Source organism: Vulpes vulpes, chromosome 6 (assembly GCF_048418805.1).
Source record: "Vulpes vulpes isolate BD-2025 chromosome 6, VulVul3, whole genome shotgun sequence".
Lineage (NCBI taxonomy): Eukaryota > Metazoa > Chordata > Mammalia > Carnivora > Canidae > Vulpes > Vulpes vulpes.
In genome coordinates this window covers 128,969,415-129,036,354 of record NC_132785.1, presented here as the reverse complement: position 1 = coordinate 129,036,354, position 66,940 = coordinate 128,969,415, and the positions used below count along the sequence as shown (strand labels likewise).

Sequence of the window (66,940 nt, the reverse complement as noted above, 5' to 3'; positions counted from 1 at the left end):
GATCAAGAGTTGGATGCTTAACTGGCTGAGCCATCCAGGTGCTTCTCTGTTGGGGGATTTTTGATAACTGATACAATTCCTTACTAGTTACAGGTCTATTCAGATTTTCTATTTCTTCATGACTTGGTCTTGGTCAGTCTTATTTTTCTAGAAATTTGTCCATTTCATCTAGGTTATCCAATTTTTCCTGTGCAGTTGTTCATATTACTCTCTTATAATCTTTTTTTGTTTCTGTAGGAATCAGTAGTAATTTCATTTCTGATTTTAGTAATTTGAATCTTCATTCCTTAGTCCATCCAGCTAACAATTTTGTTGACTTTTTAAAAGGACCAACTTTTAGTTTCATTGATTTTCCTCTATTGCCTTTCTATTTCCTCTCTCATTTATCTCTGCTCCAATCTTTATTGTTTCCTCCCTCTGGTAACTGGGCTCTGTTTGTTCTTTTTCCAGTTTCTTTAGTTTTAAAGTTAGCTTGTTGATTTGAGATCTTTCTGGTTTTTCAATGTAAGCATGGATAGTTATACAATTGCCCTTTTGCACAACATTTACTGAACCCCATAAGTTTTGGTATGTTATGCTTTCAATTTCATTCATCTCTAAGTATTTTCTAATTTCCCTTGTGATTTCTTTTTTGATCTCTTAGTTGTTTAACAGTGTGTTGTTTAATTTACACAATTTTGTGAATTTTCTAGTTTTATGCTTGTCATTGATTTCTAACTTCATTTTGGTCAGAGACAATCTTTTGTGTTATATTTGTCTTCTTAAATCTATTGGGACTCAATTTGTGACCTAATTCTCCATCCTGGAGAATGCCCCGTGTGCACTTGAGAAGAAGATGTGTGTTGTTGTTGGGTGGGTTGCTCTGTGTGGTAGGTCAGATCTGGTCAATTTATTGTGTTGTTCAAGTCCTGTTTCCTTCTGTCTGGTTGTTCTATCCATTGGGAGTGGGGGATTGAAGCCTCTATTATTGTAGAACCGTCGGTTCTTCAATTCTGTCCATTTTTGCTTCATGTATTTTGATGGTCTGTCATTAAGTGTGTAAATAGTTATAATTGTTATATCTTCCAGTCACATCAAACCTTTTATTTATTTAATTTTGATTTTAATCAAAAATTTTTATTTAAGTGTAGTTGACTTGCAATGTTACATTAGTTTCAGATGTACAACTTAGCAATCTGACAATTTCATACATGAACCTCTTATTAACATATAAATTAGTCTTTCTTAGTCTCTTGTGAACTTTATTGATTTATAGTCTATTTTGTCTGGTGTTGGTATAGACACCTGCTCTGTTTGGGGGGCTATTTGCGTGGCCTATCTTTCTTTATTCTTTCATCAACCTGTGTTTTTGGATCTCTCTGGAGGCTGAGAAGGCAGTATGTAGGCAGTATGTTGTTGGTTTTTATCCATTCTGCCAACCTCTGTCTTTTGATTAGACAGGTTAACCATTTACATTTAAGGTAATCACTGATAATGCGCTATTTATTTTCTATATGCCATATAGCTTCCTTGTCCTTCATTTTCAGCATTACTATCTTCTTTTGTGATTTGTTGATTTTTTGTAGTGAAATGTTTAAATTTCTTTTGTGTATATTCTGTAGCTATTTTCCTTGTAGTTGCCGTATGGGTTACATTTAACATTCTATGGTTATAAAACCATAATTTGAATTTATACCAGCTTAACTTCGATACGGTACAAAACTCTGCTCTGTCTTTACAGCTCTGTCCCCACCCCTTTGGGTTACTGATGTCACAAAATTACATCCTTATCCATTGTCACAGTGTCAGCCCCAGCCTGTTGATGATAATGCCCTCAGCTAGGAAAGTCTGAGGCACTGGCTCAGGCTGGCATTGCTCATGGACAGCTGCACAGACTTCACCGCCTCTGGGGCCAATTATAGCTGGGCTGTTCCTTCATTTCTTATTGTAATTGCAGGATGCACTTCAGGAAAAAAAAAACAATCAAGGAGCTTTGAGGAATAAGCTATATGACTCACAGGTTTTGGAGGGTCCACAGCACACCTGAGGACCACAAAGTGAGGTCATGGAGGGAGAATGAGAAAGGGAGCGGGAGAAGGAATGTGGATATGGGGCTCTGCCTCCATTAGGGCCCAAGGGTGGGGATTCTGGAGTTTTGCTGTCTCTCATTATTGGCTAATTTGAAGCATATGAACGGGAATTAGGGTGTAGGAGAGTGGAGATTAGTCAAGTGGTCAGTTATCTAGATTGCCCACAGTTTTCTGTAAGGGGAACTTCCTGGGTGTGGTCAGCTTCATTCCTCATCTGGTTGTTTTGCTGTGCCTTACAGCTGCTGATACGGTTTATTCAAAATGGGTGTCTTTTTAAAAATTTATTTATTTATGAGAGGCACAGAAAGAGAGGCAGACACAGGCAAAGGGAGAAGCAGGTTCCCTGCGGGGAGCCCCATGCAGGACTTGATCCCAGGATCCTGGGATCACGACCTGAGCCAAAGGCAGATAGATATCGACCACTGAGCTACCCAGGTGCCCACAAATGGGTGTCTTTTGAAATGAGGCCTCAATCAAAAGGTTAATGTCAGGTACTTCCACCTTTGTTCTCAAAAACATAAACTAGTAATTCTTTTAAAGACAGTAGTCTACTAGATTATGTAGAAAACAAGATTTGGAGTTGCAAACCAAGTTATAGTAATACCAGCTTTTACACTAGTAATTTTTTAAAAAAGTTATTAGACTCGTAATCATGTAGAAAATTAGCATACAGTTACAAACCATTGTTACAATAATACTAGCTTTTATTTTTTTATTAAAATTTTTTTAAAAAATATTTTATTTATTTATTCATGGGAGACACACAGAGGCAGAGATACAGGCAGAGGGAGAAGCAGGCTCCCTGTGGGGAGCCCAATGTGGGCTCGATCCCCAAACCCCAGGGTCATGACCTGAGCCAAAGGCAGACACTCAGGTGCCCCAATACTAGCTTTTATAATTGCCTATGTATCTGACTTTATTGAGATATTTATTTCTCCATATGTCTTCAAGTTACTGTCTGATGTCTTTTCATCTCATCTTGTAGGACTCCCCTGAGTATTTATTGCAGGGCAGGTCTAGTGGTCACAAAGTCTCTCAATTTTTGTTGATCTGGTAATGTGTTCATTTCTCTCACTTTTGTCAGGTACGGGATTCTTGATTGAGGTTTCTTTTAGCTCTTCGCATATATCAATCCCTGCTTTCTGGCCTCCAAAGATTCATTTTTTTTTAAACAAACAAACATTTATTTATTTATTTTGAGAGAGAGAGAGACCCTAAGCAGGGAGAGAGGCAGGAGATAATCTCAATCATACTCCCCTCTGAGCACAAAGCCTCACATGGGGCTTGATCTCATGACCCTGAGATCAAGACTTGAGCTGAAATCAAGTCAGACACTTAACCAACTGAACCACCCAGGTGTCTCTGGCTTCCAAAGTTTCTGAAGAGAAATCTGTTGGTCATCTCACTGATGATCACTTAGATGTATTCACTTCTCTTGTTGCCTTCAAGATTCTTTTTCTTTTGAAAGTTTGATTATAATGTGTCATGGTGTTGATCTCTTTGAGTTCATCTTACTTAAAGTTTGTTGAACTTCTTGCATGTGTATACTCATGTTTTCCATCAAATGTGGGGGGTTTTCAGCCATTAAGTAGTCAAATGTTCTCTCTACCCCACTTTCTTCCTTTTCCCTCTGCTACTCCCATGATGTGTACGTTGGTCCTCTGCATACAGGTCCCTTAGGGTCTGTTCACTTTTCTCCCACCTGTTTTCTTTCTCTTCCTCACCCTTGATCACTTCTGTTGTCCTACCTTCACTGATACTTCTTCTTGCTCAAATCTGCCTTTGAATCCCTCTAGCAAATGTTTCATTTCAGTCACTGCACTTCTCAGTTACAGAATTTCATTTTAATTTCTACTTAGGTTTCTTTTTTTTTTTTTTTTTTACTTAGGTTTCTATCTCTTTTTTTGTATCTCCATTTTGTTCACACATCACTCTCTTACCTTTCTACACATCTTCCTTTAGATCTTTGAATATCTTTAAGATCATTGTTTTAAAGTCTTAACCTAGTAGGCCTGTCATCTGGTCTTTTTCAGGGATAGTTTCTGTTGATTTCTTTTTTCTTTGGACCATACTTCCTGTTTTTTTATATGTCTTGTAACTTTTTGTTAAACCATGGACACTTAAATGTAATAATGTGGCAACTCTGGAAATCAGATTCTTCCCCTTCCCCAGGGTTTGCTCTCTATTGTTACAGGTTTTGTTTCTTGTTTTTATTTTGATCATTGTAGGCTGTCTTTGTGCTGAGGATCAGTCCGAAGTATAGCCATAATGTTTTTCTGGGGAGTCTTTCCTGAGATTTCATGATCACTTACTGATTTCCCCCATACATGCAATCATTTCTGAATGCCCTACTGTTTACAGTCTGGCTTCCAGAGGGGGAGAAAGTAAAAAATGAAGGGTTAGAAGGGCACTAACTCCTTACATTCCCTGTAAGTCACTTTGGCCAGAGGGAGAGAGTTTTGGAACAATGTGGAGGACCTCACTGCAGTGGCCCCTTGCTTCTTCTCTGCACTCTGTGATCAGATGCAGCAGTCAGTGATCAGAGCACAGATCCTCAGTATTTGGAGGACAAGGTCTTTTTTGCCTACCTTGGTTCCCACCCATTGTGTGCAGACTGCTCCAAGAACATGTATACAGCTGCCTGCCCCGTTGCAGGCATGGGGCTAGGGTATAGGTAACCGCTACTGTGTTAAGAGCTGAGATTGACCCAAATTAACCACAATTTGTTGTCCAAGTCTCTCCCCTAGAAATGACAAGACTTCAACAGACTCCAGAGCTTCAAAATAGTTAAATCAGACAGATTTTGCTGGCCCAATTGTCTAAGTGGGGAGGCAGATTCCTGACGCTTCCTACTCTGCTGTCTTCCCAGAATCTTCTCCAAGATATGTGTATTTTATAGACATTACACAATGCATACATGCATACATAATCTCCCCCAAATGATAAGATTGTTCATCCAAAAAATAAAAGTGCCTAAACTAAAAGCCTTTTAGAACAAAAAATACAATCTGATAAGATCACTGATTACAAGATAAATGTACAAAGCTCACTAGACTAACATTTTATGCCTAGTACCTACTAAGATAATTTTTATGGGAAATGGTCTGATTCACAGTACTGGCTAAAACTATGAAAAGAACTGCTCAAGACCTATATGACAACAGCTCCATGGAGAATATCTAAAACTAAAGAATCAGGAAGGAGGACCAGAAGTAGTGGATTGAGGCAAAAGGGGCTGCCTGGTATGGTGGTGGCAGGAGGCAGAGAACTGACTTTTTCATTATAAGCTTGAGACTGTTATTGGACTTTTTAAACTATGTTTACATGTTAGTCTGGTAAAAATTTAAATAGAAAATTTGAAAATTCACAAGACAGAACAAATGTGTAAGAAGTGACAAGATGATTCCAGAACCCTGGAATTACAGCTTGTTAATAAAAGATTCAAAAGCCCTCCAGGGATTTTGTGCTAAGTGATAGCCCCACCAATGGCATATGCATGTATTTTTAAAAGACTTTATTTATTCTTGAGAGTCAGAGAGAGAGGCAGAGACATAGGCAGAGGGAGACGCAGGCTTCTTGTGGGGGGGCCCAATGCAGGACTCGATCCCAGGACCTTGGGATCACAACCTGAGCTGAAGGCAGATAGATGCGCAACCACTGAGTCACCCAGGTACCCTGGCAGATGCATGTATTAACTTCCAGTGCTTCACTTGCACAGCCCTAGGAGTGCGTGTTCAGAGTGAGGCACCTCGGAAACAACATTTAAAGGCAGGCTCAACATTTACAGAATCCTGAGAGTGAGCATCTCCTGAAATGCTGTGTCCTTGTGGCTCGCTTTGTCGTGGGTCCGGCCCTGATTGTGTTCCTGGGTGATTGCAGAGATCAATGCCACCACTGACCACTTGCAAGAAGTGGGGATAGGCATACCTATCACATCTCCATACATCTAACTCTCCAGCTTAGCCTGTGCGGACTTTGGATGCATCGTAGGAGTGTGAGTGAACTCTAGGCATGATCAGGCGGTGACCCCCACCCGCACCTGCTGTCCTACATGTAGTAAGTTTACTGGAGCAGATCAGCAAGGCCCCTGGCCCTTGGCATGTAGCTAGGGGCCCAGCTAATGCCTTTCCTCCTTGCTAATTTTTAAGGGACCACCAGAAGCAGTCTGCTTTCTTTCACCTGGCAGGGCCAACAGTACACTTTCACAGTGTTGCCTCCTTACTATGTAAAGTCTCCTGCTCTCTGCTGCAATACAGTCCAGAGATCGCTATTATGTCTTTTCATTGTCTGTAAGTTATGCTTCCAGAAAGGCAGAGAAAAATATTTAATTTGCATATGAGTCACCTGGGGATTGTTCAGGTCCAGATTCTGATCCACTAGGGCCCAAGGCAGGCATTCTGCATTTCTAAAGATCTTCCGGCGTATGCCAATGTTGATAATCTTTTGCCCTCTATTAGTATCGAGGTCTTATTACACTGATGTCTTTAAATGTAGTCAAATAAAAACACCAAAAAAATTTGTCTTTTAATTTACTTTTGCTTAATTTACTTTTCTCTTTCTTTTTAAAATTGTGGTAAAACGTATGTAACCTAAAACTCCCCATGTAAGCCAACTTAAAGCATACAGCACAGTGGCATTGAGTACATTCACATTGTTGTGCAACCATCCCCACCATCCATCTCCAGAATTTTTTTTCATCTTGTGAGACCAAAACTCTGTGCCCATTAAGTAACAACTCCTCATTTTCTGCTCCTGCCAGCCCTGGCAACCATCAATCTACTTTCCATCTCCATGAATTGATCTTTTCTTTATCTTAACCTTCCACAGAATTTCACACTGGCTACCACATTATACTGCTTGGATGTGATAAATAAGAAATAGCAAGTATGTGAGATGTCTTAAGACATGCATGGGGGGATCCCCAGGTGGCTCAGCGGTTTGGCGCCTGCCTTCGGCTCAGGGCATGATCCTGGAGACCCTCGTGTCTCTCATGAATAAATGAATAAAATCTTAAAAAAAAAAAAAGACATGCATGAACCTGAGCATGGGAGCTGCACCTTCCCTGAAAAACTTAGGAACCTATGATTTCTAAGTTTCTGGAAGTTATTTGGTCTGGAGGATTTTTGAATACCTCCTCTAAGGTAAAAGACAAATTGTTGGGACTCTTACTATCTACCATGATAAGAGGGGGAAAATGCTACATAGGCTTTTTTGGATTTGTGTTCCTTTTTGGACTTTTAAAAAAAAGATTTTATTCATTTATTCATGAGAGAGAGAGACGGGGGGGGGAGAGAGAGAGGATAGAGAGATAGAGAGAGAGAGAGAGAAAGAGATAGAGAGAGAGAGAGAGAGAGAAGCAAAAACACAGGCAGACGGGGAAGCAGGCTCCCTGTGGGGGCCTGATGCGGGACTCGATCCCAGGACCCCGGGATCATGCCTTGAGCCAAAGGCAGATGCTCAACCACTAAGTCACCCAGGTGCCCCAGGATTTGGAAGCAACACATTTTATGTGCTGTCCTATTATCCATGTAGCCAGTTTCAGGAGGAGACCAGAACGAAAGAAGGCTCTAGAGATTCAGGCTGTTCTCCACAGACAAGCCACTCTACCATCCAGGCCCTATGCTCCAGCAGATCCAAAAGTCCTCAAAATATCCATGAGTTGCATAAATCACAGCCAGATCTCTAAAATTTTGGAGCAAGCCTATGCTGTCTTCTGGAGATGACTGAGCTCAGACGCTCACGTACTATTTCCATATGATGATAGAACGCTGCCCCACGCACCAAATCTTATGGTGAGGGGGAGTCTACCAACTCTTGGCTCATGACGGGAAACTCAGGCTAAATGGTCCCCAGCGTCCCATGGTCAGACATGCAGTCTCCATGGAATCCCAGATGAAAGTCAGAAACAGTTTCTCAAAAGGAAAATAGTCATCTCCAGAAGAGATGACTTCCTCACCTCTGTAAAGATCCTATCTCCAAGTAGTGTCATATTCTCAGGGACTTCGATATGAATTTTAGGGGTCACAATTCAGCCCATCACAGCCTCCTTCCCCAGCCACTCCAGTGCTTTCTCAACAGACCCACAAAGTAGCTATGGTGACAGGTACTGGGCTATTCGTGGGCTTAGTGACACAGGCTTCCTCTTCCCAGCCAGGCACTGTGGCCACTGCCCAGCGCCTTATCTGACAACAGTGCAGACCAGCACTTAGCCCTTGACAGCACTGTTCCCTGGGGAAAGCCGCCAACCACCTGGTGGCAGGTCCATTGCACGGGATCTCTTCCAGCAGGGAGGGGCAATGATTCATCCTCTGGGATAGATGCATCCTGGACATGGACTTGGCTTCCTTGCCTGTAATGCTGCTGTTGGCACCTCCACTCACAGACTCACAGATGCCTCATCTACCATCGTGGTATCCACACAGCATTGCTTCTGACCAAGGAATTCATTTCACCACCAGGGAAATGCAGCAGGGTGGGCTCCCGGCCATGGAATTCACTGGGCTTACTTACACATACCCTGTCACCCCAAAGTGGCTGGCCTGATTGAAGGGCTGAGTGACCTGCTGGAGATCCAGTTATGGTGCCAGCTGGGAGACGACATCCAGGATGGATGGGCTGTGCCTCACCCAATCCACTTGGGGTTATTACTACATACAGGGAGGGACACAGCTACTCTCGGTGCTGCGTCTCCTCATGGCGGAGAAGTGTCTTTTCTCGTGGGAAGGATAGACGTGCAGTGTTTGGCGGGGATTTTCATAAAGGTTTGATGTGTGTAGAAGACTGTGTGGAAGCTATGGGCCTCCCTGCCCCAAACTCCTGTTTTATTGGCCGGCTTGGGCGTTCTGGAACTTCTCTCCCTTGCCCCCTGAACTTTGTCAGTAGAGGGCGCTGGAGAGACAGTAAAGAAGGGGGTTCTAATGCCCACCGGGCACTTCTCCCCAAGGGCAGCGTCCTCCACCACGTCCAAGTTTGAGCACAGCACTTGCCTGTGCATGGCTTACCTGGATCCCAGGGAGCGACTCTCCACCAAGTTCTGCGGGCAGAGCACCTCAGGGAACCTCGCCAAGGCTGCACCCTCTCCAATGAGGCCTGACTGAATCTCGGTGCTGGATTGGGGGGTGAGGAGACTTCTAGATTTTACCCCTTCCTTGGAGCTCTGCCTCAGCCCTCAGGTGGTGGCTGCATATCTGCTGTGCTTAGAGCTCTCATCCTCGGGAGCCAACCCCTTGTTACCCCAACCCCCGCTACAGTCCTTTAAACATCCCCTGTTCCAATTCCTGGGGGGGGGCCCTCTTGATTGTGCCCTGAATGATGGAAAGACTAGGAAGTTGCTCAGCTACCAACATGGACCGTTGGTTATGGTAAAGGAGGCCTCCCGGAGGGCAGAGCTCCGGCGCAGACACAGGGTGGTGGAGTCCAGGGCTGGCCAAGAGACCTCACACAGCGGCCCGCCTTCTGAGCCACCACCCATTTCTTCCCTCCCCTCCCCTTCTTTTTTTTTTTTTAAGATTTTATTTATTTATTTATGTGTGTGTGTGTGTGTGTGTGTGTGTGTGTGTGTTAGAGAGAGAGAGAGAGAGAGAGAGAGAGAGAAGCAGAGGGAGAAGCAGGCTCCATGCAGGGAGCCCGACGTGGGACTCGATTCCAGGTCTCCAGGATCAGGCCCTGGGCCGAAGACAGCGCTAAACTGCAGAGCCACCCGGGCTGCCCATCCCTCCCCTTCTTTTTAAAAGATTTTTTTATTTTGGGGGGTCAATGGGGCAGAGGGAGAGGGAGAGAATCTCAAATAGATACCACCTGCTCCCAGCACAGAGCTTGACCCAGGGCTCGATCTCATGACCCTGAGATCATGACCTGAGCCAAAATCAAGAGTCAAAAAAAAAAACAAAAAAAAGTAAAAAACAAAACAAAACAAAACAAAATCAAGAGTCAGACACTCAACCAACTGAACCACCCAGGCGCCCCGTCGCCCCGTTGCCCCAGCCCCCTTTTAAATGATGTCGCCAACGCTGGCAGCTGTCCTGTCCCTGCACCACAGTCTGTGTTGAGCGTGTCAGGCAACTGACTTGTTTTGTTAGGTCATAGCGTGCAGGTCTGGGGTCACTGGTCCACAGAGCTCCGCTTGAGAGGCTCACCTACATTCAGTCCTGCTAAAAGGTCAGAGGTCACGCATGGGCCACTTGATCTATGAGGGGACGAGACCCGGGGACCTGGGAGCGGGCGCACCTGTGTTTCCCGGGGAAGCGTGTAAGTCCTCACAGTCACAAGGCAGCTTGGGGGAAGGGCGACAGGGCTCTCCAGTTTCTCCCATCAGAGGGGAGCCTGTCTCGCCAGCCCTTGAATCTGGAGCTGGTCCTGTGACTGGCTTTGACCACTGGGACCTCAGCCAATGCGATCCGAGCAGAAGCACTCACGGAAAAGCGCTTGTGCACCGGGCTGGCCTCTGCTTGCTGCCGGAACCTTCTGGCCATCGTGTGAACGAGCCCAGGCCAGCCTCCCGGAGAGGAGCGGCCCCAGCTGTTCCAGCCATCCGCCTTGACCCTGACAACCCCCCGGGCCTCAGGGTGTCTCTGCAGGGACGGTCACTGTTCCTACGGGAGCACCGACCCCCTGGCTCACCGCAGTCCTTAATGCGCCACCCACCTGGAAGCTCCTAGAACCAGGACACCACTCCCTCCTGGGGCCGCCCCGACACAGCCTTCTCGCCTGAGCGAGAAGGTGCATCACAAGCCCGAGCCGTCCACCAAGTCCAAGGACCGTCTGCTGCTCTAAGGTGAGGGACAGAAGCCAGAGCCTGACGGGGGCAGTGCTCGCTTCTCGCCGCTGCCGTCCTCTGCTGTCGCTGGGCTCTCCCTGGCATCCTCGGGGACATGGGCCCCTGCCTGCCGTCCCTCCCACGATTCCGTCAGCACCACGAGGGCTCCCCCCCCACCCCGCCCCCGCTGGCTGCCTCCTCGAGCCCTCGGCGCCCAGCGTGAGCACCTCGCAAGGTCAGGCCCACCGTGTGCTCATCAGGACCCGCATCCTTCCGCGACCTCAACTCTAAGGGTCCTTCCCAGTGACCAGAGCCTCTGTCCCAGCACTCACTGCCCCCTGTGACTCTACCCCAGCAGTCCTCCACTGCCTCCACCCCCCACTGAGCCGCCTGGTTCTGCGGGGTCGCACCTTCCACCTGCTCCTGGGTGCCTGGCCCGCAGGTGTATGGCTGTGACCTCTCCTGGGGAGCCCTCGCCCTGCTGCGACCGCCGGACCACAGCCCTGGTCTCAGTTAAACCCAACACCGGGCAGGGGCGCCTGGGTGGCTCGGGGGTTGAGCGTCTGCCTTGGGCTCAGGGCGTGACCCTGGGGTCCTGGGATCGGGTCCCACGTGGGGCTCCCTGCATGGAGCCTGCTTCTCCCTCTGCCTGTGTCTCTGCCTCTCTCTCTCTCTCTGTCTATCATAAATAAATAAAAATAAATCTTTAAAATAAAATAAAAATGTATTTGAGAGAGAGCGTGCACAAGCAGAGGAAGAGGCAGAGGGAGAAGCAGGCTCCCTAAGGAGCAGGGAGTGCAATGCAGGGCTCCATCCCAGGACCCTGGGACCATGACCTGAGCTGAAGGCAGACTGAGCCACCCTGGTGCCCCTCTGTTCCCACTGTTATCTATTGGAACGCAACACACTGCAACTGTTCCACGTTGTGCTTTTTTTCTCCTTGACATTACCTATTGGAACAATTTCAGCATCAGGACAGAGAACTTCCTCATGCTTGTGTACAGCTGTATAGTGCTCCACTGTCTGGGGCACTCGATTACTTCCCCCGAGCTCCTGCTGGACGCGTAGGGAGTTTCCAACACTTGGCTACTCCACGGTGACTAGCCTGGTACCCGCATCACTTTGTGTGGATATTAGAGTGTGGATAAGATACATTCCTGGAAGGGCAATGGTCCAGTTTCTGTTGACTTGACTCATATTGCCGAATGGCCCTCCATGGGGACTGAGTAAAATTACCCTCCGAGTGTACTGAGTGAGAGTACTTGATGGCTGTGAGCCCCGCCATCCGGTGTTGTCACCCACTTGAGTTTTGCACAATCTAATGAGACACACTCTGCAGGCCTCTCAAACTTCACCCCCAACACATCTCTCCCTGGGACCTCCTTCCTCTGCACTCAGGTCTTCCTCATCTGGGAGGTGGCACCACTGTCCCCCCTGCCTGGGTCGTTTTGATGGTTCAGGGATTACTTTTCTCTGCACCCCACTCCAGAGCCAACCCCATGTCCCTCCACATCGCAGCGCTCGCTGACAACATCATCTCTCCCCGAGGCAACCCGAGCACCCCTCGAAGGGCCCCCTGGCCCGCCCCGAGCCCTCCATTCTCCACACAGCTGCCAGAGGGGTCTCTCCGGGTCATTCATCACATCAGTCCCAACTGCCTCTTCGGAATCCTCAATGCTTTCCTTTTACAGCTGGAGTGAACCCCAACTCCTAGCCTCGGCTGCGGTTCTGACTCCTGGCTGCCTCTTTGGTTGGATCTGGCTCCGCTTCCCCCCTCCACCACTCACCCCGGAGCTCCTTCCCAAGAACTGGAACCTTTCCAGCACCACCCACGCTGTCCCCCCTGCACTGCTCTGGCCGGGTCTGATTAAGCGGCCTTGTCAAGTCTGAGGTCCCCAACCAGGTCTCCTCTTGCGTGAGCACTCTGCACCTCCGCCTGGCCGCGGCTGGGGCTGCCTCACCCTAATCTGTCTTCATCTCCACTGAGTCACTCCCACCCAGCACCCCACTGCACTTGGACCTGAACTGTTTACTTGCTCTGTGCTTCTTGTGGGCCTCCGGGAATGTCAGCCCTTCTGGGCGGAGCAGGGATGGGGGAGGGCTGGAGGCCCCCCCCCATGCTTGTGCCACGGCTATGAACTCCCTTCCTGTTCACACGGGGCCCCATATCCCATACAAACTGAGAACAGGTGGCCACTCCTGCTGCCCCCTCTGTCCCCTGAGCCTGGTGACTCCTCCACTAGGGTCAAATCTTTCCCCAAGGGGATTTCCCTGGAGGGGGGGAGAGGGTGCGAGGGAGGGGGCAGAGGGGAGGAGGTGGGGGGTACAGGGAAGTTCCCGAAGTGGAACTCTTAGTGGTGGCAGGGCCCGTGACCTCATGCCCCTTCCCGTCCGTCCTCTTCCTCATTCCTCTTGGAGCTCCACCGGCCCAAGAGGGTGGGATGGGGGGGGGGGCGGCTCTGGGGTCCTCACCGCCACCACCGCGCTCCGAGGACCCCCACCTGTCATGGCTGCAGCCAGGCTGCAGGTCAGTTCCCAGTGGGCCCCATAGCTGGAGTTGAAAAGATTGTTGGGATTCCACCCCCTCCCCCCCCATCCTCAGAAGAAATGTGGGAGAGACCAAACCAGCTTATGGTCTCCTATTTACAGGTAAGGAAACTGAGGCATGAAAGAGCAAAGTGACTGGTCGTTCCCCCATAGGCCGACTTCCCTTCAAAGCTCATGCTCATTGGTGAGAAGGGGGAGGAGGTGGCGTAGGGCTGGACTCACAGGGGGTTTGACACAGAGCCTGGGGAGACAGGATCTGCGAGAGCCCGGGAGGCTGAGGAAGCCACCACTGCCCCATTCCTGCTCCCAAAATAAATCACTCCAAGCCATTTTAAAAATCAGTTTTATATTAAGCTATAAAAACTCAGACCCTGTCCTGAGTACATACATACAAAAGCGGTACTATCAAAAATAATATTAACATCAAATATACTAACTCCTACAGACGTACAAAGTCCCTTGTACACCACTTACACAGGCCAGTTCCTGGCCACAGTACCTGGAAAGAGGGGACAAACCCAAGAGCCCTGGCCCCCGACCCCACCGCAGTGCACTCAGATGCACGGGGCTGAGTCCCGCAGGAGCCTGCCGGGTGCCCTCTCAAGCTCAGAGGCCTAGGAGCGTTCCTGAAGCCGCGTTTTCCTGGGGTAGGATGACGCACACTCGAGGGCCGGGGGTGGATGGAGGCCTTGCGGGGGGAACCTCAGGCCGCCCACCCAGGAAGCCCACGTCCTAACACCTGGAACCTGTGAGTACATCAGGGTCCAGGGCGAAAGAGCCTGAGGTTGCAGGTGGATGAAGGCTACTCATCAGCTAACCTTAAAGTCGGGGCTGATCCCGGATGCCCTGGGTGGGCCGAAGGTAATCAAAAGGGCCTTTAAAAGTGGAAGAGGGGGGCCAGAGGGGAGGTCTGAGGTCTGTGATGTGAAAAGGATTCGTCTGGCCACTGCTGGCTTTGATGATGGAGGGAGCCATGGGCCAGGGAATCCAGGCAGCTTCCAAAACCTGGGAGAAGCAAGGAACCTCCCCGCAGAGCCTCCAGAAGGAACCAGCCCCACGAACACCTTGGTTTTAGCCCAGGAGACCTGTGTCGGACTTCTCCCTCCAGGGCGGGAAGAGAAGTTCTGGTTTCAACTACCACATTTGTGGAAACGTGTTAGCAGCAATGGGACACTGACACAGAAGCCAAGGGGTCAGAGGTCAAGCTTGCCCAGTCTAGACCCCGGGATGACTTCCAGGTGGAAGACCCAGGGTGTGCAGATTCCAAATAAGAGTTCGTTGTTGCTTTCTTCATTTCTTCCTAGTTCTGCCTTTGATCCCATGAACACGTTGAGCCCCACTCACTGCCTGGGTCAGAGGCGGTGGGATGGGCGGGCCCCTGTCCCCCGGCAGCTGGGAAGGCGCTCAGACCCAGCCACGGGGAGGGCAGTTAGGATAGACCGTGGCGGGCCCCCCGGACAGGAGGTAACTGGGGGGCTCTACTCGGCCAGTCTCCCTCTTGGCCCCCTCTTCCAGTACATGTAGATCAACCGTCACTTACAGAGTTTCTCGGGGATTGCCTCATTGCCTCCGCAGGATGGGCCCTCCCACCCCCTGGGACAGCTAAGTAACCTGGGTCAGTCCAATTCCAGTCTCCCAGGGGCGGGTGCCTCGGCTGAGGCTGGGCAGCAGCAGCAGCAGCAGTAGGCAGGAAGCCTGCTGAGGGCCATGAAGTCGGGTGGTTGCCTACCCGTGGGGTTGCATCCGATGCTTGATGGGTGCTCACAAGGAGGCCAGGCCACAGGAAAAGCTAACCGACCTTTATAAGCGAAAATAGGGGCTTGGAGGACTGCTGCATCCCTTCGCTGACGTCCAGGATGCTCCGGATGCTCTTGACCTCGTTGCTCGACAGGTTTCCCTTGATGGCCAAAATGGCACTCAAGTGGCCTTTGCTGGCAGGGAGAGCATCCTGTCAGTTCAGCCTCTAGCCTCATCACCCACAGCCCTGCTCACGCCTCTCCCCAGTTCCCCAGACTCCTGGCCCCATCCACAGGGCCCTGCAGCCAAGCCCTGCCCATAAGGGGAGGTCTCATTCCCCTTTGGCCACTGTGCCCCAGCAGCACCGGTCACCTGTCCTTCCCTAGAGTGCACCAAACCCCTGCCCACCTCAGGTCTTTGTACTCCACACTCTTCAGGGCCTAGCTAAAATGTCACTTCTCCCAAGATTTCCCATCTCTCAGGTCAGCACCTCCTATCATTCAACAACCTTGGTTAAACAATCTTTACAGTTCATAACTTTATTTATCTGACTACCTCATTATTACTAACCTTCATTAGGTGTGAGCTACGCGAGGGAGGACTAGACCTGGTCTGTCTTGAACTTCATTGCATCCCAGTACCTTGGACAGAGCCTGGCACTTAGCAGGAAACCACTCAATAATTGGTAGGATGAGTGGATGGAAGATGGATGGGTAGATGGATGAGTGGATGGGAAGTGAGCAGGTGGGTGGATGGGTAGATGGATGAATGGATGAATGGGTAGATAGATGGATGGATGAATAGGTGGGTGAATGGATGAATGAGTGGGTGGATGGGTAGGTGAGTAGATGGGTATTTATATGGGTGAGTGGACGGATGGGTAGGTGGATGAATGGATGAATGGGTAGATAGATGGATGGATGAATAGGTGGGTGAATGGATGAATGAGTGGGTGGATGGGTAGGTGAGTAGATGGGTATTTATATGGGTGAGTGGACGGATGGGTAGGTGGATGAATGGATGGATAGATTGGTGGGTGGGTAGATGGATGGGTGGATAGATGAATGAATGGATGGGTAGACGGGCGGATGAATAGGTAGGTGAATAGATGGAGGAATGAATGGGTAGATGGGGAGACAGATATTTGAATAGATAGGTGGAAGGGTGGGTGAGCAGATGGATGGCTAGCTACTTGGATGGAGAGATGAGTAGATGAGTAGATGGGTGTTTGTACGGGTAGATGGATGAATGGGTGAGTGTGTAGACAAGGAGAGAGGCAGGTAGACCGATGGAGTGGATCAGCCACAGGCTGGACCGGGCTAGACTAGGCTAAGCAACCCGATTCCAGACTGTTCACACTTTCCCTACCGTGTCAGAAGACCCAGCCTAGAGAAACAACTGCCCTAGCTCATCAGATCCTCAGACAGCTGGGGGCTAAGCCTCCACGGCTTCTAGCAGGTCCCTATCTCTCTGGTCTTAGCTTCCTAAGGGGCAGTATCATATAAGGCTAAAAGTGTGGCCTATGGGGACAGGCTACGTGGCTTTGCCATCTTGGCTTTACCACTGGCTAGCTGGGTCACCTCAGACAAGTCCCTTAAATTCTCCAGGCCTCATCTGCAAAATGGGGGTGAAAAGCATCAGCTTTATAAGGTGAGGTTCAAGGGCATGAGCCACTGTAAAAACCTTAGCACAGCGCCCGGCATGTGGTCAGCACTCAGCAAAGGTTACCTGCTGGGCCTGCATCATCGTGGTCAGTAACTGAGCTCTACTAGTCCTGAAGCCCTGGGTCCAGCCCCATCAGGATCCGGCCAGCTCCAGCGGGGCCATGCGGAAGGACTGCCCAGTTCTGCGGTGCCCTCATTCTCACCTGAAGTCGGGGTACCGGGTGGCGTAAGTGGCCACCTCAATCTTGATGGCACTGGGGTCTTGCAGGCGAATGATCTCAGCAAGCGTGGGGAGCGCGTGGTGCAGCCAGGTCGCTGATGAGCCCTGCAGGCACAGGTCTGGTTGGAGGCAGGCGGCCCCTTCCCCGGAGGGCCCAGAGAAGTTCAGATCAGAACTCACTGGGTTTGGAGAGGCCCAGAGGCGGCCCTGGCGCCCGTGGGACTTGGGAGGGGGAGGCAGGAGCTTACGTTCTGAGTGCAGAAGCGCTGGATGACCTCCGCGTTGGCCAGGATGTGTTCGGCCAGCTGCCGCTGCTGCTCCACCACCTTGAGGACCACGCTCCGCTTGCTGAGGCGGATGATGTACTCCTTCACCAGGTGCAGGTGCACCACCTCCATGAGCTCCTGTGAGGGCGAGCAGGCAGGGGTGTGGGGGCCGTCACTGACGGGGAGCTCACCACCTTCCCTCGAAGCCAGGAGTCCAGGGAGGGGCGGATGCCAAGCAAACAAGCGCATACGTGTGCTTGTGTGGGTAAATGCGCGTGTGTTTACAGGTGTGTGCAGCATGCACACTTGTTAAGGTGTGTGTCCGGACCGTGCCCACCCTCCCCGCTGCCCACCAGGCCCAGCCACCAGCCCAGCACCTCCTTACCTTCTGGAAACAGTCGTGGAGCTTGGAGAACTCAGGCAGCCTTTCACCCACGGTGGAGATGATGTCCCCCAGGGTCTGCGCCGGGGCCACCCAGCGGGTCTGTGTGAACCTCTTGAACAGCGGCTGTGACGACAGAGAAGCGGGATGTGGTCACACCTGCAGAGGAAGGCCGGCCAGCCCCCGACGCACGCACACCCACACGCACGGCCCAGCGCAGGGCCAGGAGGGGCCTCCAGGACCCCCAGGGCACCCGGGCAGAACTCGGGTCCTGTTCGCAGACAGGAAGAGGAGACAGGGGCCATGAACCCTTCTCCAAGGTCAAGCAGCTGCAGCTCTAGAGCTGGGCGGGCCATCTGCCTGCCTCCAGGCCTTTTCCACCGCTCCCTCCGAAATAAATAAATTCCTGCATAAACAAAGACTTGTGCTTGGCTGGGGCTGTGAGGACCTGTGCCAAGTTGTCCAGGGTCACCGCCAGGCCTTCACCCCCGGCTGGCTACCCACCGCCTTCCGCCTTGGGCAGGAGGGCCACGGTGGGTTCCCGTGGCGGCAGGCAGGGAACCCCTGCTCTTTCTTCCCAGGGCCCCTGCCTCACCCTCTGCCCAGGGAGCCAAGGGGTTTCTGTGGACTTCGTGGCCACAGCAGAGGTGGTGGTGCTGCCAAGGGCTCTGAGCGCCCAGCTGGGTGTGAGGCATGGAGGCAGGGCCCAGGCAGGAGGGTCTGGGGGCGCCGGAGTAAAAACGGCCTCAGGACAGGGCTGAGTCTTGGGTGGGGGGGGGCACTAAAGCTTCCCTGTGTATTGCAGCCTGGGGACCCCTCTGAGGTCAAGTCCAGGCTGAAGTTGCAGGTCGGTCAAAAGGCTTCCAGGGCCTTGATCCCTGGGGTGACACACACCCAGGTCCCTGCTTCGGCCATTCCTCCCTCCCATCCCTGTGCCCCCCCAGCGCTAAGCTCAGCGTGCACCCTGGGAGGCGGGCTCCAGCTACCTTCAGGTCCCCAAACAGGCTCTGGAGCAGGGTATCAAAGCCGTGACTCTTGAGCTCACTCAGGGGGCCCATCAGGTGGCCCGGGAGGTCTTGCAGTATCTGCCACTTCTGTTCCATGGCGGTGCTAGAAGGACACGGAAGGAGGTAGGGAGGTCACCCCAGCCCTGTCCAGACTACAGCGCCCTACCCAGAGAGCCCATGGGCCCTAGGCCCACTTCCTAAACCTAGAACCCCCTAGGACTCCCCATCCTCTGCATAAGCAAGTCCAGATCACCCCATCCCTGCTCCCTAGGCAGCACCGAGCCTTCTCACCCCAGAGAAGGCCTGCACCACCTGCTCTTAATCCACATCTAGACATAAGCACTGCACCCACTACATACCGGCGTTTTGAGAAGATAAGGAATAAACCCTTTACGTGAACGCTTGACCCACCGGCACCTGACGTTTGCTGCTGCCGCCTGGGCAATCTCCTCCCTGGCCATGCTCCTTTTAATTCCACATCTTTGCTTATGCCTCCTGCCTCCCTCTGCACCCCGTGCTGCCCCTCCCCGCCCTTCCCCTCCGCTCCTCTCCAGTGGTCCGCTTCCTCCAACAGACTGGCACGCCCCGTGATTCCCACTCCCACAGACCCCTCCTCTGGCCCTTACCGGAAGGACAGGCAGTTGTTGATGTTGGCCATGACATTGGCCCTGTAATTTCTCAACTGTTTGCATCTCTCCAGAAATTCATCAAAGGCTCGCTGGTAGCTGGTGAAACCGGAAAGGGCACTTGCAGGACCAGCACAAACAGGCACAATAGCAGCCTCCAGCCTGCCCACAGGCCCTCCTGGGTTGACAGAGTGCTTTTCCGACAGGCTCCCTACAGCCCAGGGAGGGCTGCTAGCCTCTAAGCATCATGTAACTGGCTTCCCACCCTAAGGCCAGTGAGGCCAAGGCCCCTGCAGAGCTCCTGCTGCCCCCACTCCTTCCCAGGTCCTTTTGTAGCTGGAGGGCAGTGTGTGTGTGTGTGTGTGTGTGTGTGTGTGTGGTGGGGGCATTGGTGTTGGGGGGATGGGGAGGCAAATTGGTAGATGAAGGAGTCCTCAGAGGTGGGGAGGGAGGCAGCCAAGAGAGATGCGGGGCTGGAGGCCCAGGGTACCAGCAGAAGGGAGGCCAAGGTCTCAGTCCCTCATGGCCTCATGGGGCATCCTCTTTGCAGCTGGAGGCTGCAGTGCTAAGAGCTTCTTGAGGAGTGGTCAGATCACCTGAGGCTCTCAGGGCTCAGGTGGGAGGTTCGGAGGAAAGAACTCCTACTCTTAATGGGAGACACACCAGAGGCAGGAAGGGGACCCTGATCTAGCTTGGATACCCATGTGGGACACAGGCAGGGGAGGGGGCCCTGAGAGAAGTGGCTTCCACCCCCAGCCCCATACACATGCAGGAGCACACCCACCTCCTCAGGAACGCAGCTAGCTCCAGCAGCAGCACGTTCTTTATCTGCACACCCAGGTCAAGGGTGATGCTCTCAGCCTTGGCCTGGCCCTGGGAGATGATCTGCAGGGGTGAGGGCTGAGCTGAGCAAGAGACCACCCAGACTAAGATGGCGGAGGGGGAAGGTGACATGCTGGCACAAAGGGTGGGTAGTGCTCGGAGAGGGCACGTGTTTGCACACACACAGGGACCGGACAGGAGTGGGCTCTGCGTGCTTGTAGGAGAGCACGAGGGGCGGCTGGGTCACCTGGATGATGTCGATGGCCAGCTCGCTGTGGTAGTGGCTGTCCAGCCTCTGGGGAGCCACATCCCGGGCCCAGCGCTGTGACTCCAGTTCCAGGGCACGGGCCATCAGCTCCTTCACGCTGGCCTGGGGGGAGGAGAGGCAGGGCAGGGTAGCACAGAGCCCATCACCCTGCCCACGTGGAAGTCCCTGTCAAGCTCTTTGCCTGCGTCCTGTCCCGTCTTCGCGCCTCCCCTAGTTTCCTTCCTGCCCCTCCCTTGCCCTGGCCCTGGCGCTGGACTCACCACCTCGTTGGACAGGAACGTGGCCTCCAGCAGCCGGATCTGCCTGGGGGGCAGAAGGCTCCCAAGCTGCACTCTCTGCAGGTCTCCTGCCAGCTTGGGGCTGTTGATGATGTCACTGTGGGCAGAGGGGGGCACGCATGAGGAAGACTGCACCCACTTAGCACCATGGCTCACGCTGAGCTTCTCAGTGTCAGCCTCAGCCTCTGGCCGGCCTCGAGCTCAATCCCCCCACTCCCACCCCTGCCTCTTCAACTCAGATGATGGGTCCCCTACCCGTTCAGACTGGTTCAGGTCAGAAACTGTAGAATCTTCCTGCCTGCGTGGACTCTCTCCTCCCTCTCCCTCCTCCCCATCCACTTCTGCTCCAGAATAGATCCCCCTGAGCAGATCAGCCTCCAGCCACCCCGCCCGATGCCCCAGCCACGCCACCTCGAGCCTGGCTCATTGCAGGGGCCTGCCGTGCAGCCTCCTTGTCCCCAGCAATGCCTCCTCTGCCCCTCCCTGCCACAGGGCCACGATCCCACGCAGATAAAAGCCTGCTCCTCTGGCAGCAGCCGTGAGACCCCTCCCTACCTCACTCCCTCTCTGCACTCCCGGCCTGCCGGCCCGGGCACCCTGCCAGCCCCGCCCCACCACCCCAGGCCGCCTGGCTGCCCCCCGAGGATGGGCCAGTCCAGGCAGGAAGGGCTGCCCCACCCCAGCCACTCCACTCACTCCCGTGGCGCCTCTGCGGGATCCTGGAGCCCCAGGGACCGACCGGCCCTGGCACTTCCTCAGGGGCCTTTGTCTTCCTGGACACTCAGGAATGGCCCTCTCGCCCTCTCCCAGCCTGGATGTGGCTGTCCCTTCGCTCCCTGTACTCTGGCCACTCTGGCCACACAGCCTCCACAGCACCACCCCGGACTCGCTCCCCGCAGAGACCTGCCGTGCCAGCCTCAGTTCCCTGCTGTGCCGACCCCAGTGGGCCGCAGGCCAAAAGCCCGGAGGTCACTGGGACAGGAAGACTGAGGTGCAAGCGCCTAGTATTTCCTGGTGAGTCAGGAGAAACTGGCTCACGACTGGCCTGCCTAGCCTGCAGCCCCTGCCCTCTGCCGGTTTCCCTACGCCCCGCTGACTCACCCACCACCCCAACAGGGCCCTCCCTCCGGCCCCCCGCTGGAGGCTGACACACCAGCAGCAGCTGACACCACTGGCCACCCAGACGTGCCCCCGAGACCCTCAGGCACTGCTCACACATCTGTACCTCCAGGCTTCCTGCAGGCTTTACACCGGGGGGCCAGGATGCCCTATAGGAACCCAGGCCCCCAGGGCCCTGGCCATTTCCACCCAGCACCGTCTGTCCTCACCCAGCTCGTATAGTGACAGATGTGCTCCGGGCCCCAGGGAGTCTGGGTAAATCGGAGGGAACCGGAGGCACTCAGTGTGCAGAGCCAGCCTCCCACCCAAGGAGCTCTGGGCCTCGGGGACCAGAATCCAGCTCTGCGGTGGCCTCACCGGGTGACCCTACACAATGGCCATATGGCCTGGCTCGGCCTCTGTTGTCTGTGCTGCCTGGGGGTGCCCCGGAGCCTGCCAGGTAGACCCGAACACTGGCCAGCGCCGCACAACTCCCAGGAGGGCCATGGAAGAGGACTCCCTGGGTGGGGATCACCACCCTCCCTCCACCTTCTTGGGGGCCTGCCCTCTCCCCTGCCCTCCCGCCTCTTCCAGCAGCCGGGCGAATTCGGGTCCTCCCCCTGTCCTTCCTCCTCCCCCGCCACCTCAGGGACGGCTTCCTCGAGGGACTGGGGCCGGTCACCCACGGCCGTCTCCTCTGCCAGCGCCCTTCCGGGTCCGCGCGGTCACCGCTCAGGTCTGAGCGATGCAGTCTCTCTGCCTCGGTTTCCCCGGCTGGGGCACGTGGCACGTGGCACGTGGCACAAGCCAGTGTGTCCGGGGCCCCAAGCGCCCGCCCCCGCGCCCTGGCTCCTCCGAGGCCCTCGGGCCGGGGTTAGAGACTCGGGGGCACCGCCGCGCCCACTCACTTGGGGTACAGGTTCTGCACCCAGAGCAGCAGCATGTAGGTGTCGCGCTCGCACAGCTCGAACTGCGCCACGGCGGCCAGCTGGGCCGCGAAGTGCTCGTGGTAGCTCTCGGCGTAGGCGGCCACCACGTCCACGTCCAGGTCGGCGGGGAACAGTGGCTTCAGCCGCTCCACCACGGCCTCCAGGTCCTCCTTCATGGCGCGGCCCATGTGCAGGAAGGCGCGCTCCGCCTCCGAGCGGCCCTCGGCGTCCGCGGGCGGCCGCGCGCCCAGACGCTCCTGCGCCGCCTGCGCCACCGCGCGCCGCCACAGCTGCAGCCAGCGCCGCGGCCGCGCGGCCACCAGCGCCGAGCCCCCGGGCGCCCCCGCCGCCGCCGCCGCCGCCGCCGCCCGCCGGTCCTCGCGCTCCTGCTCCGCCAGCACCTGCAGCGCCTGGCGCAGCCGCTCGGGCGCCACGTCGAGGGGCCGCCGCAGCACGCCCAGCACCTGCTCGCGCAGCAGCACGTACAGCGCCTCCACCTTGCTCTGGCGCCGCACCAGCTCCTCCGCGCTCTCGCCGCCCGCCGCCGCCGCCGCCGCCAGCTCCCGCTCCAGCGCCAGCAGCGGCCGCGCCGCCTCCAGCCGCCCGCGCTCCAGCTCCGCCTTGAGCTCCTCGGCTGCGGTGGGCGGACCGGTGAGCGGCGCCGCCGCCCGCCCGCAGGGCGCCCCCCGCGCCCCCAGCCCCTCCTCCCGCCTTCCCTGGGCCCCTGGGAGCCCCGCAGGCCCCGCCAGCCCGCATCCCGGGTCCCTCCCCGCCGGGGGGGGGGGTCAGCCTACCTGTGGGCAGCGGGGCGCTGGGCTCAGGCCGGGCCCCGGGGTCGCCCTCTGGCTCCGCCGAGCCGGGCTGACCCTTCTTCCTCCTCCCTTTGGTGAACACGCTGAGCACGCTGGCCAGGCCTTTGGACTTCTTCTTCTTCTTCTTCTTCAGAGCCTCTTCCTTGTCCCTGTCTGGGGCTCCCGCGGCCTCCAGGGTTGGCACCAGGTCTTCCGAAGACGCCTCCGACATGGAGGCCTCTGACTCCACCTCGGAGGTGGAGGGCAACTTCTGGGAGCTTCCCGGCAGGTCAGGACCCCCTGACGCAGTGTGCTGGCCCGGAAGGCCTTGGAAGAAAGTCATCATCTTCAGCATCACCCGGCTCAGGCCTGCAGATGGGCAGGGCGGAGGGGGCATGAAAGAGCACTCGCGGCACGCAGGCGGCTCACCGCAGCTCCCAGGCCCAAGCAGACGGCGGTGGCAGCAGCAATGAGCTCGCTCCATCTAGTCTCACCACCGCCCTCAGGGGCTGGCCATCTCCTGGCCCAGAGGGGCACCAACAATGCGGCTGCTTCCCCGGACACCAGTTTCTCAGCGCCCACAATTCCTCTTCCAATCCCCCCCAGCCCCTTCCCCAAATCGCCAGAAGCAGGGAAGAATCTGGAGATGCCAAGTGTCCCAGATGGAGGGGGCCTTCACTTCATTGTGGCAAATCCATCCTCGGCAGCCCACCCTCCGGGCAAGGAGAAAGGACTGGAGAGCACCCAGCATCCCATTAGACCCCGGGAGAGGTGGCAGAGACAGGCCCCCGGCACAGAGCAAGAATTGAGGTTCAGGAAGGTCACAGCACCCGAGGCTGCTCCGTCCTCCCCACCCTCATCCTCTATCTTGCCTGGTTCATCTCTTGTCTTATCTCCGTGGAGCCAGAGAGGGATGCTGTGAGCAGAAACATGCCTGCTCCTGCTGGGACCAGCTCCCTACCCTGGCCTTGGGGCTCAGGTCTAGAAATCATAGTGCCCTCTCAAAGTTCAAGGGCTGAGAAAGGACCCTGAAGAGACTTTCGCATGTCAGCAGGGGCAAGGGGCCCAATGAGGCACCCAGCTGCCTGAGGTCACGGGGTAACTCAGACGGGGACCAGGCTTCCTGGCTCTCACTTCACCCTGCCGCTCCCAAATGGGGTGACATCATCATCACAAAGGCTTCCACTTTCCGAGCCCTCCCCAGTGCCCATCCCTCCCATCTCTCCCTTATTTCCTTTAAGGAAGAGTATTATTATCCTCATTACCCAAAACTGCCCCAGGGAAATGTCCCTATGGTGACAGTTTAGGCTTGAAACTCAGACCCACCCGGTGTTGGGTCCTCCTGACTGCATGTCCCCCCACCACCTCATAGGCTGCATTCAGAGAGGTGGGACCACCTTGTGCCCAGCAGCACCCTCCCCAGCATCATGGCCATTATCAAAGCAAGGCCAGGACCAGTGAAGGGGAACATGGCTGAGCCCAGCAGAGGGGAGCATATAGGGCCAGGCCTCCCTGATGTCTGGGGCCATCCACGACCATAGTGCCTGCCCTCCTCCACCATCCAAGAGTAAATACAGTGAGTTGTGACTCATGCAACACAATGACTTTGGTTCACTTCTGCAACAGCCTTGCGAGGCACATGGAATGACCCATCATCCAGGAGAAATTGAGGCGGAGAGGGAGGCTGGGAGGTGCTTGCCCCAAACACAAAGCAGGCGTGGATTAGGACTGTCAGACAATTTCCACAGCCCCTACTATCTACCCCTGCCCCCAGTCCAACTGTCCTGGGCCTCATCACAATCACTGAGTTTGGCCAGAGCCACTTGGGGGCAGGAAGCCTGAAGTTTCTCCTAAACGGCTTCACCACGTGCCCTCTGCAGAGTCCAACACTGCTGGAACTCAGTCACCTCTCTCGTGTCGTTTGGGCTGAGTTCCACTCTAGGACCAAGTCACGGGTGCTCTGGGGAGCCCCAAAGCCAAAGTGCAAGGCTTCTAGGCTCTCTGCCCCAGCTCCCACTCTTCACCCATCGTGTTGTTGAACCACGCACCCACAGGAGCTGGTCTGGCCAGCTGGCTGGGGCTACTCAGCACCACCCTGACTGACCAGGGCGCCCCCTCCACCTCCATCCTCCAGCCAGGGTGAGGGAGAGGGCCACCCTGACCCACCAGCCTCACCTCTGCCTTCACTGTCCCACACCTCCTTGCTCCTTACATGTGCTAGGCTCTATCTGACCTCCTGCAGGTCCCCACATAACATCGCTGTCTCCTTGCCTCCCTGGTACAAAATCCTCCTCACCCTTTCAGGTCCTGCAGCGGCCCCCTTGGCTCCATCCCAGTCCTTGATTTTCAGAGGTAGCTGGTGCAGTGGAAAGAGAAGTGGCAGGAGGCGAGGGTCAGCTGGACCACTCACTAGAGTGTGGACAATAGCTCCTACCTCAATCTGTGAAATGGGCATGAGGACTCCCACCCCACCTGCTGCTGACAGGAAGCGGCAAAACCCCAAAGCCACATGCTGGCCCCAAGCCAGCCTTCGTAAGGACACATGTCCTGAGTCCATGTGTCTGTCAAGCCAACCTCAGCATTGGGATAGAGCAGAAGAGGAAAGGAAAGGGATTCCTCTAGGCTGGGCTCCAGCCTGGACACACTGACTCAAGGGGCCTGCTCAGCAATATTGTGTGACCACAGCCTGTGGCCCCGCGGTGGCACCCTCTCCTCGGGCACCGCACACCCCTTCCACTCCTTCCTGGGTCAGGGCTGAGGTTCACAAAGCCTCCCATGGCCTCTGCGCCTGGCTCCGCGTCCCAGCAAGAAAGGGAGGGCATAGCCATCCCTCCATGCAGGCGAAGTCACGAGGCCTAGGTCACAGCAGCCAGCCCCCCCCCCCCCCCAGCCAGACTCCTGCAAAAGGAGCAGAGGCCCCTGAGCCTTTCCCCACACCCCTCCCTCCCTGCCCTTCGTAGGACCCAGCCTTTTGCTGGCAGAACCAAACCCGAGTCCCCCAGCCAGCGCAGGAGCCTCAGTTTCCCTACAAGTGGGGCTGCCAGAGGCCTGGGGCCCTCGGAGGGGTCGCTCCCGGGTCGGGCGGTCGCTCCGTCGGGGGAGCGGGCCGGGACTCGGGCGCAGGCGGGCGAGCGGGCGGCGGAGCGGCGGGGCCAGACGCTGTGCGGGCGGAGGTCACTTACTGTGTCCGGGCCGGGGCGCCGCTGTCCCCGCAGAGCCCGGCGCCGCCTTAAATAGCCCTCGGGCCCGCCTCCCGCCCCGCCCCGCCCCGCCCGCCGCAGCCCTGGAAAACCCGCGGGCCCAGGCCAAGGCCGCGGCGGGGGCTGCCGGTGGCCCCGAACCCGGACCGAGGGGGGCGGGGGGCGGGGTCACACCTTCCCAGCGGGGGCGGGGCGGCCAGGCTGGCCCAGCGTCGCCGCGGTCCCGGGGGCGCCGGGGGGCTCCGGCCCTTGGGCTCAGCCTGCCGCTGGCCCATTGTGCGACGCCGGCCTCTGATTGGCTGGACGCGGGGCTCGGCGCCCCCACCCCAACCCCGCGGCTCCGCGCGGCACCCGCCCGGCACGGGGGTCCCGGGGTGCACCCCAGCGCTCTGGGCCGCGCCGCTCCCTGGGGCAGAGGACACCGGCGGGCTCCGGGGCGGAGCGCTCCCTCCCTGGACACCGGGGTGGCTCCCGGGGCAGAGCACTCCCTCTCTGGACACCCGGGTGGCCTCCGGGGCGGAGCTCCCTCTCCCTGGACACCGGGGTGGCCTCCGGGGCAGAGCGGGCTCCCTGGACACCGGGGTGGCCCCCGGGGCAGAGCGGGCTCCCTGGACACCGGGGTGGCCCCCAGGGCAGAGCACTCCCTCTCTGGACGCAGGGGTGGCCCCCGGGGCAGAGCGGGCTCCCTGGACACCGGGGCGGCCCCCAGGGCAGAGCACTCCCTCTCTGGACTCAGGGGTGGCCCCCGGGGCAGAGCGGGCTCCCTGGACACCGGGGTGGCCCCCGGGGCAGAGCGGGCTCCCTGGACACCGGGGTGGCCCCCAGGGCAGAGCACTCCCTCTCTGGACACAGGGGTGGCCCCCGGGGCAGAGCGGGCTCCCTGGACACCGGGGCGGCCTCCGGGGCAGAGCACTCCCTCTCTGGACGCCGGGGTGGCCACAGGAGCCAGGGAAGCAGCCCTGCCCGAGGACGCACCCTGGGCGCACGGTGCCGCAGGGATGCCAGCCATCCACCAGGAGCAGTCTGCTGGGTGCCCAGCACTCGCTCTCATTAGCAAGCCTTGCTTGAAAGGGTAAAATGATTCAGAAAGGCGAAGGGACCTACAGGTGGCCCGAGGTCCAACCCCCTGTTGCTCACCTCTCACTGGAGCACTTTCCCTTTCTGGGACTGGGCTTGGGCTGGGACAGGCTTCTGGGCACCAGGCTCAGACCCCAACAGCTCAGGCTTGGTCATCAGACCAGGGGCCTCGGCCTTCCTCCGGGGGTCTTGTTTCTCTGGGGTAGGGGTGCTATGGCTGGTGAAGAGCAACCATTAGGGACTCACCTCCTGCACTATTTCTCATTTTAGGAATTCTTGCCCTCTGGAAAAAACCCTGTCATTAAGGAATTTCCCAGCTGGGCACCAGCTTCCCTTTTATTTATTGCTAGAGCCCCTGCTCCTCCCACCCCTTTGTTTGCCCCTACCCTGTTCTCTCCCTCCCTGTCCATTCCCTGCTCCCCCTATTAGCTGGGCACAGATCTCTAAGGCCTGGGAGTGGGGCAGGCAAAGCTGGGGGTGCCCCCCTGGGACCGAGAACTTCCTCTTCCTCCTTGCGAGTGGTGGTCAAGTGCCAGCTTTGGCCTCAGCCACAGATCCTGTCCTGGGGGTTGTGGGGGCGCTGCTTGTGAGGAGAAGGAGACAGACTTCACAAAGTGGCTGTAACGGGGACTCCCACTGAATTTCCCTGAGTCCTTGGGGGAGGGGTTGCCAGGTGACAGTTAAAGATGAACTAACAGAGCCACAGTGCCCCAGGGCTGGGAGGGTTATTCCATTTACTCCCCAGTGAACAGATGGGGAGACTAAAGGCCAGATCCCCAAGTTCATCCAGTCACATAGGGGCCATGAGGATGGGAAGCAAGGGCTCCTGGCTCATTGCCTCTGTGGCTGCCTGCAGTGGCCTCATTGTGCAATACCCACACTTTGCTGCCAGGCCGCCTCGCCTAACCCCAAACAGATTGGGAAATCTCTGGAGAATCTGAAGCTTTCTGAGTCATGGGGCCGGGGTGTGTGGTTGTCAGGGCTGCAGATCCCACCATCCCCTCGGAGCCTGGGATCCTGATAGCAGAGGCAGGAAGGACACTTCGACAGGGCAAATGCTGGGCAGCCAACCTTGACCCCCGATGCCCAAGCTGCCTAAGCTCCGTCTCCATGGCCTTACCCTGAGCAGCTGCCAGGAGTTGGGAAAAGCTGCCTTCTCCTTTGTAGTTGTACCGGTCACTTCCCCTTTCCCTGAATTAAAATAGGAGACTCAAGGGTCATCTACATGGAGACCCCAACACAAGGGAAACCCTCTGAAAACAGGGCTGCATACAGGGCCAAGGGATGATGGTCAGTGGGGCAGGCCCTATCCTTTCCCCCTAGTGATAGATGAGAAAACTGTCCCCAAGAGGCCAGACCTTTGCAGAGGGAGCCAAAGGCCAGCCAAGAATTCCACCCCCAACAGGAAATGAGCATCAGATGCCTGTTGGGAGTGTTCCTGGCCAGCTGCTGTCCCATTTGCTGCCTCCCCAGGGGATGGGCAGGGGAGAGCAGGCCAGCTCCACCTGGAAGAGAGGACAGGAGGCAGAAGCCCACTGGCAATCGACCTCCCCAGGCCAGCCCAGAAGTCAAGTGTGCCGGCCGGGTGCCGGGAGCAGTGGCCAGCTCCCCACTGTGACCCGGGGCCGCAGAAGCCCAGGACACATGTGAGCTGGCCTCCCTTCCCTCTGCTCAGGAATGACAACTGGCTGGCTTTTTAATTGTGATAAAATACACAGAACCTAATTTACCATATTGACCATTTTAAGCATACGATTCAGTGACGTTTACGTTATTATACAACCGTCCCCACCGTCCATCTCCAGACATTTCTCATCTTGCAAGAATGAAACTCCGAACATATGAAACGCTGATTTCCCTTTCCTTCTTCCCCGAGCGCCGCCAATCACTGTTCTACTTTCTCTGTATAAATTTGACTAAGTAGCTCATAGAACTGGAATCATAACAGTCTTAGTCCTTTTGTGACTGGCTTGTTTCCCTCAGCACGATGCCCCTAGGTTCATCCGTGTTACAGCATGTGTCAGGCTCTCTTCAGTATTTCATCCTTTATCCGCTCATTTGTCAGTGGATCCTTGGGTTGCAGCCACCCCTTGGCTATTGTGAATAATGCCGCTTTGAACCCAGGTGAGCAAATAATCTTTTTTTAAATTTTTTATTTATTTATTCACGAGAGATGCAGAGACACAGGCAGAGGGAGAAGCAGGCTCCCTGCAGGGAACCCAATGCGGGACTCGATCCCAGGACCCCGGATCACGCCCTGAGCCGAAGGCAGGCACGCAACCACTGGGCCACCTGGGGGTCCCGATCAAATAATCTCTTTTAAGACCATACTTTCCATCTTGGGGGTAGACAGTTGACTTTCATTCACCTCCGCAGGTGCCACCCTCTGTTCTAAGCGCTTTGCATGCGTTAACTGATTTCATCAGGCAATTTCAGGAAATGGATACCTCTCTTCACAGATGAGGAAACCAAGGCACAGACAGGTCCAGTCACGTGCCAGTCCGCTGTGGAGCTCAGGGCGCCAGCAGCAAGCATTGCGCGGTATCGCTTCTCCCCCAGGGTTGATCAATGTGTGAGATGCAGCTTGATGTGTTTAAGTCAGACACGGGTGAAGCCCGCCAGCCAGCCAGCACAGATGCAAAAATGGAAGGTTTTACTGCTCTCTGCTTGTTTTTCATCTTTCAGAAAAAAAATTCCCCATCTCTTCCATGACCTTGTTGGGTCAATTGAATCTTCACCTTCACCTGGGAAGTAGGTGGGGCCAAGTCGACCTTGATGGCCCAGCCAGGTTGGGCAGTGTGTGTGTGTGTGTGTGTGTGTGTGACTGGTGGTCCTCCCTCTCCTCAGTCTCTGAGCTGCCTGAGAGCCTTGCTGGAAAAAAGCTCCCCGAAAGAAGCAGGACACTGCAGGCAGGAGGAAGATGCCGTTTGGTGCAGGGGTCAGCAGGTGCAAAGGCCCAGGGGCAGATTGGATGGGAATGAAGGGGCTGTGGGACACTGGGCCCGGCTACCCCAGGAGGACCTAGCCAGGGTGCCTGGGTCAAAAGGGCAGTGTTGACCATGGTGGAGGGTCCCCAGGGCTGAGAGATGAGGGCATTCCAGGATGTCACTGAGCCCTTCCCCCATGGCATAGGCGCACTTCCCTCTCAGAGATGACTTGCACTTCCCACTGCCCTAACCCCAGCCTGCTTCGTCCTTTACTTCCCAGGCTGTCACCTGACCTGGGATCCCTCCTAGGGCCTCTTTGTTTCCTGGGGATGCCCCACTCACCAACTACACTAGGCAGAGCCATTGTATCCCCTGTTGACGATGAGGAAACTGTGTCTCAGAGTGGTAAGTGGACACAAAGTTTGAGGTCTTGAGGCTGTGGTCCCTGATGCCACCCAGCCTTCCCCAATAGGGGAAGTCACTTGCTCAGGTGCATTTGAAGCTGTGCCGGACCTCAGCTGGGGTCTGGTGACCGCCCCAGGGACCACCGGATGGCCAGGACAGCTGACCTGGAACCTCCCTTATCGGGCATCCCCGCCCACAAGGGCGCTCACCAGACCAAGTGTATACCAACAGATTGTGCCCCTCCCATCACCCAGGAAGTTCCTCCCTTTCCCCTAAAGAGGAAGCCAGGCCAAAGAGTTCTTTGTGCGTCTGGCAGATGGAGAAACTGAGGTGAGGGTATGTGGCTTCTGCAGGTGTCCTGGCGTCCTTCCAGTAAGTGCAGTGCGGGTGGTGATGCAAGGTGGCTAGGTTCAGTTCCTGTCTCTTCAGGCCCGGGGCCCTTCTCTTAGCTCGCTTGATTTCCAGGAAAACAGCCAAGGGGCCTTGCTCCCCATCAGCACCCACCCAATGACAGAGGTGAGTCACCGGCAGGAGCTCCCTGGGAATCCCAGCATTGCTGGAGCCCCACCAGGCCAGGAGCAGTGGAGGGCTGCCCCAAACCCCCAAGCCCCCTCAGGGCCTGGGTGTTGGGAACTCCTCCTCCTCCAACAAAGCCAGGGAGGACACCCAGGAGCTCTGGGCTTCTGGACTTTGGAGAAGGCAGGCATGATGTTGGGGGCTTAGGCATGAAGACCATCTGACCCCCTGGGAGCTCCATCACCAACATCTGTGTCTTTAGATACCCGGCTCTATGCCTTGGGCCTCGGTCTTCCCTCCTGGAAATGGAGGTGACACGTGCTCGGGAGGTTGCCAGGAAAGGATCGCAGGACATGGTCCATGTAAATAAGAATAATGCTCCTCTTGGGGGAGTGCAGAACCGCAGGCCAGGCCCTCATCCAGTGCCACATTTGTATTTTCTCACATAATGCTCCCAATTTTACACCTAGAGATAGAGCCCAGAGAGGTGGAGTAACTTGACCAAAGTCACACAGCTAGGAAGAAGGTGCAGAGCTGGGGTCCCAGCCCAGAGGTGTCTGAATCTAGACGCTGATTTTTAAACCCCTGCACAGAATCCACGGGAAGGAGGAAAGCCTTAAATCACTGAGCACAGCCAGGCACACGGGTGCTGGTGGTGGGGGGCGCTCCAGAAATGGCAGGACTTTTCAGGACATTCCTCTTTTCCAAGATCCTGAGATTTCATTACTTGAGGATCTGAGCCCTGGGGCTCTGTGGGGCTGGCCCCTGTCGGCAGCGTCCTTGGCCCCCCAGACCTCTGCTTCACATGGCCTGGCTGGGGAAGGGCTCCTCCAGCCTACTGAGTTCCTAAAGGGACCTTGTGGTGGCAAAGGCAGGCAGTGACGGTCTGGGGATGGAGGGGGACCTTGGTCCCACTGTGGCCTCCTCTCCCCTCTCCTCTCTGCCTCACCCCTGCAGTGATGGGAGCCTGCAAGGACCACTTCCTGGCCGATGAGAGTGCTACCCCCATGTCCAGGGGTCCCATGAGGTGGGGGCCCAGGAAGGAAGGAAGAGGGAGAGACAGCGCAGGCAGGGAGATGACAAGCTGATGCACTTGCAGCATAGCCCCGCGCCAGGATCAGGGATGGTCTCGTTTACCCCATGCCGCAGATGCTGCAGAGGTGGAGACAGGGCCTCTGGGTGGAAAGGTCCCCGGGTCTTCAGCGAGAGGAGGGCAGGGCTGAGACCAGAACACCCTCCTCCCCGGTGTGGCCCGTGGGCTTGTACAGCATGACACTCCCCAGGGGAGCTGGGCCCGGGCACCAGGGGACCTGCAAGGAGAGGTGCCCACAGAAGGTGCAAGTCCCAGGCTGAGCTGGGACTAGGTTCCTGGGTGACCCTCAAGTCCCCTCATATTACCCCAGGATTGTCCTTGGGCTGGCAGAAGGACTGGCAAGCTGTGGCTCATCGTGTCCTTGGACCTGAGCACTCTGCCTTGGGCAGGGTGCCCCTCTGTGCTTTGTCACTGTCCTCTCCAGGGTGGGCTGGGGTCCCAAAAACTGCTCAAAGCGGGCCTTGTCTTTTTCCACAGGCTCGGTGCCAGAGACCAGATGCAACCCCCAATCCACGAAGGAGCCCCAGGAAGCGTGGGCATTGAAGGCAGCCAAGCTGAGCTCCCCCCAAGCTGAGACGAAAGAGCAGGAGCCATGTGGGAGAACGAGGGTGGCCGGCAGGATGGCACCAGGATCAGCTGGTAGGGCCCAGGGCCTAGGGGCAAATAGGATGTCCTGCTCCACTAGGGGAATGCAGACACTGGGCAAGGGCCCTCCATCCCCAGGCACATTCCAGGAACACACATGCACACATGCTTCCTTATCAGCCAGACAAGCTGGCCCACAAGTCCGGAAGCTGCCCTCCGAGGCCCAGCCCCTCCCCCATGCTTGGCCTGGACAACAGGATGGCCAAGGAAGTGCTCTAGACTCTCTTCAAGGCCTCCCAGGACCTGGTGGGCAGGGGGAACGGGTGGGTCGGGGCTGGGATGGTCCAGAGTCCGGCTCCCTAGGCCTGGCCCACCTCTGGGCCCCCACCTTCCCGACTACACCCTCCGAGGAGCTGCTGTCTAGCTCCCTGCTCATCCCAACGTGGCCTCGGGAAGCCAGCCCCCGTCTCCAGACACTGCTAGGCCCACAGGAACACACGCGAGGCACACATAGCCGCCTGGGCATGGAGGTTCCTGCCAGGAAAACCTGACTTCCTGTCTCCAGGCCCAGACACGCTCAGGAAGATGGCCTGGGTCTCAGCCTGAACCCTTTCCACTACCACAGGAAGCCCCTGTCAGAGGGCGGCTACTCTGTTTCAGCGCCTCTTCCTAGCCTCCTCCTGGGCGCCTTCCCCCCTCACGGACCCCACTGACCTCAGGCTCCTGCACCGGGGCCCCCTTTAGCAGCTGCGTGCAGTGCAGACCAGGGCCCGGCCCTGGGGACGCGGGCTTACGGGAGGGCCGGGGATCGGCTCTCAGGCTGGCTTTACTTCAGCCTGGGAGGCACGGACAGCACCCCCATTTCACAGCTAGGGAAGCTGAGGCACAGAGCTGGGATGGAACTCCTCCGCACCTCTGTGCCTGTCTTGGAAACCCAGCCCCGGGACCCTCAGCCTCCAGCCCAGGGGCTCGGGCAGGCCAGGGCCTGCAGGAGGACACTCCCACGAGAGCACTGGGGCTCAAACACAGGGTGCGGGCTCCCTAGGGAGAACCTGGCCAGGGTCAGATCCAGCCCTCCTACACCCCCCCACCACCACCCAGGCGGGCTGCCTCTCCCTGGGGAAAGAGGTGCTCCTCTGACACTGCCCTTCCCCTGGCTCTGAGAGCCTCAGGCTACCTGTGCTGGGGCCTACTGTGAACCAATCTCTACCCTCTTGGGCCTCAGTTTCCCCACAGCGGAGAGACACCACGATTGCTTGTCAGCGGCAACACTAGAACACGCTCTGCCCCCCACCCCCTAGCCCGGAGCCTGTGAACCAAACCGCAGCCTCTCCTCATCCTCATGTCTGCCCCACCCCCACCCCCCACTGGGTTCCCTGCCTAGGGAGACTAGACACTCCTCAGCCTCCTGCCTGCCCCACCTCTGACCCCCAGCCCCGTGTATTCATGAAGGGGGCTGCCCCCGGTACCTGCTACACTCTCTTCAGGACCCCAACAACACCCAGGTGTGGCTCTGTTCTCCAGGCTTGGTGTGGGGACTGGCCATCCCCGGTGGAGGAGGCGGGCCCAGGGGAAGGCAGGAGAGTCCTGTCCCCCTCCTGCCTGGCCCCGCAACCTTTCAGAACCCTTGTCTTGTCCTCCGGAGGTTCAACTTCATTTGGTTCCTAGAACCTTGCCCCTGATCTAGCCCCATGGCCAGGTCAAGGTCAGGCTCAGAGAGGCGCTGGTGTTCTGCTGCAGAGCAGTGGTGGGAAGGCACCCACGGCTGCCTCAGTGTCTTCCCCACCATCTCCACGCTCGGCCTCCCTGGCAAGCTGGAGGCTGCCCATGCCAACGAGCTTCCCCGCAGCCTTGCCAGGAGGCTTGAGTCAAATTTCAGTGCCAGCCTTCTGGGAGAGAAGGGGGCGGGGAGGGGTAACAGGTGCACACTGGAGCAATCTCCTTGCAGCCCCACCTGCAGAGCTGAGACTTACAGGATCAGCACTTCCCACACACATACTCCACGGGTGACACTTGTCCTGCAGCAGTCCTACAACTTTCACTCCTGGGAAGTCCCTCTGACGTCAACCCAAATACCCCAGGCTGCAAGACGAGCCTTGGCCTTCTTGTCTCCCAGGAGCCCAGGCCTGTTTAGAACAGGACAGAGCAGTGGCCACCCCTGCTGGGTGAGGTTCACTTGGCACATGAGGCCAGTGAACCCAGGATCCCAGGGTTAAAGACTGTTTTCTCTTCAGCCACAGGCACAGGCCTTCCAGCTCTGGACCAGCCCTCAGTATCCCCAGGAAAGGGCCATTCACCAAATGGAGTCACCACAGAACTTTCCATCCTGACCCCTCGGTACGTGGGGACCCACACCTGCTCCCAGCCAACTTGGCCCGGACTCTCTTTAGGGAGGAACTATTTTTATTCACCTTTATTTTAAAAATAAATACTCTGTTTTACACTTTCAGCCTGGGGGTGGTGCCGGACAGCTAGGCAGGGAGCCCTTCCCTGATGGGCAATATTGAAAGGAACCTCTGCTACCCCCAAACACTCCCCCGCAAATGCCTGAAATGCCAATCTTCTGGCCCTTCCTTCTGGCAAGCCGTGGAAGGCTGAGGATGGGGATTCCTTGAGGGTGCCTCCCCGGGCGTCCGGCTTGGGGCTCAGTGTCCGGGTGAAGGCGCCGACCCGCTAGCATACGCAGCCCTCCCCCTGAGGCCTGCCCCCTCCAGACCGGGAGCACTAGATGCAGGTGATCAGCAGGTCCACGGAGGCAGGCACCTCGATCTCTTCGAAGAGCACGTGGCCCCCAGCAGCCCCGGAGCCCCCGGAGCCCCCGGCCTTGCCCGCAGCCCTCAGCAGGCTCTGGGCATGCTGCAGGAGGCGCTGGTTCCGACGGCGGCCCAGTCTGCGCAGCGCCAGAATGGCCAGGACGTGGTCCCGCCTGCAAAGACACGCCCGCATCGGTGGGCCCAACATCTCCTGTGGCAGTCCCAACCTCGAGTGAGGGGACCCCTGGGCTCAGGTACAGGTGCACCCAGCATCCCTGGAGCCTGGCCTAAGAAAGGCCAAGAAGACCCAGGCGGAGGAGCAGTGCCCCGGGGCAGGGCGACTGGGGCTCCAAGGTGCTGAGCCGGTGGGGAGGGGAGGAGCAAGCCATCAGGGAAAACAGTCTAAGCAGAGGTTCAAGAAGCAGTGGAGGAGTAGAGGGGAGCGATATGGCCTCAGGGGGAGCGGGTCCAGGCCAGGGGATGTCCCAGGCCCCTTCCTGTGAGCACTGTGCCAGGAGCCACAGGCAGCAGGGGGACAGGGAGCACGGAGGTGGGGGAGGCTGTGGCACAGCAGCATTGGGAGTCGCCCTCATCCCAACCCCAGTACTAGAAGCACTGCCTCCAGGATTGGGCCCCCCCCCACCCAGGGCAGGGGAACCCCAGGGACTAGGGGGAGCCCCGCGGCACTGTGAGGGGGGTAGACACTCCCAGCCAAAGGTGGAGCCAGTATGGGCTGGGGAAAGGACTCTGCCCCCGGCTTTGTGTGGCCTCCCCATCCTGGCATCTCCAAAGCTATGGAGAGATTCAGGCTGGAATTTCCATGGGCTCGATGACTCATCCCCGCCCCCACAAAACACACACCCCAGGATAAAAGCCTCTTTCCTCTTGGCCCAGTCTCAGGAGTCTCCGGACTCCCAATAGGGTTTTCTCACAGAGGGGGCCATGCCTCCCCTTCAGACTGGCGGATGGGTCCTTGTCATCATCGCCTGATGCCCAAGGAGGGGCCCTGACCCCAACCCAACACCGTCGGGCTCCTGGGACGTCCTGACCCCACGGCACTGATCGAGAATAGTTTCTGAAGGAGGGGCAGTCGGGCTTCCCGTCCTGCCCCCACCCAGGGCCTGAAGATCAGGGCCGTGATCTAGGCTCCTGCACCTGCGCACACTAACCCGCCCGGCGCCCACCCCACCTGCACCGGGGCCCTGCTCCCCACCAGAACACTCTGACCTCCCTGTGGTCCCTCACCCGTCCATCCAGAGCCACGGGGACCCTTCTGCAGGGACCCGACACTGCCCCCCTGGTGGCGCCCCGTTGGAGCCCAGGGAGGGAGCAGGTGGGTAACCGACCTGATGTCAGGGTAGCTCCCGATGAGCGTCTCCAGGTGCCGCTGGATGTCATCTTTGTAAGTCTCGCCCAGTATGTCAGCCACGCACGGGATCGCCTGGTCCAGCCACGTGGCCTTAGAGCCCTGCAGAGACAAGGAGACAAATGCCAGACAGGCCACCTCCCCTGGGAGCCTCCTTGCCACCCATGCCTGCAACCCGTCCACCGCGTCCCCGCTGTGACTGCCTCCTGCACGCCTGGCCGGAGGGGCCTCAGCTCCCCTTCCCACCATACAATGCGGAGATGTCTTCTCGTCTCTGCTCAGATGGGTAAACTGAGGCCCTGGCCTGGAAGTCCTGCTCGGAATCCTACAGTGTGGGGGGGACCTTCAGTGCAGATAAGGGGTGGGTGTGTATGGAGAAAATGCCTCAGCTCCAAAGGCTGGGTCAGGGGTGCTGGAAGAGCCTCCCACAGGCTGCCCCTTCCCTACTCACCCCACCAACCATATGCAAATATATGGAGGTGACCCCCCCCTTCCCGGCCCTGGCTCAGTTGTGCCCGGAGTGTCCTGGAGAGTGCAGAGAGCCACTTCCGCCAAAGCCCACTGGCCGTGGCTCTTGCAGAGGACACTAAAATGAGAAGGGGGGGGGGGGCCTGTGGAGGGTCCACAGGCCAGAGGCTCTACAGGAGGCCAGACTCGGGGCAGTCAGGCTATGCTCCTACCAAGCCCTGGAAGGTGTCGCCAATGGCCTGGGCGTCCAAGCCCATCTTCTGGGAGCTAGTCATGCGCTCCTCACCCCGGAACCGCTCACGCGGCCTCAGCACCTGTGCCAGGTATTCGCGGACCACGTACCGATGCACCTCCTGCAGAGTCTCCTGGGAGGCCCGGGGATTGGGGTCAGAGTCAGAGCTAACAGCCCACGCCCAGGGCCCAACACAACCCCACCAGCACCCTCTCCCCTCAGATACCTGTGCGCGCAGTGGGGCCACGTGCTCCAGATGGTGGGCGAAAGTCACCACCTTGTTCATGAGGGGCTGCAGCACGTCATGTGTCAGCCAGGCCTTGGTACACAGGACCCTGAAAAGCGGCTGGGAGCAGAGGGGGACAGGAGTCTTCCAGGCATATCCTCCTCCTCCTCAGACCCTCTGCTCGGAGCCCAGCATGTGGCTCCTAACAGGGGGTTTCAGGCCAAGGGACAACGTGTCACCAGGAGGAAATTTTGGAGGGCCTGTCTGACTCCCTTCTAATGTCTCCCTGGTGACTTCTCTCTCAGCCACCAGTGTCACTAGGCCTTTGGCAGGAATGCCTCCTCCAGGACCCGAGCTCCAGTGAGCCAGATTAAAGTCTGAGCCTCTATGCAGCCCTTGCTTGGGGTTGCCTAGGGAGGCCTTGGGGGGCTGGGTGAGGGGTCTGGTTCCCTGAACTCACTTTCTCTGAGAGGCAGAGACTGAAGCAAATAGGCGTCTCCTGACCTCACTGCCCCACTGTGAATTTACCTGGGTCCCTTGCCCACCCTCCAACATACCACCCCTGAAACTGCCCCTGGGGTGCATGAATGCTATGACTTGGCCCCCCGGGCTCCAGGGCACAGGAAGGCACCTGCTGGGTGTGGAAAATGGGGTGAGGAGTCCCACTTACTTGCACATCATCCTGCAAGCCCTGCAGCAGCCGCTTCTGGAAGGTACAGGTGGCAGCCACCAGAGGTTTCTCCAGCTCTTCAAAGGTTCCTGGGAACCTTGCCAGAAGACTGGTCCTGGGGAGGGACCAGGACAGGTGAGGAGGTGGGCAGGAGAAGTAAGCCGTGGAAAAGTTATAGCATATACCTACGGAGGTATACGCTAGGTAGGCTATGGAGACTAGTACCACACCAACTGCATTCACTTAGACTATAATGTGAAGGGCAGTTCCAAGCAATCCTGAAGGCAGAGTCAAATGAGAAGCCAGCACCAAAGCCCCAGGAGCTGATCACAGAGGGTAGGTCAGTAGGGTGGTGGCGGTGGCCCCACTGCATAGTGGGGCTCCCCTGTGGCAGCTCTTGACCAAACTTCTGTCCATCTTGTTGATGAGGCAGGGCAGCCTGGCCAAGACTGGCACAGAGGCCCTCCTCTGAGCCTCATAACTGCCTCTCTGAAGCTGGCGATGTCCCCATTTCACTTTTGAGGAAACTGAGGGCCAAGCTAAGCCCAGGCCCCAGAACAGGGACACAAAGAGGCAGGCTAAAGTTGCATCAGGGGCTGGGCCAGTGGCTGCCTACCAAGTGGCAGGGACTGTTCCCTGGGCTGAATGGAATGGGCCACCCTGGCTCAGATTAGGGATGAGAGGGTGTTAGAGAAGTGGCCCTCATCATGGTCATGCCTTGGATTCAGACAAGCCCGGTTCAAGCCCCAGGTCCAGCACATACTGGATGGCGCATGACGGTGGGCAAATGGCATTTCCTTTCTGAGCCTCCACTTCCCATCTGTTCAGGACCCGGGGACACTGCACTTGGGATGACAGGCATCATGCAGGTGAAGTACTAGCCCAGAGCCCAGCACATCACAAGCCTTCACGGAACGACCCCTCTAAGGCGCTGAGTCCCCCCACCACAGCCCTAGGGAGCAGGTGCTCCAGTGGAGCATTCGACACTCAAGGTTCCCAGATAGCAGGTGGCAGAGCGGGGACGGGAACCCAGGGGGGTGGGGGCAGGGGACCTAAGTCCATGCCCACAGCTGCTAGCTGCCCTGCGGCAGCTGGTGCACAGCATACACAACGTGGGGACATTGAACTTGTCCTGTGTTGAAGGCACAGAAGGGGCGCAGCCACTGCCAGCAGAAGGGGAGGCCCTCTGCCTTCTGGGGGCAAAGGGACCCAGGTGCCACTCCCAGGGTAGTGGGGAGGGGGGACAGACTGTCAGGGAGGGCTCCCCGAGAAGGGAGTGTCGCTACAAAGGAAGATGGCTGACTTGGATGAAGGGAGGAAAGAAAGGAGCCCGAGGTGGCAGGGGACACACTGGGCAGGCAACCGGCCAGGACGAATGGCTGGAGCTTCTCAGCCTCTGCTCAGCGTGGAAACTCCCTGCATCCCTTCCAGGGCCTCAGCTCTGAAGGGAGGAGGGGGCACCCTATGGGGCGGGAGCGGAGGGGGGCATCCAAGGAGGCCTTCCGGGAAGTCACCCAAAGCCACTGTCCCCACGCTGGCAGCGGGTTCCCAGAGCTCTCGCGCCCCCTGCTGGCGGCCGCCCCCCCCACCCCCGCGGAGGAGCGAGGCCCACCTGAGCTCCTCGCAGGCGTTGATATTGGCGCCCAGATGAGGTTCGCTCACCGCCTTCGACTCTAGAAAAGCCTTTTCAAACCTGGGGGCAAAGTATGCAGAGGCCTTAGGGATCCTCACTGGCGGCGCTATGACTTGGGGTCTGCCCTCCCCTCAGGTCCCCACCCAGACCCCAGACCCCCACCTCACCCTCTCCGCACCCCCTTATAATGAGGCTCCTCCCTCTCACCTGTCCCAGAATCTCAGACTCTGAGCAAACAGGTTGGGTCCTCCCCCAGGGACGATGGCCGTCCGTGCCCTGGCCTGTCCACCCACCCTACCCTCGGCAGAGGATGTGCCTGCACCTGGGCAGAAAGAGGCCAAGGGCTCGTGTGCAGATGCGCAGGGTGGTGGCCTCCAGTTCCGCAGAGATGGCACCGGCCGCCTTCACGTGCTCTGCCACGAGCTGCAAGACATCCCACCTGCTGAACCCACATCAGAGGCCAGATCCCGATGCCCCCCGTCCCGCACCTTGGCCCAGCAACATCTTCAGCCTGCCCTGTGCTGTCTCATCATCTCGGCTCCAGCTTCCAGCAGCTCCCCCCAGCTCCCCACATCCACAGGCCACCTAGTAAGCTGTGCCCTGGTGCTCCCAGGCTGGCCACGTGACCCACAGTGCCTGATTCCGCCCCAGGTGGGTCTCAGGCTCTCATCTAATGGGGAAAGGAGGTTGGAACTGGACTGTATAGTTTTGGGTGTCCCTACCTCGAGGGGGACCAGACACCGCCGGAGGCCCAGACATATATCCCTCCTCCCAAGGCTCACCATGTGGACATCGATGGACAGCGGCGTGTGGTAGAGGCCCTGTAGCATGTCAGGGGCCTCGGCGCCCGCCCACCGACTCTGCTCTAGCTGCAGGATGCTATCGAAGCAGCTCATGATCTTGGTCTGTGCAAGGTGGGGAGAGGGGTACAGTGAGACCCTCTCAAGAAGGAGGTCTGAGTTCCCCTATCTCCTGGCTCTGTCTTGTACCCTCGGAGGAAAGAACCACCCTGCTGGGGCATAGGTCCATGCTGGAGGCCACAGGGTGAGAAGGGGCTCTGGCCGGAACCAGGCCCGATGCCCGGGGTGATTCTGGGCACCACACCTCCCCACAGTGAGGCAAGCACAGTCAGCCTTGATCGTGCCCCTCCGGCCCGGCCCTGCCTCCGCCTCACCTCTAGGAAGCTGATGTAGTCGCTCTCCAGGCGGGCCCACACGGCGGGTGCCAGGAGCGGGGGTAGTGGCTCTGTGGACAGAGTCAGGTCCGGGGTGCCCAGGAAGTCAGGACTGGAAGGCAGGGTGGAAGCTGAAGGCCTGGGCTGGCCTCGGATGCACTAGGGGCTGCCCCAACTGCCCCCTGGCCAAAGCCTAACACCATCACCTAGCCCCCCGCAGCTCAGGGATCTGCCACTATCCAGCCCACAGCAGAGAGGTCCAGAGAGTGATGGGTCCCTGCCCGAGGCCACACAGCAAATTAATGAGCCCAGGAGTTTAGACACCCTCTTCCCACCTGCTCTCTGGCCCTCAGAACTGAGGAGTGCTCACGGGCAAAGGTAACCCAGCCCGTCACAGCGCAGAGCTGGAGGTGGGAGCTGTCAACACGCTGTGCCCTGTACCTAGGTGCCCGTCCTCAGGGAAGAGTGAGGGTGAGATCCAACCCGTGCCCAGGGTCTGTGAGCCGCAGTTGTGTCCTGCCTGGAGGGGTGCCCGTTTGTAAGTGCGCAAGGGCACCCTGTGGACCAGCGTGGACCCTCTCCCCGGACTCTGCGCTGGGAGAACAACCTCCCCTGAGACGCTTTCCTGCTTTGCCCAACAGGTGCATGGCTGGCCCCTTAGGGAACCCCTGGCGGGACAGGACAGTAGGTGGCCCAGGGCAGAGGGAAAAGAATGTCCAAGTCCCCGGGATCTCCGCTGCGGGCCCCCCGGGCCGTGCTGCTCAGGGAGGCCCCCACCACCTCCGGGCGGGGAGCCTCACCTGCCGTACACGTTGGCGGCCCAGTCCAGCAGGACGTAGAGCTGCTCGCAGCCGCGGGCGTCCTGCGCGAGCTCCTGGAGGCGCTGGGCCACGGCGCCGTGGAAGGCGCGCAGGTAGGCCTCCCAGGCGGGGAAGCCGGCGGCCGAGTAGGCGGGCTGCACCTCCTGCCGCACCCTGTGCAGGTCGCTGCGCACCGCGCCGCCGAGCTGGGCCAGGAGCCGCGCCAGGCCGGCCGCGCCCTCGGGCCCCGGGGCCCCCGCAGCGGCCGCCCGCACGCGCTCCTGCGCGCTGCCCCGCACCGCGTCCTCCCAGTGCTGGCGCCAGCGGCGCGGGGCGAGCAGGAAGTCGCCGTCGGCGGGGGGCGCGGGGTGCGCAGCCTCCTCCGCGCGCACCGCCCGGGCCACCTCCCCGAGCGCCGCCGCGTCCACGCGGGCCGGGCCCAGCGTCTCGCGCACGATGGCGCGGATCTCGGCCGCCAGCCCGTCGTAGTGCAGACACACGTCCATGGCGCGCCGCGCGAAGCCCGTGGGGTCCTGCGCGAAGGTGTGCGAGGCCTTCTCGGCCACCAGCCGCATCTCCAGCTGCCGCAGCTGTTCGAAGGCCGCCAGCAGCTGCCGCTCGGTGATGAGGTCGGCCACGGATTTGCCTTCTGCAAGGCCCCCCCAGCAGACGGGCGGGAGGGGGTGCGCGTCAGAGCCTTGGCGTGCCCCCACCCGGTGCTCGCCCCTCGGAGCTGCTGCGCGGCCCCAGAGCCCTCCGAAGGCCTGCTCCGGGAGCCACTGCCCCAAATGCCAGGAACCGGCCCTCGGAACCAACCCCCTTCGAAGAGGCAAAACCCCCAGCCCCGAACCTGGCTGAAAACAGCAGTTGGGAGGAGCCCCTGCCTTCCCCAGTTCAGTCCGGCCCTTGTCTCCTGCTCTGACCCCACCCGGGGCCCTGCTGAGCTGCACCTGTGGCCTCAGGTGCCGTCTTCACTGCGGGTCTGCTGGGGTCAGAGCTCGGGCTGGGCTGGGCTGCGGCTGCACCAGCTCCAGCAGTTCTTGCTGTTCCCTGCTCCGGGCCAGCCCCCAGGCCTGGGAGCCCCCTCCGCCCTCGGCACCACCTCCCCCCTTTGGGGCCCAGCTCCAGCCTGTCCTGCCCTGGCAGCCCCCATGGCCTCCCCTCTCGGCCCTTGGCTACCAGGCACCCTCGGAGACCCTGGGACCTGAGAGGGCAGGGCCTTGTCCATCCCTGGAGTTTGCCAGGAGCCAGGCCGTGGAGAGGTGAGGGTTTCGGAGTCGTGCAGATCTGGGTTCGAATCCCATTTCTCTACTTCCTGGCTATGAGACTTGAGGCCAGTCACTGAACCTCTCTGAGTCACACTTTGCTCACTCTCACCTCTCTGAGCTGCCCGGTGGATGCTCCCCTGGCTGAAATGCTGAAAATGCAATCGCGCAAGCAGTATCTGGGAGAGCTGGGGAGGACAGCCTGTCAGGAAGCCTGACCCTGCTTGCTCACCCTCTGGCCTCAGTTTACCCCTCCATGCTCAGTATTGCTTGTGATGCTCTCACCTGTCTCAGATTCCAGTTTCTCAGACCCCACCCCAGTGGAGGACCGCTGGCTGCCACCATCTACGATCCTAGAGGGCACCTCTGGGCCACGGGCCACCCCTGGCACAGCAGCAGCCTGGGACTGGTCAGTAGTGGCGCCATCATCTCGGGAACGTCGCAGGGACCGGAACAGGAAGCGGGAACCGCGCTGGAACAGGCTCCTGTCCTCCTCGGGGCCCTGGCCTGAAGCCTGCTGGCTGGTGCGGGAGAAGGCCCGCCGAAGGCTGCCCAGGCCGGGCCGAGCGTCCTCACTCGGGTGCGAGCTGGGTGCGTCCCCGCTGCTTGCCTTCCGAGTGCCCCGCGCTGGGGTCTGCAGCTTCGCGGGCTCCTCGGGGCTCTGCAGCTCCAGCCCAGAGGTCGCTGTCCGCGGCGACAACATCCTGGTAGCAGGAAAGCTAGACAGAAAGGAGGTTCAGGAGGCCTGGAGCGGGGCGCGGGGGTTGGCTCCTGGTGCAGAATAGGGAATGGGCACAGAAACCCCGTGAGACCCTGTGAGGCCTGACGGAGCCCAGTGGCTGCACTTGGTGAGGGAAGCTTCTCCCGGGAGATGACCCCCAGGCTGGCACCAGGCCGCTCTCATGGCCAGAGCTGTGTTTGTGCCAGGCTGCAGCTGGCAGTGAGATGCAGGCAGCTACTTCCTTCTGGAAAGCTTCCGTGACACCGCCGTCTAAAGGGTGTCCTCCAGGCACCCACCCTCACTGGCTCTGCCAGGCCAGACCCTCCCCGAGCTGGGGAGGAGAGTTGAACATGCAGATTCTGGGGCACAGCCCAAGCCGCAGCCCACAGGCCCCAGGGGGTGGGCCCAGCAACCACATCCAGGACTTCCTGGACATTGGGTCCTGTGGCCTACAATGCCTACTCTCCCCTCCCCTGGCATTCCCTGCACTCCCCTCCAGCCCCCGCAAAGCCCTCAGCTCACCCCCATTCTGCCCATCAGGACTAACTGCCTCTGCTGAAAGCGGACCCCGTAAAAGGCTATGCCCTTCCCCTCTGGGTCGGGCTTGAGGTCTCTGGCCACCCCCGGCTGCCCCCAAGGCTTATCTGCTTATCCGCCCTTGCAGCACTGTAGGGGGAGTGGTGGGAGGGGCCACAGGTCTATATTTAACTGGGGGGAAGGTCCCCAAGGCAGGACTCATCCATTGCATCTCCTCCCCACCCACCCCTGCTGTGCTCCAGCCCCTCTCCTAGAAGGGGTGCCCAGGGGGTCCCTAGGGCATGGAGGTACAAAGCAGGGGCTGCCCCTGCCCCTGCCCCGCCTGGGCTCCAGGCCCTCCCCAGGCTGCACGCACACTCCCTTCCAGCTCAGTCTGGCCTGTGTTTGATTTCCTGGCTTTAGGTGAAGCTGAGGTGGGAGAGGGGAGAGAGACTCCTCAGGCTGTGGGGCCTCCGGCCCACCCCTCTGTGAGGGTGTTGTGTCGGGGTGGGGGGTCGTCTTAGACCAGCAAGGTCTTACTTCATTTAGCCTGGGGGAAACCGGCCAGAAGGAGGGCTGGACCTACTGAAGTCACTGTCCAACCAGAGGCCAGAGCCCCCAGCCCATCCCCAGGCTCCCCTCGCCCCACCCCTCGGACAAAGGTCAGGCTGTCACCTGACCCTCAGGTGACACAGGGCAGGAACACCTCTCCCCAGGCCCCCCATTTACCCTGGGTGGGATGACAGTGGATGGGCAGGGCCAGACCCTCATCTACCCCCCATGCCCTCTGGGGTCAGACATACAGGTGGTCAGCCAAGGCCTCCCTTCATCCTTCCAACGCCCTAACAGCTGGAGAGAGGCCCCCTGTGGGAGGGCAGGCCCCCGTGATTGATGGTCCTTATCAGCCCTGCCCAGGTCACTGGTCGTTGTCCTCTCCTGGCGCCAGGACTCAGGGACCCTGCCCCGGATCAGACTGACCCACACATGTAGGGAACATTGTCCCAAGGGCTGTCTGCCCTCCCCGCCCCCAAACTCCCCTCTCCCTGTTGCCCCTCAGCATCTGGCAGGGTCTGAGCCTGAGTGGCCTGGGCCCACCTGGATGTGCTTCAAGCTCTGTCACCAGGCATGTGGGGAAGGTCAAGTGGGCCCTGTCTTGGTTGGGGAGAGCTCATACTTAGTAAGCACCTACTGTGTGCCCAGCCCAACACCTGGCACCCATCAGATCCCCATAACAGCAAAGTTGTAGGGTGTCACTTCATCTCACAGATGAGGAAACAGGCTCAGAAAAGAGGCAGGTCTTGCCTCCAGCCACACAGGTCAGGGTCAGGGAGCCTCGACCATCCCAGCCCATGTGGACCCGGGAGTAGAGGCTGGGATCTTGCATCTCCCAGCTCCAGTGAGCCAGGGCCAAGGGGCCATGGTGGGGGCAGCTCCCAGATGCCAAGAGTAGGCCCTAGAGGCTGATTCTGGAGGAAGAAGGGGTGGCTGGCAGTTTGGGTCTTATGTGAGACTGCATGAGCAGATACGTCCCCCCAGCCTGCTCAAGCACCTGCACCCAGAGCTGCGCCTGTCCTGAGGGCCCATCGAGGCCCTCGCTGGATTCCCTGTCCCCTTTGACCTTGCTCCCACAATTCCCAAGCCATTATTGACCTTCTTACAGCACAAGTCAACCAGGTCACTCCCTTACTTTAAAGTCATCCATGGCCTCCCATGGCCTGGCGCTCTAAGCCTCCTGATCCCGGACAGAACTTCCTCCAACCTCAAGCCTCTGGGCCTCCTTGACCTGCACCCGTCCAGCCTCCCAGGCGCCTCTCTGTCCCCCAAATGTCCAGCCTCCCAGCTTCCTTGCAGGCTGCTCCCTCTCCCAGCTCCCCATCTTTGCTCTCCAGATCTGACCTGGATTTCAGGGTGCAGGGCTATGGGTGCCCTCACCTCCAAGGTGTCCTTGGGCTGTGCTGCACCACTGTCCCTGCGGCGATGGGGCCTTCCTTACAGGCCTGAGATCCTCTAGCCATCTGCTCCCTTCCCATCAGCCCAGAGCCAGCCTGGAGGAGGAGTGAACCTTCAGGGTCAGGGCTGGCCCTTGCCCGGGTTGTCTTGGCCAGGAATCACACCGGTATCTGCTGGACTGGATGCCCTGCTGACTCTACCTTGGCCCCTGCCCCGTACCTGCCTCCTCATACCTGTGAAGACTCTCTGGCTCTTTATCACTCTGGACCTCTGACCCCATTACCCTGAATGTTCAGAGGCTCTTGCTGCCGTGCCTGGGGCTCAGGATGGGTGTGTGTTCTAGCCTGCCCCTGGGCTCCCGCTCCCCCCTCCACCCGCTCCCCAGCTCCCCTCTCTGCCACACCCGCACTCAGGCCGTTCACCAGCAGCCAGCTCCTGCGAGTGGGCACCAAGCAGCCTCTCGTGACCACGGTCAGCGCCTCCCACTCTGGGCCTGGTCAAGCCCTGGGCACACTTTCTCCTGTGACCTATGGACAGTTGCCTGGTCGGGGCATCTGCGCCTTGGCCATGAGCCCCCCCAGGGCAGGGAGCGGGCTTGACTCAGCTCCTGGCCAGAGCCAGCACAGGGCACGGACCCAAGGAAAAGAGATAAGCAATCTCACGTGAGTGTAAGCCTGGGGTGTGTCACCACTTTTGTGTGGATGGGCTTCGTGTGTGGACCCGAGTGTATCTCCACATCTGTGGGCCTCAGAGGCCTGCGAGCAGCTCTCGCCGTGGGTCCGTGTGGGTCTGGCTGTGCCCACATGCACGTCTTTCTGTCCGCGTATCTGCGTCCTGTGTGTCTGTGTATGTCTGCGGTGACGTGGGCTGGCACGCCCGCCTGGGCTCCGAGCTCAGGCCTTGGCCCCGGAAGCCACGAGCAGAGCTAAGTCCTCAGCCTCTTGGGTCCCCACTCACCGCTCACAGCATCCCTGCGGCCCTCCTGCCCTACCTGTGCCGCTCGTACCTGCAGCGTGAGTGCGCTCCGGAGCCCGGACGGGGCAGGGCCGGGGAAGCCAGGCGAGCCAGGCCCTCGGAGCCGGAGCCGGCCGAGGTGGTGAGGCCCCCGGAGCAGCCAGAGTGAGTGACCACAGCTGGGACTTCCCAGCCTGCCGGGCCCACCAGCCCCACCCCCGGCCCCACCCTCCACCCCAGGCCCCAGTTTCACTTTCACAAGCGCTCCCACCCCCTTCCCATTCCAGCCACTGCAACTCCAACCTTTGATTCGGGGCAGTCCATGGCCCAGGCTGACGGTCGCGTGGGGAGGGGCAGCACTTAACAGCCCCGGGCAGTGGGGAGGGGGCGCTGCGGAGACTGTTGTAACCGCCACCTCTGTGGTCACGCCAAGGCCGGAGCCCAGATGCCAGAGGGGCTGGCCTGCCGGGGTGCACTGAGCACGGGAGGGGGACACACGGCCCACAGCACCCAAGCCCAGAAGAACCACCCCTCTCCGGGGCAGAGACGCTGGCACCAGGCCTGGTGCCAAGCTCATCCTGAGACGTGCCGCCTGCCACCGACAGCCAGAAGCACAGAAACGTGGGCCAAGGGGTGCAGCAGGGATGCGGGGCCCGAGGAGGATGTCACAGTGACGGCAAAGGGAATGTCACAAGCCACAGGTCACTCCAGAGGGCTTCAGGAGCTGGAGGAGGAGGCTACAGGAGAGGAGGATTAGCCTGAGGGGTGAGGAGGGATGGCGTCCAGGGCAGGGGTCAGCAAAGGTGTCGGGACTCATGCCTCATGAATCAACAGCACAGGCCCTGCTCCTCCAAGTGGATCAGGTTGGAGATGTTTTGTGGAGAGGGTCACCAAGACTTCCCAGAAGAGGCAGGCCACCCGTCTTCATGAGGGGGGATTCCGTTGCTAGCATCCTCGGAAAAAACTTAGGGAAAATCCAAGGAGGGCTGATCCAGGCCTGTCCCACCCGGGCTGGAGCCACCGGGGCATGGGGCCGAGCAGGGCAGGTGGAGACAGGCTTGTGCGTTAGTGTTCGACGGCTGCCAGGACACTGGCTGCAAAGTTGGGGAGGCTGGAAATCCGAGATCCCCGTGTCAGGAGAGCTGGTGTCTCCCGAGGCCGCTCTCCTGGGCGTGTAGACGCTGTCTTCTTCCCGAGTCCTCACACGGTCATCCTGTGCATGTGTGTGTGTGTCTCCTGTTCTTTTTTTTTTTTTTTTTTAAGATTTTATTTATTTATTCATGAGAGACACAGAAAGACAGAGAGGCAGAGACACAGGCAGAAGGAGAAGCAGGCTCCACGCAGGGAGCCCGATGGGGGACTCGATCCTGGGACTCTGGGATCATGTCCTGAGCCAAAGGCAGATGCTCAACTGCAGAGCCACCCAAGAGTCCCTGTCTCCTATTCTTATAAGGACACCAGTCATATAAGATTAGGACTCATCCCAATGGCCTCCTTGTACCTTAATCACTCTATAATGAAACTGTCTCCAAATATAGTCACCTTCTGAGGTACTACTGGGGGTTTTGACTTCAATGTAAGAAGTTTTTGAGGACAAAACTCAGCCCAGAACAGACTGGAAGGCACCGGAGATGCTGCAGACAGATCAGGTTGGACCCAGAGAGGCCAACACCTCCTCCAGGAAGTCCTCTGACTTACCACTCGAGTGATTAGTCCCCTGATCCCTGGGTACCCCTCCGTGAAATACGGTCGTTAAGAGTCCCAGCTCAAGCCCAGCGGGCTGGATGGGCCTTTCCCCGAGCTCGGGCTGGTCTGCTCGCTGGCCTGCTGTCCCACGTGCCTCCAGCAGTCAGAACTGAGGGAGGGGAGGGGATACCCCCGATGACTGCCCGGGGCTCCTCAGTGGGAGTAAGCATCCTCCCTCACTGCCCTGGAACACCGACCCAGAGGCACGGAAACCTGCTCCTGGCCAGCAGCTGGCGAGCCAGACGCCAGGCCTCCAGCTCCGGTTTCTGCCTCTGAGGATTGGATCTTTCCACAGGGTCAGGCCCTGCCAGACACCGGGGGGTCCTCAGTCTGACCTTCCTGGTCTCCAGGTCACAGGGCACATCAGGGTGCCCTCATTATGAGTCGCCTCCTCTCCAGAGATGGGCCCCTGAGACGCTGGTGGTGGCCAGGGCCTGGGGGTTGCTCCCGGGCCTCTCCTCCACGCCCACCCTGGCCTGTGCCCACTTTTCGGCACGAAACTGTGCTGTTTCCTTCATCCTGTCTGCACGTTGCTATTCCCCGACTGTCTCAGTAAAACCCCGTTGGAAAAGTCCACAGGGCTGGTGGGGTCGGGGTCAGGAGAAGGCAGAGCACAGGGCAGCTGGGAGGGGGAGGCCCCACTGGGGACCTCAGGCAGAGCACAGTCCAGGTGCACCCGCCCCCGGGGTCGCACAGCCTCGGAGAGGCCCGTGCGTGACTCGGAGCCTCAGTTTACTCCTCCATAGAGTGGAGCTGTTGTTGGCGTTGAACGGGGCCCGTAGCAGAGGACCTGGCTCCCGGGTGGGGAAGAGCCGGGGAGGGACTCTCACATGCTTGCCTGTCCCAGGGGTTCCTGGGGAGCCAGGCTGTCACACCCCGAATGCAGATGCCAGAGCTGGAAATTTCACCCACACGCGGCCGGGACCAAGGCACAGACAGTCAGAGAGAGGAAGCCTGGCTCCATCCTCTGCCCCTAACTGGCTTTGGGTCGGGCCGGGGGACGGCGCCTCTCTCCGAGGGAACACTGCAGTTTAGGGGGCCCATCTCCGACCTGCGGTAGGCAGTGACCCCAACCCCTGCCACAGAGATGGGAGCTGCAGGATGATTCCCAAGTCAACCGCACCTGCTGGGGGCGGGGCCTCAGGGGACACGGCGGGGCACCCAGTTCTGGCACCGTCACCCTGTCTCCTGCCGTTATCACGGTTCCCCCAGACATCAGCCTTTGCGAGTGAGGGTGAGTGGGCTGGGGGCCCGTCTTCAAGGGACTGGCTGCAGTCTGGGGGCCCGCGTTCGGGGGGGCAAGCAGATCTCTGCCCTGCCCCACTGAGCTGCCTCCGCGGGTGTGGTTCCCCCGCCCCCAGGCCCACTGGGCACAGCCAGGTCCTGGGACCTCTAGTTATGGGTCATCTCCGTGCAAGACTTGCCCTTGTAGGTGGTGGGCTCCATGTGGGGACCGCTCCGGCCCGGGTCTCGGGGGACCCTGGATTCCGTCCCAGCTCAGCTATTCGTCAGCTGTGGGACCTTGGGAAAGTGGTGTATAAATGGGTGTCACACTGGGAGGGGCTCCGATGACACTCAGTAAATGACACCCTACCCCCCACCACAGTCCGCACCAGGAATACAGAAATCACTCCTGTTTGCCCACATCCCCTGTACCACGTCCCTTGCACCACGTCCCGTGTGTCAGCAGGTCCTGGCAGGGCTTCCTGTGAAATGTCTGCCCCCTTCCCATGCCCGGGGGGAACCACAGAAGTCTCTAAGCTAGAGACCAGGGGAGGCACCTGGGACTGTGGACATGGCCCATGGGGCCACAGGGTTAAAATTAAACAGGCTGCCAGGCAAGCTGCAGCACCCCTGCCTCCCACTTCTCCGGCGTTTGGGGGGTGGGTTATTTTTAGAAGGAAGGCGTGCTGGAGAAAGCGCCTTATTCATCCTTGAGGTTAGCAAGGCCTCTGGGAAAGAACAGAGGGGCCTGTGTCTCCTGCCTGTCCTTCCAAGCTCACCAGGGCTCTGTCCCACCCTGCCTGGACCCGAGGACTTTGTTGAGCTAACATTTGTGCAGGGCAGCCTCCTGCCAGGTCCCGAGCTTGCCCTGGCCTGGGTCAGGCTAGCCAAGGGCAGGAACCAGAGAGGGGGGACGGTAGGGAGGGCGGTGCACCTGGGGCCAGGCAGTGATCAGGTTTCTGCCCCCCTCTGACCACCCCCCCCCCAGCCCCGTACTAGCCCCAAACAGCCAGTAGGGCTCCCCTTGTGCAGTGAGACAGAACCAAGAGACAATGTCGCTGGGCCCCGTGGAGGGACAGGATCCTCATGTGGACAGGAAGAGGCGCCTCCCCACCCAGCCCCAGGGAGCCTATCCCAGCTGGGGCCAGGACTAGCCTTGAGCACCTCTTCACACTTCAGTGTGCTCATCTGTGAAGTGGGGACTCCCCATCCCATGGGCCATTCCTGGGCCCAATGCACCCAGAGAGGTGGGGCGAGACAGAGCCAGAGCTGGAGGCCCCAGGGAGAGGTAGGAGGTCACCCAGAGGAAGCTGCTCCTGCCTTGGGTGGTCCTGGTTGAGGCAAGCAGAGCAGAGCAGAAGGCCCCAGACAGAGCTGCTGGCCCCTGAGCAGCCCCACCAGCCACCCCCGCCCCTGCCCCCAGTGTACAACACCTGAGTGGGCGCTCACTTGGCACTCTGGCCTGCTCAGCCTGGGCTCCAAGTCAAGGGCCTTGTCTGGAAAGCCATGACAAAACCGAAATTACCCCCAGCCCCTTGAGTCCCTAGCAACCCACCAACCACCAGGAAGAGCCTTTATTTCTGCTTCAAATCACAGGACAAGGGAGTGTGATCCAGACCCCGGGCTGCGGGTGGGAGAGGGCAGGCCTGTGGTCCCGGCCAGGCCCCGTGAGCAGGAGGCAGTGGCCCGGCTCTCCTTGCTCCCTGGGGCTGAGGCCCTCTCAGCTGTCAGCGAGCAGGGGCAAGGTTGGCAGGACACCCCCCCCCCCAGCAGAATCCGGCCACGGCTCTGTCCTCTCACTGGGCGGTCTGGCGGGCCTGCACCTTGCTGCTGGCATGCTGACTGCCAGCATCGTCTGGAGCCTTCCCTGGCACCCCCGGCCCACTCGGTGAGGAGGCTGCAGAGACACAAAGACCTCCATGTCAGTGGGGCTGCATTTCTGACAAGCTTGCAAGGAAATGGGGTGGAGGGGTGCTTCAGCCAGGCAGGTGGGGTCCAGGGGTGGGAGTACCCCCTCCCCTGGCATGTCTATTAGAGCAAGGAGGTGGCAGGTTGACGAGAAGACCAGGGCAGACCCGGAGACCCTCCCCGGAGCCTGAGTTCCAGTGCTGCCCAAGGGCCGGTCCCCGGATGGAAGGGGAGGTGTTGAGGAGGCTTTGGGAAAAGGTAAGGGCTATGGCCCGGACAGGCCGCTTCTGGGCCCAAGCTGCCGGGGGGCTGACATCCGAGGAGGGGCAGAGGGCAGGCAGGGTGCTAGGGGCCCCAGTGGAGGCCAAGTTCATTGCCTCTTCAGGAGACACACTTCCCAGGGGACGAAGCTTCCCAGGGCACAGCTCACTCCTCATGTGCCCCCCATGGAGGTCCCCGTTGCCCGCCTGCTGCCTGTCCCATGCCTCACGCCTGGCCTCTGGGAGACCCCTCTCCTGCCCACACATCCTCCTGCTCCCAGAAGCTTCCTTGGGCAGCACAGGAGCCTGCCACCAGGCTGGCCCATCTCCCTACCTCATGGGCACCTGGGCTGGGCCTGCTCGCCAGCCCCCCTCAATTTTCCTAGGCCCTTTGAACGCACACTTGCTCCCAAGGCAATGAATGGGGAGGGAAAGAAGAGGATGAGGAACTGAGTGGGGGCGGGTAATCCTGTGTCCAGCACCCTTAGTGGGCACCTCGCAGGCCCCTCAGTGGATGGGGTCCTCAAGTGCCGAGGGGAGGGGGCATGGGACAGAGGAGGGTGGAGGCCGAGAGGCTCCCAGTGCCCAAGCAGAGGCTCAGAGGGTGAGCAAATGGGAGTGATGTGTGCCCGGGCTGCAGGGGTGGAGGGCCCTGCTTGCAGGAGTGTGCGGGAGGAGCCCTTGCTTCTGTACCCCCATAGGCAGCCCCTCACTCACCAGCAGCCTGGCTCTGGGCTGGCCCCCTCAGGGCACCCTCAGGAGGCCAACGCAGCTCCCCACTCTCCACAGAGCCCACCTCGCTGGACTCCACCACAATGGAGGGCAGCCGCTGGCCCAGCCGAGGGCCCTTCTCCCGGGCACCTACCGCAGCCTGCAGGGGGTGGGCAGGGGTCAGGGTGGCGCCAAGCCCTGGGGTCCCTGCTCCCCCCACACCCGTCCTGCACTCTGTTCACTGGGAGGATTGGGGCCCTCCCTGCCCAAGCTTCAGGGCAGGAGAGAACATATGGAGGGGGTAGAGGGGTGCAGGTGCCCCCTCCCCATCCCACCACTGGGGCTGGAGCACTCAGTACCTGGAGCACCAAAGGACCCATCTGGGCTCAGCCCTTAGGCCCATTTCACAGACAGGAGCCTGAGGCCCAAGAGGCGACACCGTGAGTGAGCCCCGTGCTCCTGTGCATCACCACTGTCCCCCAGATCCTGCGTAGCCCCTTCCTGGGGTCGCCTCTGCTGGGCCCTTGGTCTCCTCCCCAGCTCCAAAGAGCTGGGAAGCTGTTACCATGGCAACCCCAGGCTCTCTGGGCTTGCTCTGGGCTCATTGTTCGGTGCCCACAGGAGTGTGCAGGGGCTGCCTCCCCAAGCCCGCCGGGTGCCCTCAGCGTCTCCGCCTCCCATTCAAGGCCTTCCGAGGTAGAGGCCCAAGCTGCCACTGTCGCCACACAGCCTGCTGGCCCTAATGTCACGGCAGCACCGACGCCTGCCCTGCCCCAGGTCCCTGACTTTGCCCCCCGCCTCCCAACTCCTTGATGTAGGGGAGCTGCCTGCTGCCTGGCTCCCTGAGGAGGCACTCAGCTGCGGGATTGTGCTACAGGGCCCTGAACGCCACCGTAGAAACGTGTGTTTAAATGCACATTCCTGGGTGGGGGCCCAGGAATCGGCATTTTGACCAAGTACAGCAGTTGACCTCATGGGGCTGTGACTCCTGTGGAATCAGAGGAACAGCAGAGCGGGGACCTCGCCATGCTCCCAACCCCTGGGCCATCCTGGCTCCTCCTGCGCACACTGCCAGCCCAGGGGCTCCTTTCTCCTGGAACTCCACCCCCCGGCCACTCTCCTTCCTGTCCTCCTCCTCGAAGTCCTGCTGACCCCCAGCCAGAGGTGCTCCTCTGCCCAGAGTGTGCCACGGGGGTGGGTTGGGGGAGGTCCAGGCCAGCAGGGCTTGCCATCCATCTGTCTTGCCAGGGAGGCTGACCCCTCTCTGTGACTCTGGGCTGCTTCCCCCGTCCAGCCCCACTGCCCTCCAGCACGGCCAACAATGACAATGTCCCAGCTCTAGAACTCACAGCATCAAGACTGCACCCCTTGTGTAGGGGCCTTATTTTTGGCAGTATCAACACCACCCCGAAAAAACTAGGGGCCTAGGCCAGGGGGATGTGGCACTGCCTCAGCCAGCAGAGAGCCAACTGCTTTGGGGCGTGAACCATGGAGTCCTGGAGGTCCAGAAGGGGTGCCGAGAAAGCCAGGGAGGCTCGGCTTTCAATTGCTTTATGCACCAGACTTCTATAGAGGAGCGACCACCTCTCTCACACAGATGGGTAAACTGAGGCATGCCTCAACTCATGGGCCAGGGCTTGAGGCTGTCTTTCCCCTGTCCCCCATGGCTGGCAGACCCCAGGGCCCCAACTACATACCTTTCCTGCTGGGCCTCCAGCCTCCTCAGCTGGGCTTAGCTCTGGCATGGCAGGCTGGGGGGCAGTCATGCTGTTGCTGCTGTTGGGGTGCACGAAGACGGGGAGAAACAAGGTGTCTGCCGTGGGACAGATGTTAGAGTCCACTCTCCTTCTGGAAGCTTCAGACTGCTCCAGCCTGTACCGACCCGACCCTGGGCGCATTGTCCACTGCTTCAGCTGGACTTCTCTCACCACGGCTCCCTGCCCAAAGCCACCATCGGGGCGGGGGGCACTAGATGGGCACCGCACAACATGCCCAGGTTGCAGAGGGGCAGAGGCGGATCGGAGAAGCCCACTCAGCCTTAAGACCTGTGAAGGCTTCCTGCTGATCTGAGGCCCAGGGCTGAGCAGGAGGCAGCCAGGCCAGGGGGGAGGAGAGGATCTTCTGAGACAGGGAACGGCTAGGGGAGGGCACAGAGATCAGGGGACCGGGATCAGGGAACAGGTTTCTGAGCCAGGAGGCTGAGGGCAGCATGAGTCAGGTTCAAGTCAGCAGAGGCAAAGATGGCCAGGTCGTCTCCGAGAGCAGACACCCCTCACACACTCGAGGCGGGGCCCTCTCTACCCACAGCCAAGCGGAAACCAGCATCCCGCCTGCACTTGGCCATGTCCGCCCAGGCCAGCGCAAGGGCGAGGGAGCCCAGCCCGAGACAGCAGGGCAAGAGCTCTGGGAAGAGAGGCCCTGGCGGGTCTCGCTGGCCCCGGCCTTGGGCCTTGAACTCTCCACCTGCACTTGGCCAGAGGCAGGAGTGGGGGTGGGGTCTAACTTTGGCGCTGGCTGGGAGGGCGCAGGGAGCGCTGGGAAGGAGCCAGGCAGAGGGACAGTACCAACCTGGAGGACAGGATGCCTGGGAGGCCTTGCGGGTTGTGGGGGCGGGGGTCCTGTGGGCACCCAGCAAAGGGGGAGGGTTGCTATTCTGGGATCCCACCTTTCTTTCACCCAAACCCAGCTCAGTTTGGTTCAGGTCCTGCTGAGACCCAGGGAAGGCTGGGAGGGGGCCAGATGCCTCCACCCAATCCCAGAGCCGGAGAAAGCCAGCCCTACCCTCCCTCTGGGATTGGATGCTCCCTCGTCAGACCTTCCATAGGAGCCCCCCACTCCCCCACCTCTGCCCCAATCTCCTCCCAGGACACAGAACCTCAGCCAGAGCCGGGAGCAGCCAGGACAGAGACCAGGAGATGGGACCCAGAGACTCACACAGATTCCAGAAAGAGCCCAGAGGGAAGGCAGAAAAACCAGCCACAGAGACAAACCAGAGGTGACAGGACTGGAGAGAGAAGAGGGAAACAGACCCAGAGGGATCAGATGGAAGGGGGGGGGGCAGAGGGATAGAGAAAGAGAAGAGAGAGACAGAGCCAGGCCGGCAGCCGCAGGTCTCTAAGGGCTGCCTCCTGCTGCCCGGCTCCGAGTCCATTCGCCCATCAGGGGCTCCCACCACCCACACCTTCGCAGGCGCCCAGGTGTGCAAGCAGGTGCGCGGCGCGCAGCCCCCCCCCCCCCAGCTCTAGCCCAAAGCGCGGCGCCCACGCCCTCCTCTTTCCCCGGGGGAGCTGGGGTCAAGCCCCCCAAACCTCCGCATTCCTGTGCTCCAGCCACGCGGCATCGGCTGCCAGGGCGCACGGGGTGGGGGCCGCGGCTGGGACCAGGGTGGGGAGGGGGCGCCTCGCTCACACTCACCCTCCGGTGCTGGCTGCTGCCGGGTCGCCGGGCTGCTGGGAGCTGCCAGCCTGGGTTCCCCCCGCCCCCGCCCCGCTCCCCCCCCTCCCCGCACAGGCGCTTCCTTGCCACCAGTAGCCTCCCTGTGACCAAACCTCATGATCCCAGTCCCTAGAGACTCCAGGCCTCAGGTTGGAGGTTCAGGAATTGGGGGGAAGTGTCAGAATTCGGTGCGGCCAGATAAGTGGAAAGAGGACACCCTCCAATTTGAAGGAGTGAAGAGAAGGAAAAGACCCAAGTGGGATGGCCAATGTGGTGAAGGCATGTGTCTGTGTGTGTGTGTGCGTGTGCGTGTGCGTGTGCGTGTGTATGTGTGTGTGTGTGTGACTGCACCACTTCCTCCCATCTTCATCCCCAATCCCATTCCCCAAAAGGAACAAGAGTCCTGGGGCAGTTTCTTTCAGTCTAGTGTCCAAACCTGGCGCCTGAGGCCGGGATGCGCAGCCTCTGATCCACGTAATTCCCCACCCTTCCACCATCCAGCATCTAACACCCACCATCAGTTATCTAACAACCAGCTTCCAGCCAACATCCACGGTCCACCATTCAGCATCCACTCATCCAACCATCACCTACCTTGCACCCCCTATTCATGTATCTTCTACCAACCAGTCACTATCTAACCACCACCCCACAGTCATTTACCATCCAACCCCAGCCATTACCCACGATCCAACCTCCATCCATCAGTCATGCATCCATCCATTCACCACCCACACCATTTACCAGGCAACTATACACTATGAAAATACCCACCAGTCCAACATTAATTCACCATTCATCCATCTACCACCTATCCACCCCCCGTTCACTATCTGACCATTTTCCATCAATATTTAACAACCATCCATCATTCATTTATCCATCCATCATATGTCTGGTTGTCATTAACCAATCTATCATTTATCTACTGCCCATTTATGTGGATTTATCCACTAGTCTCCATCTCTCCAATCAGCCACAATTCTTCCATCTACAATTCAGTATCAATCACTCACCATCACTCCTCCATTCATACTTCTATGAACTACAACCTGCCACCCATCCACTCACTAGCCATCTGCCATCCACCCTACTCTTATCCCTACCCATCACATATCTTCATCGTCTATCTCACAATATCCTCTATCCACCTATCCATCATCCAGCCATAATTTGCTACTCATCCAAAACCCATTCAGGTATCATCTACCACCCATCCATATTTATCCATTCTAGAAAATTTATTGAGCGCCTTCTATGAGCCAACTATTGTTCTAGGTGCTGGATGCTGGAGATAGAGTAGAGAGATAGCAACAAGCATTCATCCACGATAAATATCCACCATTATTATTATTATTTTTTGATAGTCACAGAGAGAGAGAGAGAGGCAGAGACACAGGCAGAGGGAGAAGCAGGCTCCATGCACCGGGAGCCCGATGTGGGATTCGATCCCGGGTCTCCAGGATCGCGCCCTGGGCCAAAGGCAGGCGCCGAACCGCTGCGCCACCCAAGGATCCCAATATCCACCATTACAATTCATCCATGATCCATCCGTTTATCATCTCTGCATCAACTCCCACCCATTACTCACTACCTGTTTAATACCCATATTCATTCATTATCCATTCACCATCCACTTGCCATGTGTCGATCTTCCTCCACCTACACATTAAACCATGCATTTACCATACACCACTCACCATATACCATCCATTCACTATCTCTCCACCATCTTCCGCTTCACCATTCACCTTTCAGGCATCCATTTCCCAAGATATAGCCATCTGTCATTTAATTGTCATCCATCCATCCCCTAATCATCATCTAGCTCTCCAGGATCCACCCACTCATTATTTATTCACCACTCACCTCCCATCTACACTTCCACAGTACACAAACCACTATCCATTGACCCAGCAACTATTCGTTTATTTGTCATCTCTCCTTCCATTCACACACCATTCAGCCCCCTCTACACCATCATGATCTATCCATCAATCATATATCCATTCGTGTTTATCTGCCATTGATCCATCCATTCTCTATGGATAGATCCGTCACAGTCATCCACTTTATTTATCCACCATCCTTCTATGCTTCCATGATTCATCCACCCACCAAACATCCATTGTCTACCACCTGCAATTCATCCTCTATCTATTGATTCTCTCAGGATCCAATACTCTATCGGTTTAGCGTCCACATCCATCCATTCTTCATCCAACAACCTATAGTCTAATCTGCTCATTCCTTAACCAATTACTATTATGTAAAGGCATCCACCATTCACCATCTTCCATCCATCCATCTAGTGCCTACCATGCTTCTGATACTTATCCAACCATTATTTATACACTCATCCATGTCACACACACACACACATTCTACCATTGCATCCATCTTTCATCCATGATTCACCTCTCCATCCAGTCATTCGTCCCCTACCACACATCCATCTAGTATTCCATCCACCCATCATTCTGCTATGCATTCATCCATTATCCTTATATCCTTATGTTATCCATACACATAGTTAACCTTTCTTACTTCTCTCTACCACCCATTTCCATCATTCACTCACCCACTCATCGTCTCACCATTCTTTCACCCACTCACTCATAAATTAAACATTTGTTATAAATACTAATATTAGGGCACCTGGGTGGCTCAGTAATCGAGCATCTGCCTTTACCTTGGGTTGCGATACCAGAGTTCTGGGATCGAGTCCCGCACTGGGTTCCCTGCATGGAGCCTGCTTCTCCCTCTGCCCGCGTCTCTGCCTCTCTCTCTGTCTCTCATGAATAAATAAATGAAATATTAAATAAATATTAATATTGAACATGTATTACTCAGTGTTAGTGCTAGCTTCTAGGATCATCCAGATGAATAAGATCCCATCCGATTTCATAGTCTGATGAATTCACAATCTGATGATCCAAAAAGAAGAAACAAGTTACACAGTGAAGTGTCACTGAAAAAAAATGTTTGTTGTGTCTAAATCTTGGTGCCTCTGTCTGTTGGCCATGTGCATAAGCTCTGTGCAGAGCTCTGTGCATAAATTTCCCAGGAGAAGGCCCAGGAGGGGACATCACAGCAGGATTGACAGGGGCCTGATCTGGCCTTAGAGGCTGCAGTTTGGGAGACCTGATCATGTGGGTGTAAAGAGGGGTGAGACTGGAAAAAGGTTGGCAGAGGTCATGCAAGATTAGGGATACTGGCTAAGGGATGGGTCCCTGATGAGGAGTCCCTGATGATAACAGGAAGGAGGTCTGGGAGGGTTTTAGGCAAGTAAGTACTCCAGTCAGCTAAGTTCTGCGAAAGGACACCCTCATTCATACTCTTCTCCACTGAAGATTCCCTGAACCAGAAGGACAAGAGTTTGCCTTAGAGTCACACAGCAATGCCACAGTGGCGCCTGTGGCTGCAACTGCACCACCCTTCCACCCAGACACCCTTGTGTCAGGAAAATGTGCACTGGCATGCTCCCGGGATGCCACCCCAACTCCCAAAAGGCCACTTTCCACTTGGGTAGGGATCGCTCTTCCTGCTTGTTAATGAGGATGCAAGCTGTCATCCAAGGTGTTAGCTGACAAGGGCCTCCCAGTTCCTGGGGATTGCTGCTAACAAGGTTCTCAGGAAGTGCTGAAGGCCCTTGAGGCAAAAGCTCTGGTGGTGGTGGAGCAGCAGGCTGGGGACGGGGAGTGTCTCTATTTTTATTTTTTTTAAAGATTTTATTTATTCAGAGAGAGAGAGAGAGAGAGAGAGAGAGAGAGGCAGAGGGAGAAGCAGGCTCCATGCAGGGAGCCGGACGCAGGACTCCATCCAGGGTCTCCAGATCACGCCCTGGGCTGCAGGTGGTTCCAAACCACTGCGCCACTGGGGCTGCCCTCTATTTTTATTTCTTTAAACAAAATTCAACTTAGTAAATTTATTTATTTTTAAGGATTTTATTTATTCATGGTGGGGGGGTGGGACGCAGAGACACAGGCAGAGGGAGAACCAGGCTCCCTGCAGGGAGCGATCTGGGGACTCCAGAATCACGCCCTGAGCTGAGCCACCCAGGGATCCCCAAGGGAGTGTCTTTAAAGACAGGCCTGGAGGCCCACATGTGAGCCTGCAGAGTCAGCCTTGGGGCCCATCTTCACCTTCAGCCTCTGCTTTCCTCCTCCTCCCCAGCCTCCACCCCAGGCCCTACCCCACAGGAGACACAGAGCTGGAGGCAGGAGCTACGTGGCCTGGCCCAGCCTTTGCTGGGTATCCTTGGGAGGCCTTGCCCCCTTCTGGACCTGGACCCGACCCATGTAGTAGGAGGATAGAGCAGACTGGGTGCGGTCAGGACCAACCGTCTCTGACGCTCCCGCGGTGATGGCCGCGGCGACACAAGAATTATCCCCTTAACCACCTCCTTAGCGCACACACTCTCCAAAGCTTCCCCAGGGTGAGGACAGCCTGCCGGGGTTGGGGGTACTCAGTGGGGATGGAACCCCGGGTCTGGTCCAGGAAGGTTTGCTCTGCGCGCCCTCTTGCGGCCTTTCTCGGGCAAAACACTGCAGGGACGCCCGGGGCAGGGCAGCGACACAGCAGCATTTGGGTGTTAGTTTGAAACATGTAATAACCTGAGGTGGGACAAGAGCACCATGGGCCTGCGCTCTGTCCTCACGTGCTGATCCTCTGTGAGAGGCAGGCCCAGGACCGAGCCCCTGTGCGCTGGGTCCTAGGGAGCCTAACTAGATCGCCCTGGCTGAGAAGAGGACGGGTCAAGGGCTGAAATGCTCCAGATGCTTTGTTTTGTTTTGTTTTTCTTCGGAGACTGGTAGCAGGCCGAAACCCTAGTTTATTTCAGCATCAGCAACATCGTAGCCATCACAAAAATAAACTCTACCAAGGGCAACAGAAGTCTCTACAGCGAGGCTAAGGGCTCAGCCACCAAGTGGCGAACATCGAGGGGTGCATGGCGGGCACTGCCCGGGCAATAAGTTAGGAAGCAGCAGGGCTGGTGGTGGTGGCAGGTGCGGGCTGGGGCCTCACTTCTGGGCAGGCACGAGGTCATCGATGGCCTGGCCCTGCTCCAGCCGCTGCTCCATCTCGATGAGCAGCTTCACGCCATCCACCACCATCTGTACCAGCTCCACCTCTGAGAAGCCCAGGCGGTCTGCGTTGGAGACATCAAAGACGCCACCCACCGCAGCTGTGTCCACACCACCTGGGGAGACAACCAGGTCAAGCAAGGCGGGTGGGGGCCTGCTCCGGAGAGAAGACTGCCTACGGCCCGTCCCACTCACCTGTGCCTCGTTTCTGAAGCCGCAGCCGCTTGAGCACCTCCGGGAACTTCTCGTGCTTGCCCAGGTGGGGCAGCTTGATGTGCACACCTGCCCGCAGGCCTGTGCCCAAGTTGGATGGGCAGGTGAGGATGTAGCCCAGGTGAGGGTTCCACATGAATTCGTAATTCTTTGACTTGAAAAGTGTTTCAATCTGGAGGTTGACAAGAGAGGAGAGCCCTGGTTGAGAGGCCCCCTGGGGGGACCAGCTGGGACCCTTGGAGCGAGGGAAATTGGTGGGGACACCCACATCCCTGCCTGAGCTCTGGAGCTTGCCCTGCCCCCTCCCTGGCACCAAAGCCCACTTGTGCGAGCCCAGCTTGGGGCAGTCAGGCCTGACCTGGCTGAGGCCGTTGCAGAACCGAGTGAACACCTCCTTCATGTTGCCCCCTTTCTGCATGGAGATGACCCGCAGGTGGTCTTCCTCATTGATCCACACCAGGAAGGCCTTATTGTCATTGTGCCAGATGCTCGAGATGGTTAAGATGAAAAGTCTGCTAGAGAAAACCTCCATCCCCTTCTACTGACTGTCTCATCTCGATAAGATTTCCACCTGTCTTGCATCAATGCTAAATCTCCGGCCCCTCAAAATTGGTTGACTGCATAAAGTTTCAGGATGTTTCTCTCTAAAGCAAATAGTCCGATTTCAGTTTTTAAAATGCTGTAATGAGAGAATCACACCAACAGAGGCTGTCCCCGGGAGCCAGGCACAGTGCAAAGCACCCTTCCCAGAGTCTGTAGGACCCACGAGCCACCAGCATTACCATCAGCCACCACCACAGCATCCCTTTGGCCTGCAGTGTGCCCTGGGACAAGGCGGTGTGGGGGGGGATTACGGGGAGGGGTTACTTGTGCTGTGCAGAACTGGGGGGGTAGGGGTGGGGAGTGTGTGAGGGAGTCAAGGTGAATGGGGACCAGAGGCAGGGTGTCACTAGGGATGTCAGGCCCACCGCCTCTGGGCTGCAGGGGTCAGGGTTTGGTGTTCACAGAGGTGTTCGAGCACCCCTCCCAGCCCCGCAGACTAAGGCCACTAGGGTCCAGGGACCCCGTGATGGCGGGCAAGGTGGCGGCCACACACAACCTGAGGACCTAGGGACACCCATCCATCCCTATGCCCGTTCCCCACGTCCCCCTCCCCATGGATGAGGGAAAGGCATGCTACGGACCACCCGCCTGGGGGCCTCCCTCCCCTCAGCTGGCACGGCCCGATGCCCGCTCGGGTGGCTTGGAGTCTGTCTCCTGGTGTCCGTTTCTCCAGCTGGAATCTGTGGGGGAGGCGCAGACTCCCGGTCCCCCCGGAGCCAAGGGGATGGGTGACGCTCCTTCTCCGCGCAGCGCTGCCACCTGCAGCCTCTACCCAGGCTCAAGAGAGTGGTCAGAGGGAGAACGGGAGGTGGAGCCGTCTGGACTCCGGGCTGCACCCCACACTCCGTGCACTGGCAGAGGGAGGGGCTTGCTCCCCAGTTCACAGGCGGGGGGCGCCCACTGGTCCCCCACTCAAGGAGCTCCACTGGGGAGGCTCGGGTTCAGCCCACCGGGTTCTGGGGGATCTGCGCGCCTATCTGAGGTCTGTAGCTGGGTGATCTGAGAGGAGGTGATGGCGCTTGATTTCTGGCCTGAAGGACAGGTGACTTTGGTGGACAGGTGGGGATGGAAGAGAGAGGCAGCCCAAGTGTGGGGACCACGGCTGGGGCAGGCAACGGGGGGCGGGTGCTGCTCTGGGACCTGAGGCTGGTCCCACTGCAGAACTGACCTGGGCAGCAGGGGAGGAAGGGAGCTGTCCCAGGGCACGCTGCCCGCAGAGGCCACTGCACAGATGTCACCCCGCCTGCTTCGTGCTAGCAGAGCCCGGGGCCCACCCCACCCGGCGCCTGCCCACCCCTGGGGACACTGTGGTCACCACCCCTTCCTGCTTCTTCACCCCAGCCCATTCCCTGAAGCTGAGGGTGGGCAGGACACCTGGCGGTGGGGTGAGGGTGGGGTGTCAGAGTTTTAACATCTAGAGCCGTCAGAGGTCTACCCCCTGCCAGGAGCAAAGGGCAGGACCCAGCTGGCCGTCCTCGGAGATCCCAGGTCTCACCACACATGGCCACGCATCCCCACCCCACTAAGCCACAGCGCCTGTTCACAGAGGTGGTGACAGATCCTTCTCCGGGAAGTGCTGGTGAATGAGCGGTGCCTGCCGTGACCCCCTTTGTGTAACACATGTGAGGTTTAAAATAGATGCCCCTTTACCGCACACAGCAATGTTCTGGAGCGCAGGACCGTCATTGCTGCGTACGAGGCACTGTCTGGGGGCTTCACGGAGCTCTCCAATCTGGAGACCCTGGAAGGATGGTCCTTTATTATCCCACCCTGTGGAGGACACAGAGGCACAGAAGGGCTCAGGAACCTGCTCAGGGCCACGGAGCTGAGCGAGAGGTGACACTGGGGTTCGGAGGGGGCGTACCTGCTGCTCACTGGGCCAGGCGGCCACTTGGGTACGAGCTGAGCAGGTGGGGAGCACCCCTCTGGGGCACCTCCACTTCACAGGAGCCACACCCCAGGGTCTGCGGCCAGGCCAGTGGGTCCTCCAGCCCTCACCGCAGCCCTGGGCACGGGCACCGGCTCGGGCACTGGCTCAGAGAGGGAAGCGGCTGGCGCCAGGGCTCATAGCGCCCAACTGAGTGGGGGACTCGGGGTTCCCACCCTCCTGACTTCCAGGCCCGCAGGCCACCCCAGAGTCCTCCTTCTCCCCGCGCACAGGGGTGCGGGGGAGAGAACAGCCTGGAGGCTGAGCAGGCTGAGAGGTGGGGGCGCCTGGCAGCCCGGATCCCGCCCCTGGACTGCGTGGGGATTGGTGGGGGGCGGGGGGTAGGACCTGGGCACTCCCCGAATCTGGCCCGCGCCCAGTCCGTCCCGCCCCCTGCACCCCAACCCCTGCGGGTCCTCGAGTGGCTGGGCCACCGTTTTCTCCCTGGACATTCACCAAACGTGTCCTGCGACAGCAGCCACACGGGGCACGCCTCTGATTGGGAGCAGAGGCCCCCAAACCCTGTGCCCCGAGGGTGCGCTCTGCGGGCGCCAGGATGGCGTGGGAGCGGGGTACAGGCCACAAGGACCAGGTCGTGGCTTTGCAGGGAGGGGTCTGGCATCTGGCTTCCTGACCCGCTCAGGGTGTCCAAATCTGATTTCGGGAGGTGACCCTCTGAGATCAGCGGGTGGGATCTGGGCTACCAGGGATCCTACTGATGGTAAAGGGGTGAAGTGCGGTGTCCGCCCCCTCCGCGCATCACCCCTTAATCCGCTCAAGGTGGGGGGCATTTCACCCACTCGGCAGGTAAGGGGTAATTTGATAATGAGTTCAGTCTTCCCCTGGACTCAATCAGGTGAAGCTGTGGCTGTGTCCAAAGTAGGTGTCACCCTAAAGATGACCACACTCTGGACTCCCTCCCTCTGTTTCGGGGTGGGGGTCAGTTAGTGGGCAAGATGGCCTAGAACAGAGGCCCTGGTCGCAAACTGGGAGTCAGTCTAGAGTCTGCAGAATTATAGGGAGGCCCCTGCTCCACTGGTTCTGGGTCAGCGAGTCTGACGTGCTTTTCGAACAAGTTCCCAGGGACTGATGCTGCTAGTGGGGTCGGGGCACCACACTTTGAGAACCACAAGGCGGAAGGGGGGGCCAGAGGGACAGGAGTGTCCTCAGTCTGACCCTTCTAGGCCTCTTCATGGTCCACACTCCAGGCAGGACATGTCAGCCTGGCAGCCTGGGGACGTCTCTGCTCAGGCCTCCACTGGCCACACAGACTTAGACAAAGTCCTGACTCCTCCACTGACTTGCTGGGAGACCCTGGCTGGGTCTCTTGGCGGCTTGGAGCCTCTGTGTCCTTACACACTCAGTAGGGAGAACAAGACTGAGCGCAGACAAGCAAGAGGCTACGTGGAAAGTGCTCGACAGATAGAAGTGTCCGGGGTTATTCTTTTTTCCCAGGAGGGGACCCCAGCCTATTTAGAAGGAGGAAAGGCAGCGCAGCGTGGTGGGCCAGGGTGCCTGCGACCAGAAGCAGGCTCTGCCTTTTACCAGCAGCTGCGTCACTTCCCCGAGCCTCAGCTGGCTCTCCTGAAACAGGGGGCCACCCCGGTCCTGCCTCACCGGGGTCTCAGCGGGTCGGTCTGCAAAACGCCATGCACAGGGCACTTAGAGTGTTTCCAGCGTTTGCTGTGAAGCCTTAGTCTCCTCCCTCAAGGTGCCCCCCCGCCCCCGCCATGGACTCTGGACGCCTCCTCCCTGACTGCTTGGCCCAGCCTGCACACCTGCTCCTTCCAGACAATGAGGAGTTCCCTCAGTATTGCTGTAGGCTCTGGAGCAGAA

The 66,940-nt window shown here is 58.4% G+C and overlaps 4 protein-coding genes and 1 long non-coding RNA gene across 17 annotated transcripts; 1 reads left to right on the top strand and 4 right to left on the bottom strand.

Moving 5' to 3' along the window:
• Positions 1-13,700: 13,700 nt before the first annotated feature.
• Positions 13,701-26,658, bottom strand: TNFAIP2 (TNF alpha induced protein 2). 3 transcript variants are annotated; one of them, XM_072762394.1, is made up of 12 exons: positions 26,642-26,658; positions 23,463-23,828; positions 22,648-23,302; positions 20,624-20,738; positions 20,343-20,465; positions 20,058-20,158; positions 19,274-19,372; positions 18,627-18,750; positions 17,644-17,766; positions 17,241-17,396; positions 16,976-17,097; positions 13,701-15,302 (listed from the first exon to the last, which is right to left on the bottom strand). In XM_072762394.1, exons 2-12 carry the CDS (start codon positions 23,812-23,814, stop codon positions 15,161-15,163), a joined length of 2,112 nt encoding a protein of 703 aa, XP_072618495.1. In that variant the 5' UTR covers positions 23,815-23,828; positions 26,642-26,658; the 3' UTR covers positions 13,701-15,160. The 3 variants fall into 3 exon arrangements, with proteins under 3 accessions (XP_072618495.1, XP_072618496.1, XP_072618494.1); XM_072762395.1 differs by lacking the exon at positions 26,642-26,658 and adding an exon at positions 25,756-25,827; XM_072762393.1 differs by lacking the exon at positions 26,642-26,658 and having other exon boundaries at positions 23,463-24,042.
• Positions 26,659-29,729: 3,071 nt separating this feature from the next.
• Positions 29,730-35,627, top strand: LOC140599425 (uncharacterized). 2 transcript variants are annotated; one of them, XR_012002321.1, is made up of 3 exons: positions 29,730-29,860; positions 33,155-33,316; positions 35,497-35,627. It is a non-coding gene; the product is annotated as an uncharacterized lncRNA (long non-coding RNA). The 2 variants fall into 2 exon arrangements; XR_012002322.1 differs by lacking the exon at positions 29,730-29,860 and adding an exon at positions 31,382-31,440.
• A 20-nt stretch (positions 35,628-35,647) lies between these two features.
• Positions 35,648-48,208, bottom strand: EXOC3L4 (exocyst complex component 3 like 4). 8 transcript variants are annotated; one of them, XM_072762386.1, is made up of 12 exons: positions 46,983-48,204; positions 44,135-44,620; positions 42,585-43,233; positions 41,785-41,896; positions 41,393-41,515; positions 40,933-41,033; positions 40,590-40,670; positions 38,978-39,092; positions 38,308-38,427; positions 38,062-38,214; positions 37,362-37,483; positions 35,648-36,188 (listed from the first exon to the last, which is right to left on the bottom strand). In XM_072762386.1, exons 2-12 carry the CDS (start codon positions 44,550-44,552, stop codon positions 35,987-35,989), a joined length of 2,196 nt encoding a protein of 731 aa, XP_072618487.1. In that variant the 5' UTR covers positions 44,553-44,620; positions 46,983-48,204; the 3' UTR covers positions 35,648-35,986. The 8 variants fall into 8 exon arrangements, with proteins under 8 accessions (XP_072618487.1, XP_072618486.1, XP_072618488.1 ...); XM_072762385.1 differs by having other exon boundaries at positions 44,135-45,950; positions 47,019-48,204; XM_072762387.1 differs by having other exon boundaries at positions 47,019-48,204.
• A 4,311-nt stretch (positions 48,209-52,519) lies between these two features.
• Positions 52,520-57,305, bottom strand: LBHD2 (LBH domain containing 2). Of its 3 annotated transcripts, XM_026012655.2 has the most exons (5): positions 57,254-57,305; positions 56,774-56,843; positions 55,537-55,615; positions 53,846-53,999; positions 52,520-52,857 (listed from the first exon to the last, which is right to left on the bottom strand). In XM_026012655.2, the coding sequence occupies exons 3-5, from the start codon at positions 55,603-55,605 to the stop codon at positions 52,757-52,759; spliced, it is 324 nt and encodes a 107-aa protein (XP_025868440.2). In that variant the 5' UTR covers positions 55,606-55,615; positions 56,774-56,843; positions 57,254-57,305; the 3' UTR covers positions 52,520-52,756. The 3 variants fall into 3 exon arrangements, with proteins under 3 accessions (XP_025868440.2, XP_025868441.2, XP_025868439.2); XM_026012656.2 differs by lacking the exon at positions 56,774-56,843 and having other exon boundaries at positions 57,254-57,302; XM_026012654.2 differs by lacking the exons at positions 56,774-56,843; positions 57,254-57,305 and having other exon boundaries at positions 55,537-56,765.
• Positions 57,306-62,082: 4,777 nt separating this feature from the next.
• LOC112930331 (creatine kinase B-type-like) lies at positions 62,083-64,640 on the bottom strand. Its single transcript, XM_026012712.2, has 2 exons — positions 62,557-64,640; positions 62,083-62,477 (listed from the first exon to the last, which is right to left on the bottom strand). The coding sequence occupies exons 1-2, from the start codon at positions 63,104-63,106 to the stop codon at positions 62,299-62,301; spliced, it is 729 nt and encodes a 242-aa protein (XP_025868497.2). The 5' UTR covers positions 63,107-64,640; the 3' UTR covers positions 62,083-62,298.
• Positions 64,641-66,940: the final 2,300 nt, after the last annotated feature.

Bases quoted from the DNA above. Each gene is read 5' to 3' on its own strand.
- TNFAIP2 (XM_072762393.1), bottom strand. From the start codon at position 23,943: ATGGAGCGAGCTCATTGCTGCTGCCACCGCCGTCTGCTTGGGCCTGGG. The intron at 20,159-20,342 runs GTGACCCAGCCG...TCACCCCTGCAG, and splicing joins TGGCCATCGACATCATCCAG to ATCATCTCCCAGGGCCAGGC. The intron at 17,397-17,643 runs GTAAGGAGGTGC...TCGCCCTCACAG, and splicing joins TCCACGACTGTTTCCAGAAG to GAGCTCATGGAGGTGGTGCA.
- EXOC3L4 (XM_072762384.1), bottom strand. From the start codon at position 47,116: ATGGGAAGGGAGCAGATGGCTAGAGGATCTCAGGCCTGTAAGGAAGGC. The intron at 38,215-38,307 runs GTATCTGAGGGG...CGGGCCTCCCAG, and splicing joins TGGCCCCACTGCGCGCACAG to GAGACTCTGCAGGAGGTGCA. The intron at 37,484-38,061 runs GTAGGAGCATAG...TTGTCTCTGCAG, and splicing joins GCGACACCTTCCAGGGCTTG to GGCTCTAAGGCCACGTGGCT.
- LBHD2 (XM_026012654.2), bottom strand. From the start codon at position 55,737: ATGCGCCCAGGGTCGGGTCGGTACAGGCTGGAGCAGTCTGAAGCTTCC. The intron at 54,000-55,536 runs GTATGTAGTTGG...CACCCCCTGCAG, and splicing joins CTGGAGGCCCAGCAGGAAAG to GCTGCGGTAGGTGCCCGGGA. The intron at 52,858-53,845 runs GTGAGTGAGGGG...GTGTCTCTGCAG, and splicing joins AGCCCAGAGCCAGGCTGCTG to CCTCCTCACCGAGTGGGCCG.
- LOC112930331 (XM_026012712.2), bottom strand. From the start codon at position 63,106: ATGGAGGTTTTCTCTAGCAGACTTTTCATCTTAACCATCTCGAGCATC. The intron at 62,478-62,556 runs GTGAGTGGGACG...TTGTCTCCCCAG, and splicing joins GCTTCAGAAACGAGGCACAG to GTGGTGTGGACACAGCTGCG.